Consider the following 72,089-nt stretch of genomic DNA (forward strand, 5'->3'; position numbering starts at 1 on the left):
CCTGCATACAAATTCTAAAACTCAGAAAATAAACAATGTGAGAGCATAACACATAAAACACATATACACAGAGATTTTCCCCTAGATCCCAAAACCGGGACTACCAGCTTGATTTTTCATTATGTTCCTTTCAATGTTATATTACATATTTATACATGTCGAAGCATCCAATACCATGGACCAAAAACCATCGCGTCCAATGCCATGGATCGAAAACCATTGCGTCCAAAAACATGTTCGAAAATCATGCACAAAACCATAGGTGGGTCCGCCCAACCTAACATAGGGTCCAAAACCAAAATTTTCTGAGGCACTGCCTCGGACCCCATAAAGTGGGGTCACGAGTATGCCTCAAACCCCCTGTGACACCCTCCCCCACCCCCCACTACAAAATCAACGCAACAAAGAGGGGCTCCACCCCCCTTCTAACCGCCCGGTTAACTACGTGGGCTAGTCGTGGAAAGAATATAACACAACCCAACATCAAGTGTAGACCTGGCCCTTTTGTAACTGAGCTAGAACCTCTCTTCATAGTCCTCCAAGGACTCATCACTTCTTATGGTCATTCGAAAGATTTCTTCTTTAGTATCTTTTGACCTACAATAGTCTTGATACTTTTTGTTAAAGGCTTGCTGCATCTAAGCCCATGTTGTGATGTTATTGCAAGTAACCCCATGAATGAACACAAGGCTGCATCCTTGAGAGTAGAAGGGAACGTTTTCAACTTTTTCTCATCTTCTACATAGTCATAGGTTTGATAGATAACAACAAACTCAAACAAAAAGGTGTTAGGATCTTCTGTAGTCAGAGCATGGAAATGAGGTAGGGCAGAATGGCTTATATTCTTCATTTTGGTGTCCCGATTGGTCTCCCGCATGGGAAAGGTATCCGTTATTCTTTCCCCATTCCCCCTAGCATTTCTATGTTCAACCATTGGCTCCAAAGGAATGTTTTCTTCTTCTTCTTCTTCTTCTTCCATATAGGTTCTTCAAATATGTCAGGTTGTTCGCCTAAGGGTTCTTCTTAATCGCAGCCACCGAAGAAGAGAGAAGGTTGGCTGTGTAAAGCAGTGGGGTTGTTGGGCAAAAATTTTCCTGAATTATCTCTATTCCTACAAGGCATGAAAAGAAATATTTTTGGTTGGTTTTTGTTTCTTTTTTCCCACACTAATAGTACCTGCAAAACTGAAATTGATTGAACAAAACAAATTGCAACTAACTAAAATGAACTTGCTGAAATGAAATTTGCAGAATTGAAAAGGAAAGCAAGGAAATGCAGAACTTGAAAGGAAAGGAAATGACTATTCTACTCTTGCTGAAATGAAATTTGCAGAATTGAAAAGGAAAGCAAGGAAATGCAAAATTGAAGGAAAAGAAAGGACTAGTCTACTTTTGCTGAAATAAACTATTAGCATAATGTTGCAAGAAAAAAATAGAAGAAAGCAGTAATCACAGAATACTCTGACGCTTCCCCGACAATGGCGCCAAAAAGAATGGTGAGCACCAGTATTGCAGCAATAATGCTACAACTCCTGGGCTGCCTTCTTTTTATCAACCCAATAGTTCGTAACAAACTTGGAAGCGACGGTGCTGTATGCACAGAGACTAGTTCTTACTGCAAGTTGTCACTTGGTCAGCTGGCACAAGATCACTAGGAGCTCAAGAAAACTTCTATGGATTCCAGAAGAAGCTCTAAATGTGATGAAAGGAAAGAAAGATAGATGCTATTCTAATCGCAGAAAGGAGAAAGACTGAAATGTAAAGCAAACCAAACAAATCCTACTTAACCATCTAATCCTACTTTTTCAGAAAGCACTATGAAAACCATGAAAATAATGCCATCTATCTATTCAAAGAAGTAAGCAACATCTGACTAAGCTATTTCTGGAAGTAAATGAGCAAAAAACATATTTTTGGATTTTTGTGTATTTTTATGTGAATTTGACATGTATGTGATATATTGTTTATGAATGTGGCAGCGAATAGGTGGTTTTGGGACTTGAGAGGATGTAGGATGGTGTTTGGTCAATTTAGTGTGTCCTAAATTGCTATTTAAAATGTCAATCCGGGAGTCGTAAACTGTTGAAGTGAAGTGCACTGTATGTGCAAGATAACCGATTTCTTAGTCTTTTGTCGTTTTTGAGTTTTTTAGTTTGTTTTTGGGTTTATCTTCTGTGGATTCCCTAGTGTGAGATGGCGAAATTGAAAGTCAAGTATGGATGGTAATGGTGATTTCTACAATGATTCAAGTATGGATGGTAATGGTGATTTCTACAATGATTTTCCAAACTTTAAAGTTCTCAAAAAGAAGGTTTCAAACTGACTGTGATGAAATCAATTCTCAAAAGGAAATAAATGTACCAAAATAGTGAACTAGTGACAATGGCCCAGTATCCTTACTGCTGTATGAAAAAGAAAATAAAAACTGAACTCAAAGCAACTCAAAGAATGAAAGCAAAGCAAACTAAATCACACTACTTCAAGCCACATTCTGACCCTTCACCTTTCGACTCGCTCCGGCTATAGGAAGTAATCATAAACAAGCTGAGTAATATGATATCTAAATTGCAGGAAATCAAATTGCATAAAAGGAAACTAAGATTTAACTACTCCTTCATATTTCAATTCTTGAAAATGACATAAGTAATTTAATCTCTAACTAGCAGGAAAAAAAACTAAATCATACTACATCAAATAATATTCTGATTCATCACTAATTGAGTCACTTGGCTATAGGAAGGAAATCATAAATAGATGAGTAATATGATATCTAAGTGGCAGAAAAGTAAATAAGCAAAGCAAAACTAAAAGAAATGACAATGCTGGAATTAAAACTCAGTAAATGAAAATCAGCAGAAAGGACAAGATGATCTCATGTCAGTAGTCATTAAAAATATGTAAATTTGCCCGGGCTGCCTACAAAAACCTATAAGAAAAGCACTGATCAGCTAACAGTTAACATAAAAGGAAATATGGACAGCAGTTAATTATGAACATCAGAACAGCGTAATATATATACAAAGCTAATGATTATAAAAGCAGTAAATGAAAGCAAGTACGAAACTATACAGAGCCTTGGTGTACAGGGGCCCTCTGCAACCTTAGCTACTTAGTACTCAGTCACAAATCGAATTCAGGAATGTTGTCTTCTCATATATTAAAGTGCAGTAATAAGACAAGATTAAAGCACAGTACAGTGGGCTTATAACAACAGGCAAAATTACATCTGAAAAACTAACTATCCAGCGTATACCAACGCGTTATTTATAATTGAAAATGCTGCAACTAATTCTTAGATTCTACGCTGCCAAGCAAACACGTAAATCTCCACGGCCTGAGATCTAGCATTATGGTAATCATGACAGTTAAATCCATGGAGTGGTGGCTGCTCGATTCAATTCACGGGTTGATCTACATGTGTGCCAATACCTCCGGAAATTGAGGATCGTGCCATGCAAACCTTCACGTGGGCAAAACAGAGTCATGCCACCGCAAAACTCTTGGTTTGGCCCTTCCTTTGACCATCTTTGACCATGACTGTTTATGAGTGATTTGGCTGAACTGAGGGGACACGCTCCATGTACATGTCACTTGCAGCTTGCCCATGTGGCCGGTTTCTCCATTGGACACCTGTAACATAGTCTTTAACAAAATGGCTGCAGAAACTTGAGCTGGCTGTGGAAAGTGACAAGTTTCCGCAGCTGCTTGAACAAAAATCTAAATCAAACAGCAGTCATAAACATAGTTAGGAAACCATTTCATAAGCTCTTTTTAGACTAATATGCAATGATTTGACAGCTTGGTGGATTAAGTAAATGGAAAAGAAGGCTGAAAAGGTATATAGGGAAGTGCAGGTTTGGGACTCAACAGATGGTTTGGTTGAGTCCTAGGAGGTCTCAAGTGGCCTGCTGGAGGCTTTTCCCACACTTGGCCTCCAAAAGGAAGCCTACAGGAAAATCTACAGGAGGACACAAGAAATCTACAGGAAGAAAAACAACGTTCTACAAGAGGCCTACAGGAGGAGGATGAGAGCAGTTTTGGTTGCTTTGAAGGTGTGAGAGTGGGTGGAAAAGGTGGATGAAGGTTGGAATGAGGTTTTAGGGCACCTAGGGTCTACCAAGAATCATTAGGAGAGAGAAATATGATTGGATTTGCTAAAGGAGAGAGGAAGGAATTCTATGGAAAATGCAGGAAACTAAGGCATAATTGAGGGGAGACTTGGGCGACCTATAGGGCATGGATCAGATAGAGGATGGGATGGATGCTAAGTTGATCTATTGTGGGAAGATATCTGATTCATAAACAACTGACAGTCAACCAATGAGATGATGAAAGTGATGAAGAATACTATGGTAAGTGAAGAAGTGAACATGATGGAGAAGTTCTGAAGCGAAGCAAACTAAACTATTAACCAACTAGAAAGCTGTAAACACTATAAGTCCCATGAATGAGGAAAATCTTTGTTTTTGGGGAAGCAAGAGGGTCTTTGCCTCAAATCATGGTCCCAAAGGGAGGAAGAGAGGCCAAGGCACTATTGCTAGCCTTTTAAATCTTTTCTTTACCACTGCTTAACTTGCTATAGAAAGCACAAATGGAAGAAAACTACTAAATCATCAAAAGCAACCTATTCTTAACCATGAAAGAAATACATCTAACAACAATCTAATCTACAACTGAAACAAAACATACAAATACAAGTAAAGAGGAGCTTGGCTGCTTGGATTGGGCCCTAACCCAAGAGCTTCAACCCTCTGAGGTAACTCAGTGCTAACTCAAAAAGGATTCCATCTTTATTTCCAAAATAATAACAAGATTACATGAAACTGTCAAAATAATAAGCTCGAAGTTGAGTAGAGTTTACATAAGAAAAAGTACAACAAAACTCCAACAAAAATCTGACCCTAGTGAGGCCCTAGGCCTCTCTACTTATACAAATGAAGCTACCAATAGCTTCCTTAAAATCAGGGAGGCTTGGCTCCCAAAACTCGAGATAATCATCAGTCATCCTCCACTTGCTTGGTTGCCTGCTAATACATGACTTGGTTGCTTGTGCTTCAAGCTGCATGAAGGAGAATTCGAAGTGAGGAGTAATAAATGAGGGGGGCTCCCTCCTATAAATCCTCTCCTTTGTCCACTTCGAGTTATTATTGCCATTTGTCCACTGGATCCTTGACTTTGACCACAAAATTCGTCAATAATCTGCATTAAACACATATTAGATGACATGGCATCATAACTAACTCAACTCACTCTATAAGCATAAATATAATTCGAAAATCATACAAGAAGCTAAGAGAATGGTTGATTTGACTAGGTTAGGAGGTAAAATGAGCCCATATAATTACCCATTTATGAGGTTCATCACACTCTGCACTTCTAGCAGAGTCTGCATCTTGAATTTCCAATTCGCATAATTGGATCCATCGAACTTGTTATGCTCATTCAAGTATGCTTCAATCATCTGATTATTCATCTTGGCGATTTAAAAATTTGACAGGTAAAAAAAAATATGTTAGATTTACCCCAGATCTGTGTCAAAGACAGAAATCGTTGATCTCCAATATTGTTTGATCCCGCAGCGCATACGCAAACCACCATGGCTTCCTTCACGGCCTCCTAAGCAAACATCGGCCTCTAGGTAACCTTCTGTCGGTAGCCACCGCCAAGACGCAGCCTACACTCGGCCTCCACGCAACCCCTCTCTTATTTGCACAGTTGGTGCGAGTTAGCACCATGGACTCGCGAAGGTCTTCAAGACTATACACTCCAAATCTGCGTTGACAAAATAAAAAAATGCACATAAGTTCTACAGTGGGATCAGCGCGATTAGCCCTCCAAACCACGTGACGATTTCGCCTCAAGCATGCCTTTCAAATCCTCCACTCAGCGTATAGGTTCCTCCGTCCTGTAGCTCTGATACCATGTTAAAAAGTGATGTTGGAATTAATAAGAAAGAATCCACTAGTTAGCTCTACGAAAGAGAGTCTGAACCAGGAGAGTCTAGCTCTGTAGAATGCTCTACATTGTCCATGTACATCACACATTATATAGTAATCATAGATTTAAGGAAGTTAGAACCATAACCTAAGAAATAGAAACTAATTCCTATCCTGAGTTTTTGTGAACCAACTCACTATTTTAAGATATTCTCCATTATCTCTAGCAAAAATGACATAAAATTTCATCGCAAATTTGCTCCATATCTGAGCAGAAAAAACAAAAAAAAAATAAATGTTCCTTTTACCACAAAGAAACCAATATATCCAAAACTATTAAACCATAAATACGCAAGAACAATATATACTCACAATTAGATTGAAACAAGTACAATATCCAACCATAAATAAATGTTACCCACCATAACCATGAAAAGAGTACAATGCCGTTTCATTAGCACTACAATCCAAATGAATCGAAATGACTCAATGTTGCTTTTTAATTTTTTTTAAATAGCATATTAATATTTTGGTGGCGACTCAGGACACTCTTTGGAATAGTGTTACTTGAAACCTTTTTTTAATTGATATTTGAATTAAAAAGTTCCTCATTAACCAATGATTGTTTTTGTATTTGAATTAAAATTTGTTTTTGTATTTGAATTAAAATTCCCTCGTTAACCAGTTATTATTTTTGTAGCTGAATTAAAAAGTCGCTCATTAATGAGTTATTATTTTTTTATTTATAAAAATGTAATATGAAAGCTAAAAACGTGTGTATATATTTCACTTAAATATATAAGATTTTTAATTTGATTTTTTTAAATTAATTATTAATATAAAATTACGTTGCACATTGAAAACTTTTAAAATTCAGTGAAACATAGTTATCTATTAATATTATTAGTTAATATTTATGTACAAAATAATAAATTATATTAGTTAATATAGTTAGATAAAGTTAATTTTTATGGTAAATGTTTAAATAGTTGATAATGTTTAAATTTGGTCAATCTAATTTAATTAGATAAAGTTAATTTTTATGGTCAATGTTTAAATAGTTGATTATGTTCGAAATAGGTCAATTTTGTGTTTACTATATTCAACAATAGTTAATTTTATTCACTCATAGTCAATTATAGTCACTTATAATTGATTTCAAACATGGTCAACTTTAGGGAATAAGTTTATCTTTAATGAATTACAATTAATTATAATCAACCATTATGGTCCACCAAAGTCTTTATAATTAGAATGATTGAACAAGGTCAACAAAATTCTCTATGATAAAATACATAGCTACCAAATTTACTCGAATTTGAGAAAAAAAAAAAAAGATAATTCAACAATTTGATTCGTATATCAAATAATCCTGCAAATATTTAGTTTCTTTTACAGGATAAGTAGTTAATCATCTGCAAGAAAGTCTGGTTCAGATTTGTTCATATCCACATGAAATGAGTAGAGCGGTGTGCTTTAAAGCCAAAATAAATGGTGGCAGGATTGCAAGTGCAGAGGCTTCCTAATTTTTTTGTTTTCACTTCCATTGTTGCCTTCAAGGGTTTAGAAAGTTAAGGCAAGGAAGAATGAATCTGAGCTGTGGTTTATACCCATGACAAATTTTAGATAAGTTTTTAATATTTAATTTTTAAATATGTATCAATTGCCAAATGAATTTAGATAGATTTTAAAATTAAGGAAGGATTTTAGATTAAATTTTTCAGTTTTGAAAATTAGATAAATTTTGGAATGAAGAGTGAAGTGTGGTTTTTTTTGTATTGTTTAAATTTCAAAATTAATGGAAAAAAATGAACAAATACTCTTACTATGATAGAAAGAAAACTATATATTTCTAAATAATTATGATGTATAATGTTGAATTTTTTTGTATTGTACCGAATCTGAATTCAAACTCGAACTTGGTAACTATGGTTGAATAAGGTCAAGTATAATGGTCAGTCAATCAATTTATTGACCATGTTTAAACATGGTCAACCATAATCAACTATAGCTAAATAAGTTCAAACACAGTTAAATATAATCAGGATAATATACCAAACTACTTTTCATCAGGTTATGTAAATCAAAGACTGTCCCTTGCAGTTGTACTCTAAGATTTACAATGAATATAAGTGATGTGTTATAAAAAAATGGTCGGGTGGACTGTCGTCCTCACATTAGAATGGTTATCATTTCAGTGTAACATCGTTGTCAATTACCTGGCTTCTGTGTTCCGTAAAGTCTATTCACTTTGCCCCCATAACACAATTTCGCGACAACTTTCTACATCTCTTGAGAGAGGCGGGAGCATTGAATCTTGTAAAAGACAACAACGGCATCTTACGTGTAAAAATTGCGTGAGAGTTTGATCGGAAAAAATTCTTCACCTTATAAATCCCATATTATGTCCATTTATGACCCTCACTCTCATTTCTTTCAGTGTTTATTTATACACACCACATAAAAAACCTATTAGCTTTTGTAGCGAGTCCAGCCCCCACATATGAATATATTGTTGTTGAAAAATGATTTTAACAGTAATAGTAATGCTAATCCAAATTTAAACACTATAAACCAAAAAAAGACAGAGAAAAATGGCAATTTTCCATTGCCATGGATAGAATTCAATGACAGTATCCAATATGAATATATTGTTGTTGACAAGTGATTTTAACAGTCTAATAACCCAATAAAAAATTGATAGTGCAAACTATCTTACCCTGCATTAATCAAATATGATATTACATATGTACAGGAGTATTGTCTCAAGATAGGAAAACTATCTTGGACACACAATCTGTTGGTTGAGAGAATATCTCAAACACACACAAATCTAGGAACATAGTTAGGAGTAGACTCCTCTAGATAGAAATAATCACAACTGAGACAAGTAGGAATTACATATTCCAACACACCCCCTTAATGAGTATTTGTCTCGATATCAATCTGCAAAGTCTAGTTGTGGTCAAAGATAACAAAAAAATATGTTGATGTCCATATAAAGGAGCAACTATTCACTGGAATGCATAGGTGCTGACTGCTACAACCGCCACTCTTGTAGGATGTCCTTCGCATATATGGTTCTTTCAACCATTATAACTACATACATGTATATGCACCTCTAAATCCCGCTCCAATATCATCATGGGTTTTATCAGATTACCCATAAACATGCTCTGGGTTTTATCAGATCACCCTCAACCATGCCACCAAGGGCTCTCAGCCACCACAACTCAACTCAGCCACAAAGGCTCAACACAACCACAAAGGCTCAACTCAGCCACAAAGGCACTCCAGCCACTCTATGCCACAACCTTGCCACAAGGGCACTCCAGCCACTCTAGGCTACAAACCTGCCACTGGGGCACACTCCAGCCACTCTAGGCCACAAACCTGCCACTAGGGAACTCTAGCCACTAAGGCTCACCAAAGACCTGACTCAACTAGGCTGAGGGGTTTCTCGGCTAACCCTAAGCCATGCCGACAGGAATATTTGTCCTGGCTTACCACAAACCGACACTGCAAATACAAAGTGGTTTTTAGATTACCATGAACTATATGGGGGTACACATGCCTTACAAGGTGTACAACACAACTCCAACTTTTGGAGTTACCAAGTACATACATTACAAAGACCACTACAAAAAATCCTAGACTTGCTTACTAATGTACGTGACATATACTATGAGTCTGCGTTATTTCAACGCACAACATTTTACCTTGTTTGTCCATCTATTGTTGCATCAACCAACTTCTTCTAAAATCATACTTAGTGCTTTGATCTTCAATCTTTCTAGCTTCAAGTAGCAATTTTTAGAGTGATCAGTTCGAACCAATTGCACCTGCATGTTGAGTTGATCGGGCTCAACAAGTTTCACTTACAAAACTCAAAATTCAAGAACACATAAACTAGTATGCAGCATTGTTGTGGGGAAAGTTGGTTTCTCGATCTTAACCCATATAGGATGAGTTTTCCTATGTATTCCTTCAACGCAGCTCATGTTTCAATTTGTCTCATGGGCTTCGATGTGGCAAATTGTTACTCCTCGGTGCAACTCCTTAACTATGATCCTGTAGGAAGTTCCTATGCATCCTTTGCTCTGTCGGACGTAGGACGAACTGGATGCACATTGCATTGAGCGAATTAAAATAACAGTGGCTCACACCTGACCACACGCACAACAGTGCCATCTCACCCAACTTAGGCACATGAAATCTGTTCAACACTTCTAATGCAATGGTCACGAGCCAAACTTGGACCAGGCGAATCCTTTCACTACCAGTACTCTTTGTTAGAAAATTATATATTACGGAGCAATGGATCACATAAAATATTGCAGAAATATAAACACAGAAAATGCACAAAACAAGAGAGACACAGATATACGTGGTTCACCCAGTTTGGGCTACGTCCACCCCGAACAGCTAGTCCTTCCTTTCTATTATCCAGCAAAATGAAGAGACACAACCTACAGCAAATCCGTTGTAGTATCCTCTATTTTCTCTCACAGTCTCACCTCTTTGTTTCTCGCTCATAGAATACACATCTATTTTTCCAGCCTCAAATACAATACCCTCATACAAAGAGAGGGGTTGCCTTCTAGGGCAAAAAAACCCTAAACTAAACATAAGTTCTACCGTCAGATCATCCGCCTAATGAATGGCCCAGATTGACTAGAAATCAATATACTTTTACAAGGAAATTTTACATTTGTTTTTAGCTTCGGGGGTGCTGCCCCCGAGCCCCCGCTGGCCTCCGAACCCCCTAGCCAGGGGTGATCGGCCCCCCCGCACCCCCCCCCGCATGGAGGGGTGTACAAGACTTCCTGGGGTATACATCTGGCTGAAACAAAGACCTTTGAACAATCATGCTCCACACACAACAATCTCCCACTTGGAGAATGATTGTAGCAACTCCACTACTGCTTCATTTGCTCAACAATGACTCCTCTTTGGACCTGGTTGTTTTTCATCTTCATCGTCATCCTTGAAGACCAATTGAAATTGAGCATGTTCTCAGTTTCTCCCTGGTTACAACTTTTGTTAGCATATCTGCAGGATTCTTGCTAGTGTGTATCCTTTCCAGCTTCAACTCTCCATCTTCCAACACTGATCGTATGAAATGGTACTTGAGCTGTATGTGTTTAGTCCTGGAATGAAATGTTGAGTTCTTTGCAAGATGAATGGCACTTTGACTATCACTGTATAATGTGCCCATATCATGCTCCTTACCCAATTCACCCATAAACCTTTGTAACCAAATCATTTCTTTACTAGCCTCTGTAGCAGCAACATACTCTGTTTCTGTTGTTGAAAGTGCAACAACACTTTGGATTTTTGAAACCCAACTGACAGTTGTTCCTCCAACAGTAAATACATATCCTGTAGTGCTCCTCTTGTTATCTCTGTCACCTGCCATATCTGCATCAACATATCCTTGTAGGGAGATGTTTGAACCACCAAAGCATAATGCTTGATTTGTGGTACCTTTCAAATATCTGAGAATCCATTTCACTGCCATCCAATGTTCCTTTCCTGGATTTTTCATCTACCTGTTTACAACTCCCACTGCATGTGCAATATCAGGCCTTGTGCAGACCATTGCATACATTAAGCTTCCAACTGTTGATGCATATGGAACTTTAGACATATAATCCATGTCTTCTTGGGTCTTTGGGCACATTTCCTTGCTAAGTTTGAAATGGCTAGCAAAAGGTGTACTAACTGGTTTTGCATTGTGCATGTTAAATCTTTTCAACACTTTTTGTATGTACTCATTCTGAGACAATGTTAATTTACGATTTTTCCTGTCTCTAGTTATTCTCATACCAAGGATTTGTTTTGCAGCTCCCAAATCCTTCATTGCAAATGAATTTGCCAATTTTCTTTTGAGCACATTTATTTCCTACATGTTAGATCCTGCAACAAGCATGTCATCTACATACAATAACAATATAATATAGCTGCCATCATTTTGATTTTTCAAATAAACACAATGATCAGAGTGACATCTAGCATAACCTTGTTCAGACATAAACTTGTCAAATTTTAGATACCACTGCCTTGGAGCCCGTTTTAAGCCATACAAGCTCTTCTTCAACCTGCACACTAGTTTCTCCTTCCCTTTCACCTCATATCCTTGTGGCTGTTGCACATATATCTCTTCCTCCAAATCCCCATGGAGAAAGGTTGTCTTTACATCTAACTGCTCAAGATGCAAATCTTCAGCCGCTACAAGACTTAAAATGGTTCTGATTGAATTCATTTTAACAACAGGAGAAAATATTTCATCAAAATCAATACCTTTCTTCTGTGCAAACCCCTTCACCACAAGTCTAGATTTATACCTCTGTTTTCCTCCATCTTCTTCCTTCACCCTGTAAACCCATTTATTCTTCAATGTAGTTTTTCCTACAGGCAACCTGACTAAATCCCAAGTCTGGTTATGCATTAAGGAGTCCATCTCTTCTTCCATGGCTACCTCCCACTTCTTCCTGCTTTCAACCTGCATTGCTTCTTCATAACATTCGGGTTCACCGGAATCAGTCAACAATAAATAATATAATGAAGGAGAGTATCGTTCAGGGGGTCTACTTATCCTGGTAGATCTTCTAACACCACTTTCAGGTGTTTGGGGTGCCTGTTGTTGTTGTGGTGGTTGTTGTTGTTGTGGTTGTTGATTATTATTATTTTCAGGCACCTTTCCTTTTTTAGTGATTTCATCAAGAACTGTGTATTCCTTGTTTTCCTTTTCCTGTTTCTTTTCCTACAACTGCTTCTTATACAAGACCTTTTCATTGAATATTACATCTCTGCTCCTAATGATTTTGTGATTTTCGTAATCATATAAGCGATAACCAAAATCATTAACACCATATCCAATAAAGGTACATTTCTTTGACTTTTCCTCAAGCTTTGTTCTATTTTCTTTATCAATATGAACAAAGGCCTCACAACCAAAAGGCTTTAAAATAGAGTAGTTTACCTTTTTACCTGTCCATGCTTCCTCTGGAACACCACCATCCAAGGAACTTGAAGGCCCTCTGTTTATTAGATAAACAGCAGTATCTACAGATCTGCCCAAAACTGTAAAGGCAATCCTGCATGCAATCTCATGCACCTTGCACGCTCCATAATTGTTCTGTTCATCCTTTCTGACACACCATTTTCTTGTGGTGTTCTTGGAACTGTCTTCTCTCTGCGAATTCCATGCTCTGAACATTACCTATCAAACTCTTTGCTGCAATATTCACCTCCATTGTCTAATCTAAGACACTTCGATTTCTTTCCTGTCTCAATCTCAACCAAAGCTTTCCATTTATTGAAAGTATCAAATACATCAGATTTATTCTTAATACAATAAATCCAAATTTTTCTAGTTGCATCATCAATAAAAGTAACATAATAATGAGAGCCACCAAGATATGATACCTGAGCAGGTCCCCATACATCTGTATGCACAAGCTCTAATTTTTCATTCTTCTTTTCTTTCCCAACTCTGAGAAATCTGACTCTCTTTTGTTTTCCATAAATGCAATTCTCACATAAGTCCAAATCAACATTCTTCAAACCCGGTAACAAATTCCTTGAGTGAAGAACCTTCATCCCATTTTCACTCATGTGTCCGAGCCTATGATGCCATAATGCTGCATCTGCTCCTTTGGAAGTTAAAGCATTAACAGAGTTAGAAATACCATTGCATAAATACAATGTACCAACCTTTTCGCCTTTTGCTATTACCAGGGCTCCTTTGGTGACCTTCCAAGCTTTATCTGTGAAAGTTGTCACACAACCTTCACCGCCTAACTGCCCTGTTGAAATCAGATTTTTCTTTAGATTTGGAACATGCCTTACCTCCTTTAATAGCCATTGGTTTCCATTCTGCTGTTTTACAAGAACCTTACCCATTCCAACGATTTTATAGGGTTTATCATCACCCAGACGAACTTGTCCAAAATCTCCTTGAACATAGTCATGAAAGTATTTCTTATCAGGTGTGGCATGGAATGAAGCCCCTGAATCTACCACCCAGGAATCAGTAATATTTTCGAAAGAAAGAATCAAAGCATCTTGTAACACCTCACCTGTCACATTTGCTTCATGATTGTTTTCTTGCTGTGCATCTCCTTCTTTTCCCTTTCGAGATCTACAGTCTTTCTTTAGGTGTCCTTTCTTTCCACATTTCCAGCACACTATCCCCGATCTAGACTTGGATATGCCTTTCCTTGATTTACTGCGATATCCAGAGCTCTTTCCTCTTTCCATTTTTCTTCCTCTAGACTCTGCACTCAAAGCATTTCCCGATGTCTCACCGGAGCTTTTCCGTCACATTTCCTCGCTAAGGATAGCACCGACAACATCATCAAACTTTAAAGTACTAGATCCAGAAACGGAGTTACTAATGGCCATTACCAAACCATTCCAACTTTCTGGTAATGAGCACAAGAATAACAGATCTCTAACTTCATCATCAAAGTTTACCCCTACAGAACTTAACTGACTTGTAACTGTATTAAAATCATTTAAATGGTTTGCAACAGATCCAACTTCCGACATATTCATATTAAATAACCGTTTCATAAGAAATACCTTGTTTGAGGCCGAGGGTTTTTCATATAGTTTCGACAACGTCTGCATCAAACCCTCTATCGTAGTTTCCTTCGAAATGTTGAAGGTGACTGACGCAACAAGGCACAACCGTATTGTTCTGAGTGCCTTTCTATCGAGAAGGTTCCATTCTTCATCTTTCATACCCGTCGGCATCTTTGTTTTTCCGCCCAATGGTAGGTATAGATCTTTCTGATACAGATAATCTTCCATCTGCATCTTCCACAGCGAGAAGTTTTGGCCGTTAAATTTCTCGACCCTAAACTTACCATCTTCCGCCATTGCTCCCACTCGAACCAGGAACCCTTCTTTCCTGCGAGTTTATCAGCCAAATAGACCTTCGGTTCTGATACCAATTGTTAGAAAATTATATATTACGGAGCAATGGATCACATAAAATATTGCAGAAATATAAACACAGAAAACACACAAAACAAGAGAGACACAGATATACGTGGTTCACCCAGTTTGGGCTACGTCCACCCCGAACAGCCAGTCCTTACTTTCTATTATCCAGCAAAATGAAGAGACACAACCTACAACAAATCCGTTGTAATATCCTATGTTTTCTCTCACAGTCTCACCTCTCTGTTTCTCGCTCACAGAATACACATCTATTTTTCCAGCCTCAAATACAATACCCTCATACAAAGAGAGGGGTTGCCTTCTAGGGCAAAAAAACCCTAAACAACACAACCTACAACAAATCCGTTGTAATATCCTCTGTTTTCTCTCACAGTCTCACCTCTCTGTTTCTCACTCACAGAATACACATCTATTTTTCCAGCCTCAAATACAATACCCTCATACAAAGAGAGGGGTTGCCTTTTAGGGCAAAAAAACCTTAAACTAAACATAAGTTCTACCGTCAGATCATCCGCCTAATGAACGGCCCAGAATGACTAGAAATTAATATACTTTTACAAGGCAATTTTACATTTGTTTTTAGCTTCGGGGGCGCTGCCCCCGAACCCCCCAGCCGGGGGGATCGGCCCCCCCGCACCCCGCCCCGCGTGGAGGGGTGTACAAGACTTCCTGGGGTATACATCTGGCTGAAACAAAGACCTTTGAACAATCATGCTCCACACACAACACTCTTCTCTGCAGTATGGAATGTCGCAACACATCCTTTCACAATGTCATCAATGTAAGTGAAATATCGAGCTATGTCAACTTTGTTCAGACCTTGGTAGATATCAATTCTCTTGCCCTGAAAAATATCAAATCTCAATGATGGTAACCTTTCCTTGGTGCAACTCCATGCTGTTGACCACTCTACACAGGTCTCCTTACTCAGTTTTGTCTTATGCTTCCATTGCCAGGGCCATGTGCAATGAATGCTTTCCATTCTTCCAATTGGTGCTCCACAAATAGTAGATTACTAAAGCACTTGCTATCCACAAATTTTAGTCTAGAAATTCCAAATGATGAACCCACAACTCTATAACCGAATTAAACCTCCAGTACGATTGTGTTGCTGCAGGAAACATGTTCACGTATGCGGATTAAGGTGTGCATTTACAGAGTGGCCTTTTCAAAAGCACATCATGGATTTATGGAGCACAAGAACCTCGTGCACCCCACAGAATCACCCCTCACCGCTGATATTTCACTGCAGACAACAAGGATTCAAGATCCTCTATTGTTCTCTGTGAGATCCTTCGCTATACTCAGCACCGTCCTGCCTGCAAAGCAACATAGAAGATCCTTCGCTATTCAATTCAACGCCCAAAATATATCACTGCTTCTCCCAAACTCACATGGATGACAATAGCGAATCAACGCAACTCGATGAGGTTGAGCTGCCCAGATCGGCTTCTCCCACGAAACTTGTAGTGAATTCCCTCCAGTGGGTCACCACGATCTTCATGAGCCGACGAGCTGAGCCAACAATCTTAGTTGAGCCGAGCCGAGTCCAACTCGCTCAACACAGTCGCAGGTCTGCTTAATCAACAAAATAGATCCGCAGACATTTTTAGTCATAGTCACAGCTCGCTTCTGCCCAGATCTGCCTAGATCAGATCAAATGTGTCCCTCTTCTCGCCTGATGGCTAGCAAGCCGAATGCAGAATTCGAGGAAGTCAGATCGACCAACTATTCCTCACACTGCACAAATCAAAATTGCTGAGAAATTCTGTAATAGTGAAAATGGTGTTGGCTTGTTGGGGCCTAACCCAGGTTCAAAAGTGATTTATCCAAACAAATCCCGAAACTACCGACCCTTTCAGCAACAGTCCACGGTGCGCGACTGAGGTCTCACTTGAGGTAGTATGGGAGGGCGCTGGAACCAGGTTTCTGCACCTTAGGATGTCTTGATGAAGTCAAGGAAGTTCGTGAACCAAACCTGCGCACTTTCACTGCTCCACGCAGCCATTTGTCATTCGCAGCTTGAGCAACTGCTTCTGTGCAGCTCTGTAAAGAATGTGAAGAGGTTTTGTCTATATCCTTTATCCTTACTGTGCTATTATTATAGATCTTAACTTAATTATGTGGGCCCAATATTCTCATTAATCATCCAACATTCATAACAAGTGCGCGCAATCATAAAACTGTAAAGAGATGCATAAATATAACAGAAGCATAGACACACAATATTTCAGAATCAACTTATCTTTTATTAATCCTCTGTCCAAGTACAATCCCAACTCCACCCCACACACTTAGCTGCAAGGGTCCGCGCACACAGCTGCGACCTCTACTAGGCCTTCGTGCACTCAATTGCAGAGCCTCTACCTATCACTACGACCCAATACCTTCAGATCTACTTCTAGCTTCTAACCATGCCTTCGCATTTCTCTATTATTTGCCAAAAACTTCTCAAGACTCCTTTTACACTTAGAGCCTTGCTCTATTTATACAATCCCATGGTCCGCGGACCATGGGTAGGCCGACACACTTTACATTAAATTACTTTATTTTAGGGCGGATAACCCCAGACTCTCGCGCTCCGCGCTTGCATTTTGCGGGGTCTTTACATTACATTGACCAAAACTCAGGCTTTAAGCCTCAAAAACTTGCTATGGATGATCTGTTGCCCAACAGGATCCCAACACAATCATTGTGACTCATCCCAAGTCACTCGGTTGGTGCGGTGATCTTCACGCGGAGTCCGTTTAGCAGCTTCTGTGCTTCGCCTAAGTCTGCAACACATTCTTTCATTGTCCACTGTACCAGTTGTGCGCGTATCTCCGATGCATTGTTGTCAGGGCCACCTCCTTGCCTTAGCACATATATGCCATGCGTTTGTGCCAAATTTCCCTCCATCTTGGCGGTGACCGTGAATGCTTCCTTGAGCCAAGGTTGGATGCGTGCTTTAAGAACTGCTTCTTTCTGATGTGCGGTGTGCACCTGTTCCTTTAGAGCATGTGCCTCCTTCATCTTGGCCAGTCGCTGAGTAAGGGCGACCGTCTGCGCGGTCCCCTGGACATTGTCATATGCCTGCTGCAACTGTCGTGCTTCTGTCTCTAGATGTTGTATAGTTGGATCTTCCTGCAGTGAGGTTAGCATGAAGAGTGACTGATCCAACAAGCCCGTGCAATCCTGTACGGCGCGCTCTATTGCTTCCAACCTTGATTAAATTGCGCAGTGGCACTGCTCTCTGACTTCCGGGGGTGTAGAGGGTTGCGCCTTCGACTGTAGTTACACGATCTGCAGGTTGAGATCCAACTAGATCCTCATTGGTTCCTCCTTTTCCTTGCGGAATCCACTGGCCAATTTGTGGATCCGCACTCCTACTAGTAGGTCTATTGCAATCTCTAGCTCAGGGATGCAACGACATGCTTCCTCGACGATCTGCTCCAGTTGTTGATTCTGCGCTACCGCTTCATCGTGTTGGAGGCTCAGTTGCTTGATGTTGATTCACTGTTCACTGAGCATTTGTACTGCGCGTCCTTCCCTAGCACGAAGCTTTGTCGTCGCTCCATCTTGTAGCTGGTATAATATTTCTCGCGGAAGGGCTACCAATTTTAGGCCAAGTCCATTGATCTGGCCTACCGCAGCTCTGTCGTCCATGTTGTTCGTTGTCAATGCTCCTTCCGATAACGCAACGCATTAGCCATTTTGGCCCACAACAACTGCTCTGTTTCCGATGTACCCATAGCCCCATAGACGACTACCATTCCCTCTTATGGGGGTTGCAACTGAAGTCCCTACAGTTGCGCCCTAAGTGCCCCCAACACATTTTGTTGCTCTGTCATTGCTTCCTGGAGCACTTCCCTCATGACCTTGTGAACTGTGTTTCTAATGTCGTATAGGTCACCCTCGGTCAGTGTAATAGGTTCCCCATCTAATTTGGAAGCCTTGGTCTTCTTCCGGGGCCTTGTCCATTCCATACTGTGCAACTGTTTTAGCTGTGCCGATGATGTGGTTGGGTCCGCGCCAGTCGTCGTGTCATCTATCCCCTGTCCTGTGGTCAGGTATGGGCCTCTTCCCTCCTGCGTCGTAGTTTCCCTAGTTGTGGTGTTGTTGTTGCTTTGTTCGCGACCTTGGTCTACTCCGCGGTAGCCTTCGTTGCCTCGCGGGAAGCCCTTACCTCCTCGGCAAATTTCTCGTTCCGCTTCTATTGTGCCAACAGCTTGGCAGCATCCTTTTGTCTTTGAATCGCCATCTCATCACGTGCTGCCAGATCCGGGGTGCACCACTCAAGTGGCCATGAATCGAGCACCGCGAAAATAGCATCATCAATCACGATGAAAGGGAGTTTGGTCCATTTCTACTCCGGATCCTTCCGCGCCTTGATATATACACATTGTGCATATTCACCTTAAAGTCTGCAAATCTCCACATAATTTCATATACCGTGGGGGATAGGCACGATCGTTTGTTGATCCACATCTGTACACTCGCCTCCATGAGTATCCAGAAAATCTTGGCCTTGCGGATCCGCGTGGCATCCCTTGTCGCCCATAGTGACGCATCCTTCATTGCCTCTGGCAAGTCTTGATCAAGAGGAGGAAACTGACTGTCCTCCAGTAATTCCCCTACAACCAACAAGATAGATAAGAGCAACCACGCGTAGTGGAAGGCCTTCCCGTTCCTGGCCCTCCTTGTAGTTTGTCAAGAACTCCTCGCAGAGGAGTTACGCCCAGTTGAACCGTACCCCTTCCACGCATTTTTCAGTCAGCGCGATGACCATTGCTGGTACCTCGTTACCATGACATTTTCTCATCACTTTTCCTACCAGCAACTAGGTGGCTACACGCACCCCTTTGTCTTGAACGCTAGTAATAGCATAGCCCATCTGCTTTTTCTCCAACTTGTATTTCTTTTTCATGGCCTCTACAAGCACCAAGTCTCCACTTTTTCCAGCTATTTCCGTGGGGTCCCTTCCCGTACAGGGAAGCCGAGAAATCCTATGAATAAGCTCCGCCGTGATGGGAATGGGCTCCTCCAGCCACAAGTACCCATCATGCACTAGGAAAAGCAGTTGCCTGATGACAAAGATCGTGATTGGTGCCCAATGAAAGTGTGGAATCCATAATAGGTGGAGTAGCCCGGCCTCCTCCACCCCGCGCAGCCATTTCCGTGGTTGTAGTGTTGTAACTGCCCCCTCCTTGCTTTGTTTCATTAGTTGGCTGGTTTCCAAATGTGGGAATTTTTCACTATCCACGAGGTCCCAATCTTCAAATTTCATCGTGGGCATGTGGCCCAAAGCTGAACCTTCAAATAGAACTCCCTCGGGGAGGAATGGGGTTTTGAGTGCGCTTTTAACAGCATCCAAATCTTTAGGTACTTTTACTCTCCCTTTCCACGGAGGGACATACTTGGGCAGTTTTGCTACAGCGCGCATTGGTTGAACGTCTTCCTCCATTTCTACATCTGGTTCAATTTCTTCTATGAAGGCCTGGAGATCCTCCTCCTCATCATCTGTCTCAAGATTAACCGTCTTTCCCTTATCTTCCATAGACAACTTACCAAACCGCAGGTTCCGCGGAGACATACGGACCGGTCCTGCTACCTGTGGGTCCTTTTTGGGCCTCGGCATCTGGGGCGATTTTGGAATTTCTAGTGCATCCCCCACTGGTGACATAGGGCTTGGCGCGGCTCCCTTGGTTGTCGACATCACTCTGTTTAGAAGGTCCTGCGTCTCTTTCGTCAATGTTTCAAACACTGAACTTGCTTTTAAAGCCTCTAAAGGTGTAAGGTCCATACCCAATTGATAGTGCACTAACTGAATTCTCAATATGCCAAGGGTTGTTCGGTGGATGACCATCTGTGATTTATAGGCCTGCCGGAATTCAAATTTGACTGTTCCCCCCTCCTTCGGCTCATTAATGCGAGATTGGCAGCAGATTGTTCCAAATCTAGTTCTAACTCTGTGTCTTAATTTCCCGTCACCTGCTCCTCATTGTCTTAAATGGGATATCTTGTCATGAACAGTGACCCCAACGGTCACTTCCCAGTCTACCCACGTGGCAGCGCAGCCTCCCATGCGTGGGCGTGACCCTTGTGACCTACTGACCCTGCGCGTAGTCCCCCTATCACGCCGCTCCCATACAGACTCTTTTATAGTCTCACGCTCTCTTCCAACTGCTTGGAGCACTAAGACTGTGCTTTCTACAGATAGTCAGGTGGTCACACCACTCGTGCGAGGCTTCCCTGCACCTTCCAGCCTAGTCCGCGGGCACCCCTCAATTACCCTCGCGTCAGTTAGTGCTTCGCGTTCTTCCTTATACGGTGCACTCCCTTGGTTCCTTTGTCTAGTGAGGTGCGGCCACAGCCATGGTATCAGAGCCACAAATCCTTCTAATGCAGTAGTATGGCTACCTCCCTCTTGTCCTGTCGTACTTAGTTCCTTGGCGCAGCCTGCCTTTATGATTTCGGTTTTCAGTTTGTTGATTTCTTTGTCCAAGATCCTACTTTTCTTCCTCAATCGTACTCGATTTTCTTCAAGTTCGTGAATTTTCAAGTGCCCTCGCCAAATGGCGTCCTGTAACTGCATATAGTCGACTTCGCGCAGCGGCATAATTCCTTTGTCCTGGTCCCTACGAATTGTTCCAATTATGTGAGGATTCCTTCCTCCCAAACCTATGGCCTCGACTCTGCCCATCATCTTTAGGATCGTCTCCGCGCTCAAATTCTTGTACAAGGCCCTAGAGGCCCATCGAACCGCTGGTACGCGGTCCCAATCAGTCCGTCTGGCCTGGTGAACCTTGTTCAGGATCCCGCATACCTTCTTGAATGCTTCTAAGTGGAACGTTTGTGGTGCGCATCGCTTTTCCTGCTGCTGTGACTGGTTCTGATTGTCGATCCTTAGTCTAGGGTGTGCTGGCGTGGACTGCACAGCCCAAGTCTGCACCCATCGACACAAGTGAGCGTGCAAGCTTCTCTGTCCAGGCTGCCTGATTCTCGTTCGACGCTGGGGGCTTCCAACCCATCTACACCAATTTACCATGATCTCCTGATGTGTACTCCCCCTTCGTGCGGTTGTTGTGCACAGTGCCCCTTCCAGTGCAGCATACCGCTACTGTTCCGGTACTGCATTTTCAACTTCGTTCAGGAAGTCATCCACCGCTGTCACTTCATCATGGGTTGGCAGTTCCCTTGCCTCTATTGTCACGCGACAGAGTGATCTAATCATCATGTTGCAATTTAGTGTTGTCACCTCATGCAACTAGTTCTGCCAACGCTCTACTTCCTCGTTTGAATCTGAAGTGCAGGAGCTATCGCGCTCCCACGAGATTGTTCCATCTGTAGTCAGCTTCACCCGATCATGGTCTTGTGTAGTTATCTAGTAAATACAATCCAGCTCATTGTTGCTTTCATCGTCGCACACGGGTTCAGTGTAGCACGCTCCTTCAGATGGGTATAACGGGACTACCACGCGTAGTGACTTTTTCTCGAATATCATCTTCCGCTTCTTTGGGTTGATGACTCCATTCACATCAGTTGCCCAATCTATTCCTAACAATAAGGAATAAGGATTGTTGTCATCGACAATCTCTATCACTTCAAAGTCTCTCTGTGTGCTCGCGCCTTCGATATCAGCTGTTATCCCTTACAACCTCCCCATGGGCAAAATCTTTTGTTGGTTCACCATTCGTATTTGAATAGGGTACCACTGCAACGCGGGCCTGCCCATGTGTTCCCATGTTTGCTTTGGTAACACATTCATGTCCAATCCCAGATCTAGGATGACTTGATCCATTTCATACTCACCAATCTGCGCAATCAACCTCATCTCCCTTCCAGTGCGCAATGTATGCTTCCCCACTTTTCGGACTACGCGCAGTTCTCCTGACCCTGCACACTTGGTGATCAATTCCTGTATTCCCTTAACTCATGCACGTCTCTAGAAAGGTAGTAAGCATAGACAGATCCATCCATGGTTCTGGTTGATCTTTACTACCTGAAGTAGAGGCCTCCGCGAAGCTCTTCTTAGCTTCCATGAACGTCTCCTTTGCGCGTTCTAGGTCAAACTTAGGTTCCTTCGTAGGAGCCTTGCGAACCCATGTATTTTCCTCGGGTTGCTTCCCCTTATCCTCCCTTGTGGTCACACCAATTCTGAGCATCATGTTCACATTTGGGTTTTCTTCGCGCAGTTCACACTTCATCATTTGGATATTCTGAGTCGGAGGAGGCTGGAGTACCCCTTTCTCACGCATCTATGCGATCAACGTAGGACAATCTATCATTTCATGATCAAACTGATCACAGTCTGAACATGATATCCTTGTTGGGTTTGTACAACCACGGGCGTAGTGCCCTGTTCCTCCGCAATTGTAACAAATTAACTATCTACGGCCCCTTCCTGGTCCCATTCCTCCTCGTCCTCTACCTCATTCCTGAAATCCAGCGCGTGCCATCCCCACAGCTGGGTCGAGACCTTACGTTTCGGTCTGCATTCTATAGGCTGGAGTTTGATCCATCATTAACTCGTAGCTACGATAAGTATGCTCGTCATGGCCTACTAGTCTGCAGAAATTACAAAACAACTGTTGGGGAGTCTGCGTATACTTATGCAATAGATGACAATTGTCTGTCGTGTGTTTCCCCCTATCTGGCAGATTGCGCACCATAATGTGGGTGTCACACTCAACCCTTCCTGTGCTTCTGGTCTTAACGGCATAGGCCCCCCTCCTGCCAAGTAGTTCGCGAATACTGGACAATGATCCTTGTCGTGGCCCTGGCCTTTGCATTTTATGCACCATGCTTCTTCGTGCGCCTCTGACCGTGGTGCCCTATCCCTCTTCAAACTCTGCATCTCCAAGCATAGATTCTGTAGTTGTGCATGGATTTGTTGAACTCCCAATTCAGGGTCTTGTATCGGGGTCTCATGCAACCTCATCGCCATTTCCAATGCTTCAGCTTGGGTTGAAAGCTTCTGCTGTGACAGCGCCCTCCTCAGGTGCGGTGTCAGAGATGCCACAAACCATGCACAGTGCCTCGCCGATCGTACTCTTCGGTCACTGATCCAGATCCCAGGGGGTCTTGCCTGGAAGCATCGTGATCTCCTTAAACCCGATGATGGACTGTGTCTCTAATCTCGGCTGACTAAATTCTCTGTTCAGTGCATTCTGGATCTCTGCTATTCCTGCATTTGGGTGATCATTAGAGTGCTTGATATACCATGTCAACGTGTGATCCTGCAACGCGCTCACCAAAGTAGCCTTCTTAATGTTGTCGTCCGTGACCCCTTGCGCTTTCCACACTGCTCTTACCACGAACCAGAACTGGTCCAGATCCTCGTTCACTACTCCTCTGAATACGGGTATCTTAATCGCGCTTGCCATGCTGAACTAGAACGTTGGTGGAGGTGGAGTGGGTGGAGATGGAGGTGAAGGAGGTGAAGCGAGTGGTGGCGTGGACGGAGGTGGTAACTGCGGAATGTGATGTCTTATCAAACTGACCGCACTTCTCGGGGAGACCCAAGCGAGCTCCTCCTCGCTCTCTCGCGAAGGTGAAACTAAGGGTCTGTTTCCTAACTCCCCGCTACCCTTGTATATATTTCCGCTCCGCGTCGTTCCAATCGTTAATGTATTCGCATAACTCACTTTTCACATAACAGCATCTTAATCCAAGTATTTAGAGATTTAATGTACTTACCTCACGGTCCCTTGAGAAAATGTCGTTCTATTTCGTTGTAGCTTACGGTCGTGTCTATCGCAAACTAAGTGATAAATCCACCTATTATTCGGTCAAGCCAATGGACCAAAACTCTCGCACGATCTTATCTTCTGATGCCTCTAGTATGCGCGCTAATTCCAGAGTCCACACTATCGGTTGGCCAAGTTTACACCTTCCCTGGCTGTCGGCTAGCCTCGCGATCCACTCATACAGTTTAGAAGGAAAGGATGCGAAGAAGATCTCGTGGATTTCTGTATACACGTAGCGATCCAACCACCTTCTCTCAGATACCTGCGGAGTTTTGTTTTCCTGTGTCACGAACTCGTGAAGCTTCTTGTCCAACCACTCTTCAATTTCCTTCTTTGTTGGGTTCCAGTGGCACGAAATCAGACATCCCTTAGGCAAATCCCTGTCTTGGCAACAAAACCATTTGTTAGCTTGTTGGGGCCTGACCCAGGTTCAGAAGTGATTTAGCCAAACAAATCCTGAAACTGTCGGCCCTTTCGACAATAGTCCGCGGTGCGCGAACTGAGGTCTCACCCGAGGAAGTATGGGAGGGTGCTGGAACCAAGTTTCTGCACCCTAGGGATGTCTTGATGAATTCAAGGAAGTTCCCGAAACGAACCTATGCGCTTTTGCTGCTCCGCGCAACCATTTTTCCTTCGTAGCTTGAGCAACTGCTTCCGCACAGCTCTGTAAAGAGTGCAAAAAGGTGTTGTCTAGATCCTTTATCCTTACTGTGCTATTACTATAGATCTTAACTTAATTGTGTGGGCTCAATATTCTCATTAATCATTCAACATTCATAAAAAGTGCGCACAATCATAAAACTATAAAGAGATGCGTAAATATAACAGAAGCATAGACATACAATATTTTAAAATCAACTTATCTTTTATTAATCCTCTGTCCAAGTACAATCCCAACTCTGCCCCGTGCACTCAGATGCAGGGGTCCGCGCACACAGCTGCGGACTCTACTAGGCCTTTGCGTACTCAGTTGCGGAGCCTCTACGTATCACTATGACCCAATACCTTCAAATCTACTTCTAGCTTCTAACCATGCCTTCGCATTTATCTATTATTTGTCAAAAACTTCTCAAGACTCCCTTTACACTTAGAGCCTTGCTCTATTTATACAATCCCATGGTTCGCAGACCATGGGTAGGCCGACACACTTTACATTAAATTACATTATTTTAGGGCGGACAACCCTAAACTCTCGCGCTCCGCGCCCACATTTTGCGGGGTCTTTACATTACGTTAACTAAAACTCGGGCTTTAAGCCCCAAAAACTTTCTATGGCGGGATCCACTGCCCAACAAATGGTGACTTTGTACTCTTAATGTAATTTAAACTTGCAATTTCAACACCCTAGTGTAATCTAGGGAATTTCATGGCAATGGCAAAATTTTGGGTGTAGTTTAATTTAATTTAATGATTATTTTTTAATATGTTTTTGAGTTCTTTTTATTAAAATTTGAAAATAATTTTTTTAATTTTTGTTTTTTCTTGTTTTTAATTATGGGCTTTTATTATTTAAACATATCTTGGATTTCATAAATTTTATAATTTAAATTTGTGATTCCAATATTTTTTTCTAAAATTTCTAATAAAATTTAATAAAAAATTCAAGAAAAAAGTTAAACATAAAACATGTAGATAATTGAGAAAATTTAATTAGCTTTATCCTAATTACAATTCAAAAATAACCCATTGTTTTTTCATGAAAAAAAAAAAAAAAAACTAACATTTTTTTACTAAAATAATGATGTTTATACATATCATGCATACAACATGTGCCAGTGTAACCCCATATAACATATCACCTATATTTAGCATCATACAGAAAAGTTGAAGTACAACAAGCCCAAGGGCACCAAAACTATGTAAAAAACCAAGAAACAAGACAAGCAGACCTGTCAAAGAAGCCCATATGCATTGCCATATATAGCCCAATAATAGGCAACCACTCAGTACAATGTCAGTGCCGGAAGATACTCTGACTAGAAAAATATGAACCGAAAGATACTTTGATCGGTAAGGAAAACAACAACGTCGGAAGATACTCTGACCGACAAAATTCCTGGAGATGCTCTGATATGCCCGTCACAACAAATCAGGTTAAAAAGTTACCAACTCTAGACTTCTCTAGTCTAATTGTCTTGTTGCTTCATAGCCCCCTCCTTCATAGCCAGTAAGTGCCTTCTTTATCCCTCCAGCATGTGGAGCTCTGCCGCCACTAACTCCAAATCCACTCACAGGTGCACCATTGGAAGCGTCAACCTGCCAACCTCACCCCCCCATTTGTCATCCATACTAAATTTGGGAACCCACCAAGAGCCGCGAGAGAGGCTTTGTAGCCTCAACTCAATCCCATTTTAAAAGGCATGGTCGACGCATCATATCCTAAAACAAAACTACCAGGGGCACCAAAATTGAAACCCCCATCACCAAAAGGATACATCACCACATGTCCATTTCCACAACCAGGCACTCCATTGAGACTCTGCTCATCGTAGCCAATGCCCATTAGTCCCTTTGGGCCATAACCAACATTAAACACTCTCGCACTGAGAACACTCGCAATGGCTTCCCCCCACAAGCTCTGGGGACACAAAGCAAGTGAAAGCCCAAATGTAGCCGCCAAAAAAGGGGCTTGCCCATCCCATAACCTCCATTGACAGTCGGCGCTGAGACCCCAACAAAATCACCCATAACATACTTGCCACCTGCACTAGCAAAACTTGCACCACCACTCTAACCCTCATTCATGTAGCCACTAGATGTGCCAGTGACATAAACACCATGAGTCTAAGCATGTCCCGTAGTCCCAAGAAATCTAACAAATAGCAACAACTTAAGAGCAATTGACCTTCTACGATTCTAAAATATTCCAAATCTACAGCACTGATATGTTCAACATTAAAATTTGTTCCTTCAATATTAAAAAGTAAAAATGGCATAAAAATTTCATTGCAAAATTTGTTCCATCTTTTATATTCGCCGAAAAAACTGGAAAAATAAATGTCCCTTTTGCCACAACCATGAAAAGACTGCACTGCAGTTAACTTTTTTTGTAATCGAAATGACTTAATGTTGGTCTACCTTTTTCTCACACGTGAGAAGATTTTGGTTTGAAGTTGGGGCCAAAATTCTGTTTCTATTGCAGGGCTGAAGTTCTGAAGCTGGGGGGCGAAAATCTATTATTGGGAAGAAAATTTTGATCTAAAGTTGCACTCTGAAGAGCTGACAAAATTTTGATCTAAAGTTGCACTCTGAAGAGCTGACAAAATTTTGATCTAAAGTTGCACTTTGAGGAGCTGACACTTGGAAGGTTGAGCAAAGGACATCTACTAGGAGGGAGCGTTGACTTGGTGGAGGAGGAAGCTCTTAGGTCTAAGGTCTTGGCCCATCTCAATTTGGATTTATTAAAGGAAGAGTTTTGACTAGGTTTTCCCCTATATAGGGATTTTAGCCCTAGCTAACTGCTTACATCTTGTGTCCATGTAGGGTTTTAGCCCTGGCTAAGTGCCTACGTCTTGTGTCCTTGATCTTCATGTCTTTGTCTTGATAGTTGCCTAATGAGAAGAAGATAAAAAAAGAACACAAAGAAGTTAATAAGAACATAATAATATCACAAGTAATTATCAATATAAGAAAATCTTTCTGCGTTTCTGATTTTCTAACATTGTCATGGCACTAAAAAGTTCTGATAAACTCTTCTTATGTCTATCTACTAGAGGAGAGAGAGATCATCCACAAATTATTTGGGAGACTAATCAAAACAAGAACATTGTTGTTGATGATAATAATTATTAATACTAATAAAATTGGTTTATTAGTTTAAATTGTTTATGTTTAGTTTTTTTTTTTTTTTTTAAGTCATTTTTTCTTGAAATTTGATAACGAATTGTTAGAAGTACAACTTTAAGCAAGGAAATCTACATAATCCAAATTCCAAAATTTTTAAGTTGCTGAATCCATTGTGTACTCAAACAGATTTAAAAATAAATAAACTTAAATTATATCCCAAAATTATTTAAATTAAAAATAAGAGTTGTTAGCTCCTATATCTATATTGTTTTTCATGTTTTTCATGCGTGTTAGGACAAACACAACTCAGCGTTAAAGAAAAGAAATTGAGAATAATCATTCTATAATTTCTTTCCATTACCTTGAACTTACATAAATTGCATATTCTAAAAATATCTCGAAATATAACAATCAAGAAAAGTCAAACAATTAACCCGTCTCCCAACTATTAAATTCCAAAAATTTCCTCCCAAAAAATATCATGGATTCTCATCATTTTGCAATTGTTTCGAATCCCCTTCTCATCATCACAATCGCCAATTGTAAAGTGGTCTTCTCCAAAGATATGATTCTTCATATTCAACATCTTTACATAATCTGAACCGTTGGCACAAAATTTTGATAGGCTTTGTATTTCTCTGAACTTTGACAGCAATGGCGGATTCTGAGAATATGTAGAGCAACTAATAAATATAAGCAGCAGCTGGGAATAAGATCGAAACGTCCCGGCTAGAATTGCTGCAGAGGCTACTTGGAATGTGGCGTGGTGTGTATAAATAAATACTGAAAAATTGGCACTGATAGTTATAGATAAGATAAATGTAGGATTTATGAGATAAAGAACCACCTTCTATCACGCTCACATTCTATTTTTAAATATGCGGGTGTCTCCAGAGTCGAGATGCAGTAACTTTAAGGCAAATAAAAAAAGGTGAGCCAGTTTATCGACAGATGTGTCAAATTTAAATTATAACCGTTGGAGTGCAAGGGCCACAGGCGATTTCTTTTATGATGCTGTACTTGGTTGTGAATATAAAAGTGTATCCGCAAGGCAATTTCTATGGGCGCCGGTATGAAGGAATTGTTTCTTTCTCAAATTTGCCACCAACCTTTCATTATTGATGAAAGAATTATATTTATAAAAAAAATTATAATAGTTTGAATCATTCAAATCGGAAAAGTCTTAGTTATTTAATTTTAAGTGATTTATTAATTTTTTATATTAAATATTTTTTTGTTTATTTGTTAGGTAATGTGATTTTTAAGATGATTAAGATATTTAATTTGTAGTTTTGGTAGTGGTTATGTGGGACATTTAAATGGTCATAATCATCTTATCAGTGTTTATTTTATGCCGTGGATATTTTTATATATATTAAATGTTAAAAATATTTCTGTTTTGTATTAAGTTTAATTTCAAATATTATTATGTATATACATATTTTCTTCGTATGTGACAATTTCATATATATATATATATATATATATATTTTCTTCGTGTAAAAATATATGTGACAATTTCATTTTTATATATATATGATTATAAAGTATTTTGTTATTTTTTTATTAAAAAATTCTAACAAATATCTTTGAAGTGTTAGTTTTTTAATTATTTAATATAAAAACAATAATAACATGAAATGAAATTAAATATTTAAAAATGTTATAAGTAAATAAATTTTATTCTTACTCATCCTTTATGTATTTGAATTCTAGCTGATTTGATTTCATTTCTTAAACCTCATTTATCTACCTACAGAATAATTTTAAGAACATTTCAATACTCTCGCTAAAAGTGAATTTTATAAATTTAATAAATAAATTTATAATATAATATCAATATATACCTAGCAAAATCCCGTCATTAAACTCTCTTTCACTATACACATGCTATGATATTTAAGAACAAACTTTTAAATATAAAATCTTTTTAATATATTTAAAATATTCTTGACTATTCTATTTAAAAATTGTATGTGGTTACACACAATTTTTTAATCTATAATATTTTCAAGCCCATTGTGGATGGTATTTGTGCAGTATCTGTTTCTTTTTCCTTATTGCCACTCATTCGGGTGCGTTAATGTTAGACTATGGGATCATGTGATATGTTTATGTAATTGTAATTTTATTTTTTTTTTATTTTTTTTAAAGTGATTATTAAATTTAGGAGGTAACTGATTACTTGTAATTTTTAGAATTTTTATGATCAAAATTCACCAAGGAATAGATCACATTGTACATTTATATTGTTTGGATTTTTGGATTTTCATTATGCTTTTTTGGAGGCTTGTAGGAGGATACAAGCAATAAGAAAGCAATTTCCATCACCAACTCCAGCTTTTGGAATTTTGGTGTTTGGAATCAATTTGCAAGTAGTGCCACCTGTGTTCAAATCTCTCGAGGTTTTACTTTAGGCCCATAGTGTAGGAGGATTTAAGCAATAAGAAAGCAAGTCCCATCACCAACTGTGGACTCTAGAGTTGCCCATAGTGTAGGAAGATATAAGCTATAAGAAAGCAAGTCCCACCACCAACTAAGGACTCTAGAGTTCTAATGTTTAAAATTGATTTGCAAATAGTCCCACTCATATTCTAGTAATTCTAGATTTTGATGGTTTTTTTTTCTAATTTTTTATATTCAAATTTTCATATACAATAATGTGAAAAATGAAATTTTCTCATACATTTAAGTAAATATCATCACAATTGAGACCAAATACCTCACTATCTTATACACATTGACTATCTTATACACATTGACAATAACCATTCAATAGAATTGAGGCCAAATGCCTCACTCTCTTCCCCTTCATAATCAATCCATGATATCTAACATAAAGGAGTTTAAGGAGTTTTGATAGAGTAAGTCATAATAGGTCTCCCCCTTCACAAACAATCCGTGATATCTAACATAAAGGAGTTTAAAGAGTTTTGATAGAGTAAGTCATAATAGGTCTTCCCCTTCATAATCAATTTGTGATATCTAACATAAAGGAGTTTAAGGAGTTTTGATAAAGTAAGTCATAATAGGTACAAAGAATTATGAAGTTTTGGGAGAATAAATTCTCAATCAAAAAAATTATTTATTTAATATCTAGAAGATTTGATTTGCATGGGTTATTATATAATTAACTTATTTATTATATAATGTAAAATAAACACTTAAATGCTAATAAATTAAAAAAAAGAAAATCCATAAAATACAACTAACGAATCTCTGAATAATAAAGTTCTCACATGGTTTCTTAAAGTGAAAAGGTGGAACGAATGACTTGCAACAAGGTTGGGGAAGGGTGGGATGACAATTTTTTTAAGGTAAATAAAGGGAGCCCATAGAAAGTCCCTTGCAGCTGTATATTTAGATGGACAATAAACAAAAATGCAGTGCTGGAAAAGAAACGACCGCGTGGACTGTCGCTTTCATATTACAATGATTATCATAACCTAACACAGCTGTCCATTAGCTGGCTTTGTCTTTTCTTCACATCTGCGTTCGCCACAGTCACTTCGCTTTAGTTTTTACACGTAACACAATTTCGCGACAACTTACCGCATCCCTTGAGAGTCGGGAGCATTGCATTTGTACAAAACGACAGCGGCATCTTACGCAGAAAAAACGTGTTAGAGTTCGATCGGAGAAAGTTCTTCACCTCATAAATCCCACATTATGCCACTCGCTGGCATTCCTTTAGTATTTATTGATATACACCACATAGAAACCTATTCCACCCCCCACATTTCAATCTCATTCCCAACTCCTTATATTTATTCGCTGTTCTACATATCCTCTTAATCTACCATTGCTGTAAATCTTCAGAGAAGAAATAGATCGACTATCAAAAATTCCTGCCAACGGATCAGATTAAGTAGAGACATTGAATATGAAGAGTAGAATGCTGTTTTCCAGTGTGGCCAGATTGGTGATTGCGATGATGAGAAAGGGATTTGCAGCGAAACAATTGCAAAAAATGATGCTGACAATCCATGATCTGCAGAGGGCATTTATTGGAAGATTGGAAACCACAACAGTGGCGTATGATCGCGTGCTGTTAACTTGTGATGATCATTGCGAATTCTCTTGCAGCAGCACTCCAGTGAAGGGTCATGAGAAGAGATCATGGGATGATCATTTGCACTTTCTTCTCTGCAGAGCTCGGCCCTGCGTTTGTGCCAGTGTCCATGAAGACCAAAATGGGAGCCACAAAGTTATGAGTAATGGTGATCATCAACAAAAACTGCAGTGTTCTTGTGTTGATGAGACACCCAAGTCCCCCATGGAGGATCTCTGCTCTCCTCGAGTAGATAGACAAGCAGAGGAGTTTATTACAGCATTTTACAGGTAGATGTGGCTACAACGTCAAGATTATTATTTGCAATACGAGGAAATGTTAGCCAGAGCCACCTAGCTCACTTTTTTTTTCGCAGTGCCAGTCATGGATGGAAAGCCTAATAAAACATTACAAAATTTTGCAAGGGGTGCATTCTTATGTGTTGAAGATAATGGAGAATATCCTAGAATAGGTAGAGTTGGTTCACGTAGCCTCAGGTTAGGAATTAGTTTCTATTTCTTAGGATGTTGTTCTAACTTATCTAAAACTATGTATTCTATTTAATGTGTAATGTTGATGAACAATGTAGAGTGTTTTGCAAAGCCAGACTCTCCCGGTTCAGACTCTCTTTCGTAGCGCTGACCAGTGGGTTTTATTTTCATTAATACAAACATTGCCATTTTTATCATGGTATCAGAGCGTCAGGGCTGAAGATCCTATACGTTGGAACCGAAATCGTCACAGGTTTTGAGTGGACAGCCGCAATGATCACTATTAAATCGTCGCAGGTTTTGAGTGGATAGCCACGACAATCACTATTACACTTCTTTCATTTTTCAATCGTCGCACTTTTCAGGTGTACAGCCGCGACGGTCGTGGAAAATTGATGAAAAACTGCGATGGTCTCTGAAATTGGGCGTATTTCAGCTATTAGTCTCGGATATTGGGCAAATATCAGTGACGGTTGCGACTAGTCTCGGAAAATTGGTGTATTTCAGCGACTAGTCTCGTATATTGGGCAAATATCAGTGACGATCATGTAAATCAAAGAAATTGCAAAGGGAGCCAAGAACAAGGCTGTGGCTGACAACAGGGGATTGTCTCGAAGCTGAGAAGAAAGCCATGGTGATTTGCGCGTGTGTTGCGAGATTGAACAACAGTGATCTATCTCTGTCACAGATCTGGGGTAAATTTAACATCTTTTATTTGTCGATTTTTTTTTCTAAATCACCAAGATGAATAACAATATTTTTGAAGCATGCATGAACCAGCATAATAAGCTCGATGGTTCCAATTATGCAAATTGGAAGTTTGAGATGCAGACTCTGCTAGAAGCGCAGAGTACTTGGCAGATTGTGAATGGGGATGAGCCGAAGCCCGCGGCTGGATCTGCAACAGACCTAGATTGGGAGAAACAAGAAAGCAGAGCAAGGACAATGTTAAAGATGTCAGTGAAACACTGCATTATACCACACATCAGAGAAAGTAAGTCAACGAACGAGATCTAGGGAATTCTAAAGGGATTATACGAGATCAGAAATTCAAATCATCTTTTGTTCCTTAAGAGTAAGATCATTTCCATGAAGATGGAGGAGAATGAAATAATTGTTTCATTTGTAGCAAGGATCAAGGATCTAAAAACCAAATTATCAGACATTGGTCATACAATGGACGATACAGATCTTGTGACCATTACAATGAATGATGTCACTGATGATTATCAGATGTTCATCACTGGGATCAATGCCAGAGAAAAGGTCCCACATTTTGAAGAGCTGACAGGTATACTGATGCAGGAAGAAGGGAGGAGATCGACTCTGAAGCCCCAGAGTACCGATCTTGCATTGGTGGCGAGGAAGAACTTCTACAAAGGGAAAGGAGATCCACAACAACAAAACGGAGCAAGTTCACATAAACGGCCAAATCTAACCCAAGGTATGCACCCGAATAAAAACTACTCTGAAACAAAATGTTTTTATTGCGGAAAATTGGGTCATATTGCCAGGGAATGTAGGAAAAAGAAGTATCATGAAGAACAACAGAAGTCAAAAAGACATGCAAGTCATCTCGCGAATAATGATCAGGTGCAGAATTTGAGATTGTTCATGGCAGATCGTGATGAAAATGTTGATGCAGACATTTGGTATGTAGATTCAGGAGCGTCAACACACATGACAGGGAACAAGCACTGGCTGGAGGATTTTAAAGAGATCAACGAAGGCGCACAGATTTACTTAGGTGATGACAGAAGTCATCAAATCAAAGGATGTGGGAAAGTTTATGTCATTCTACCTGATGGTAATATTAAACAAATTTATAATGTAATGTATGTGCCTGACATAACTAAAAACTTGATTTCTATATCAATGATTACATATCAAGATTTGAAAGTTGAATTTTTAAAATCTAACTTGTTAGACTAAACAAAGCGCAGCTGAAATAAATATAAACATACACAGCACATACAAAAAACCACACAAAACCATAACACAGAGATTTAACGTGGTTCACCCAACCAATCTGGGCTACGTCCACCAGAACAGAGGCATTGGCAAACTTATTATTCAAAAGAGATTACAACAAATCTAATAATTCACACATACTCTCAGCTCTCCCCTATTTTCTCTACTTTCTCTACACACTCTTACAATCCTCTACGGGATTACATTTCTATATAGCTAGAGCATAAAATTGAATCATAAATTCCCTCACAACAAATATAGGATGCATTAACTCCTCAAAAAATACTGGAGCTAATATAGCAACTAATCCTATTGTTGTCACATACATGAGATTTTTCCCAAATTTAATAAAACAGAAAATCTCAACAATCTCCACCTTGACAACAATTAGCCTGATGCCTTGTTCATTTATTATTTTTATCTTTTCTGCAAGCCAAGAGAAGCCAGACACCAATGCAACTTCTCTAACAAAACTGGTTTCGTGAACATGTCTACACAATTTTCCTTCGTATGCACCTTTTCAAGAGAAACACCCCTTTCAGTGATAACCTGTCTTACAAAATGGTACTTGATTGGTATATGCTTTGATTTACTATGATAGGCTGGATTCTTCGCCAAGTGAATTGCACTTTGACTATCACAAAATAACTTGTTGTTGTCTCGTAACCTCCCAAACTCACCAATCAAACCTTTCAACCAAACCGCTTCTTTGCAAGCATGTGAAGCAGCTATGTATTCTGCTTCAGTAGTGGATAAAGCAACAATATTCTGTAGCTTTGACATCCAACTAATAGCTCCACCTGCAAGAGTAAAGACATACCCTGAAGTTGACCTTCTCTTATCCAAATCCCCTGCAAAATCGGAATCAACATAACCGTAAACAAATTCACTACTTCTGTTATAAGTGATACAATAATCACTTGTGCCTCTTAAATACCGAAGCACCCATTTCACTGCTGACCAGTGTTCTTTTCCTGGATTTGCCATATACCTGCTGACAACCCCAACTGCATGTGAAATATCTGGTCGAGTACAAACCATTGCATACATCAAACATCCTACTACATTGGCATACGGAATTCGAGACATATATTCCTTTTCTTCATATGTATTAGGACATAAACTGGAAGAAAGTTTAAAATGGGAAGCTAAAGGGACTGAAACAGGCTTCACAATGTTCATACCAAACCTCAAGAGTATTTTCTCAATATACTTTTGTTGTGATAGCCACAGCTTACCATTGCTCCTGTCTCTGAAAATCTCCATGCCCAAAATTTGTCTTGTTGCTCCTAGATCTTTCATATCAAATGTCCTAGCCATCTGAGCCTTTAACCTGTTGATCTCTGTTATGCTTTTGCTTGCTAAAAGCATATCATCAACATACAACACTAAGATAATGAACATGCCATTACTCAATTTCTTAAAGTAAACACAATGATCATATTCACTTCTTATATAATTTTGACTCAACATGAAAGAATCAAACTTCTTGTACCATTGTCGAGGCGACTGCTTCAGGCCATACAATGATTTCTTGAGCCTGCAGACAAATTTCTTATTGCGATGTTGAACAAACCCTTCCGGTTGTTCCATATAAATTTCCTTATCTAAGTCTCCATGTAAAAATGCAGTCTTAACATCTAGTCGCTGCAATTCTAAATCAAGCAAAGCGACTAATGCTAACACAATTCTAATTGAAATTATTTTAACAATTGGTGAAAAAATCTCATGAAAGTCAATGCCTGCTTTCTGAGAAAAACCTTTTGTGACCAGCCTCACTTTGTACCTGTCCTCAGTATCATTCACGCCCTATTTCAACTTGAAAACCCATTTACATCCCACAGTTTTCCTGTCTTTCGGAAGTTCAACCAAATCCCATGTGCCATTCTTGTGTAATGCCATCATCTCGTCCTTCATAGCTTCTTTCCACTTTTCACTTTTAGAACCTTCTACAGCTTCCTGATAACACAAAGGTTCATCATCATTAGCGGTTAAAGCAACTGAAGTAACATAATCATCATACCTTCTAGGAGGACGTTTAATTCTCGTGGACCTCCTTAAAGATGTTTCTGGTACTTCCACAATTGGCTGACTACCATCTGTAGGAACTTCTTCATGATCAGCATCTGAGACCTGTTCATGATCTACATCTGAACCCTGTTCATGATCTGATTCTGAAACCTGTTCATGACTAGTATCTGAACTATGGTCATCATGACTATCATTAGAAGTGCTTTCAAACTGAATGTGCTGAAAATCAGATACATCATCCTGTTTCAATCTATTATCTACATCTAACTGTACAAGAGAGGATTCATTAAACTTTACATCTCTGTTGATGATGATCTTGCGGGTAGTAGGATCCCACAATCTATATCCCTTTGTTCCATCACCATATCCAACAAAGATATACCTTTTTGACTTTGGATCTAATTTAGTTCGCTGATGTTTAGGCACTAGAGCATATGCATCACAACCAAACACTCTGAGTTTAGAATAATCACAAGGGTAACCTTTCCATACCTCTTGAGGAATCTTGCAACCTATTGCCATGGATGGTGATCGTTTTATCACATAACAAGCTGTAGCCACCACTTCTGTCCACAATTCCTTCTGCAAACTGGCGTTACTCAGCATACTCTTTGCTCTCTCTAAAAGAGTCATATTCATGCGTTCAACAACTCCATTTTGCTGAGGAGTATAAACAGTGGTCTTATCTCTCTCGATCCCTGGATCCTTGCAATAGTTTTCAAACTCCTTGGAAGTAAACTCACCACCATTGTCAGTTCTTAAACATTTTATAGTTCTACCAGTGATGTTTTCTACCAATGCTCTAAACTGCTTGAAAACTGTAAAAACATCAGAGTTCCTTTTCAACATGTAGACCCACACTTTCCTAGAAAAATCATCAATAAACGATACAAAATATGACGAGCAACCATATGAAGTTGTAGGGGCTGGACCCCAAACATCTGAATGGATATAATCAAGTATTCCTTTACTAGTATGTTTGCCTGTTTTAAACTTTTGCTTACTTTGTTTTCCAAACAGAGAATGTTTACAGCAGTTAATATTTTGGCTGTCCCATCAAACATTTGCAGCTGTATACTCCCAATTACCACAATATTACATGTTACATCATTACCCATGTAGACGACTCCATCATTAATTTATCTATACGTCTTAAACCATTCTCTATGAATACACATGTGGTTTGATGCACCAAAATCTAACATCCAATGTTGATCATGATTTGACAAATTAACTGGTAACACTTCATCACTCATACCTGAACCAAACACCGAACTTGTATCTGTCGTGTTTTCTTCTTGCTTCGCTGTCGAAGAGTCTTCTTTGGATGCTTGCTATCTCTTCCAACAGTCCTTCTTCAAATGTCCCGATTTGCCACAAAACCAGCACTTTACCTTACTTTTCTTCCCTTTCGAATTTGATCGTGAGTCGTTGTGCTTACGAGAGCGTCTTTCTATCGAACGACCTCTAACCATCATTGCTTCTGATGTAGAGGTGTCGGCATTTGACCTCTTCCTTGTCTCTTCGGACAACAAAGCTCCAACAATATCATCAAATTCAAGGGTTTCTGATATACTTAGACTGATAGAAGTAACAAAATGATCCCATGACTCGGGCAACGAGCACAATAAAGTTATAGCTTTATCTTCTGATTCAAATTTTACTTCTATACTTTCTAATTGCACCATGAGAGTATTAAAGACATTCAAATGATCAGTAATAGTTGTACCTTCCTTCATACGCAGACTGTACAATTGTCGCTTCAGAAGAATCCTATTGGTCAAGGATTTTGTCATGTACAGCTTCTCCAGCTTTGTCCACAAACCAGCAGCAGTTTTCTCTGACACGATGTTAAACAAAACATCATCCGCCAAACACAGTCGAATACCGCTCAGAGCTCTTCCATCCAATTCATTCCATTCATCATCTGTCATGGGGTAAGGCTGTTTGGATCTTCCCAACAGCGCCTTCGCCACGCCTTGTTGCACAAGCAGATCGTGCATCTTCACTTTCCAGATCTCGAAGTTATTTTTGCCATTGAACTTCTCGATCTCAAAACGAGCGCTTTGAGTTTTTGCCATGTTGAATAAAAAAATCTCCAATTCCAAATAAAAAAGCCTCTATCGTACCGTGTAAACACAATTTGAAAAGAAAAACAAAAATTGCAGGTTTACCAGAGGGAAAAACTGTCGGGCGCTCCTTGACAGCGAAAAAACCGCGCCTAAAACACAATCCACTGCCTGGCGCTCCTTTGACAGCAGATGCTCCGCGCCAGAGCAAAATCCGTGTAAGTGTCGCAAAATTGGCGCGCTTAATCCCGTCGATTCCGCGCCAATCGGAATATTGGAGCTCTGGCGCGAGTATCAGACTCGGATCCGCGCCAATTGGCGCGTCTGTTCCAAAATAAAACGCGCCAACCCGTTCACTGCCAGAAATTCGATCGCCGAAACTCAACCTTCAGCCGATCTGTCACATGCACCAGCTCCACAACCAGAGACTTGTAGGTTATGGGCCCTCCACGCTCCGCTGCACCGCTCTGATACCACTTGTTAGACTAAACAAAGCGCAGCTGAAATAAATATAAACATACACAGCACATACAAAAAACCACACAAAACCATAACACAGAGATTTAACGTGGTTCACCCAACCAATCTAGGCTACATCCATCAGAACAGAGGCATCGGCAAACTTATTATTCAAAGGAGATTACAACAAATCTAATAATTCACACATACTCTCAGCTCTCCCCTATTTTCTCTACTTTCTCTACACACTCTTACAATCCTCTACGGGATTACATTTCTATATAGCTGGAGCATAAAACTGAATCATAAATTCCCTCACAACAAATATAGGATGCATTAACTCCTCCTCAAAAAATACTGGAGCTAATATAGCAACTAATCCTAGTGTTGTCACATACATGAGATTTTTCCCAAATTTAATAAAACAGAAAATCTCAACATAACTATTACATTAAGGATTTGCTAGATGGTATGAAGACAATTGCTACAGGAATCCGGACAGGAGGACTGTACAAGTTGGATGTGAGACTTGCACCGGTTCGAGCATTGACAATAGTGAGTCTGACTACAGAAAAACTTTGGCACAAGAGATTCGGCCACATCAATTACAATGATTTACTGTGACTACAAAGGAAAGAAATGGTAAGAGATCTTCCTATGCTAAAGCAAGTACATAATGATTTTGATGCTTGTACTTTAGGAAAAATGCATAGAGAAGAATTCCCTGTTAGAGTAGAAAAGAAACAGAGGGATATACTGGAGTTAGTGCACACAGACCTTTGTGGTCCCATGCAGACAAAATCATTAGGAGGTGCAGTGTATTTCCTACTGTTTATTGATGATTGTACAAAGTTTTCTTGGGTGTATTTCTTAAGTAAGAAGAGTCATACATTCGAATACTTTAAGCAGTTTAAAAATATGATTGAAAGACAAATAGGGAAACAGATAAAAATTCTCCATTCTGATCAAGGGGGAGAATATAGGAAAGATGAGTTGATCATATATTGTAAAGATCATGGAATTTTGCAGCAGTTTACAGTACCCCATACTCCACAGCATAATGGAGTAACAGAAAGGAAGAACATAACTCTGGTGGAATGTGCAAGAAGTATGCTAAAAGGTAAGAATCTTTCAAATGGTTTTTGTGTTGAGGCAGTGAGTATTGCGGTTTATTTAAAAAATAGGAGTCCTACAAGAAGTCTTGAGTTTAAAACTCCTTTTGAAGCTTTGTATGGATATAAGCCTACAGTAAAAAACTTAAGAATATTTGGATGTAAAGCATTTGCCCACGTACCAAAGGAAGATAGAAGAAAATTAGACTCAAAAGCCATCAGATGCACTTTTATATGGTATTGTTCATCATATAAAGCATACAGATTATTTAATCCCTCTACTCACAAAATCTTTGTTAGTAGAGATGTTAAATTCCATGAGCGAGATAGTGAAGAAACTGATGAGCACTGATGGATGGGACATTCTGTACTTTGAAGAAGAGGATGCAGAGAACAACCAGGATCAGCGGCAAGCAAAAGCAAAGGATGAACAGCAACAACAACAGCGACTACAACAACAACAGCAACAACAGGAAGAAATAAGGTTTGAAACCACCATCCCACCACTCAGGAGATCAGGTAGGAAAGCTCAAATGCCTGCAAGATATAAGGAAAATGCATTTATAACTAGTATGATGAATGTTGTTGAACCGTCTAGTTATAAAGAAGAAAATGAAAGTAATGAATGGAAAATAGCCATGGAACAGGAATATGATTCAATAATCAGAAACAACACTTGGGAATTGGTAGAACTTCTTAGAGGAAAACAGGTCATAGGTTGCAAATGGTTATATAAACCGAAAATTAATGCAGATGGAACTATAGAAAAACTGAAAGCTAGGTTGGTTGCAAAGGGGTATACACAAAAAGAAGGGATAGATTATGAGGAAACCTTCGCCCCTGTAGCTAAATTAAACACCATCAGAATGTTAATTGCCTTAGCTACTAAGAAACATTGGATGATGCACCAACTAGATGTAAAGTCTGCATTTCTAAATGGGGAACTGAAAGAAGAGGTTTATTTAGAGCAACCGGAAGGGTTTGTCCAGAAGGGAAAAGAACATTTAGTCTATAGGTTGAAGAAAGCACTCTATGGACTAAAACAAGCTCCCAGGTCATGGTATGAGAAAATCGATTCATTTTTTCTACAAGCTGGCTATAATAGAAGTAAGAATGACCCTAATCTTTACACTATGAAAGATGAACAAGGGTGTGTAGTGCTTATTTCATTATATGTAGATGATTTGATAATTATAGGTGATGTTATATATCTAATTGATGAAATCAAGCAACAGATGTCACAGATGTTAAAGATAAAAACATCCCGGTGAACTCAAATACTGTTTAGTTCTCGAGATTTGGAGAGATTCAGGTCAAACATTTATGTCTCAAGCAAAGTATGTCAAAGGCCTGTTAGAAAAGTTTAGAATGGATCAATGTAAGTTTGCATCGGTACCATTGCAGCAGAATATCAAATTACAGTGTGAGGATGGCTCAAAAGCGGCGGATGCAACACTTTACAGACAGCTGGTTGGGAGTCTGATCTACCTAACCACCACTAGACCTGATTTGGCTTATGCAGTCAGTGTGTTAAGCCAATTTATGTCTAAGCCTCTTGAAAGCCATTGGAATGCAACGAAGAATGTTTTGAGGTATCTACAAGGTACTGTAGATTATGGAATTATTTACACTAACTCTTCTGATGTTAGACTAGCAGGATTTGCAGATTCAGATTGGGCAAGAAATGTAGATGATCATAGATCTATAACAGGTTATGCATTCAGTCTTGGATCTGGGGTGATCACTTGGAGCAGCAAGAAACAGAACACAGTCTCCTTGTCCTCAGTAGAAGCATAGTATCAAGCCATGTGTGCAGCAATGTGCAAGGCGGTTTGGTTGCGGAGACTTCTCCAGGATGTTGGGGAAGAACAGACAGTCGCAACAACAATCAGATGCGACAATCAAAGTTCAATCAAGCTGACCAACAATCCGGTGTTTCACGAAAACACGAAACATATTGATACTCAATTCCATTTTGTAAGGGAGAAAGTGAAATCTAAATAAATTCATCTGGAATATTGTAATACATGTGATAATGTTGCAGACATTTTCATTAAGCCCCTTGGAAAAGTAAAATTTGAAATGTTTAAGGAGATGTTAGGCATATATGTGAACCCATCCTCCATTAAGGGGGAGTGTTGAAGATAATGGAGAATATCCTAGAATAGGTAGAGTTGGTTCACGTAGCCTCAAGATAGGAATTAGTTTCTATTTCCTAGGACGTTGTTCTAACTTCCCGAAAACTATGTATTCTATTTAATGTGTAATGTTAATGAACAATGTAAAGCGTTCTGCAGACCCAAACTCTCCTGGTTCAGACTCTCTTTCGTAGAGCTGACCAGTGGGTTTTATTTTCATTAATACAAACATTACCATTTTAATCATTATGATGGTCCTTGTTCAATTTTACCTCCAGTGTTCTTCTTCTCGATACTCTGGCTTAAAGAATCTCTTTGAAATTTTTATAAAAATGATTGATAATTTATAAATTTTACATTAGTTGATTAGGTGAGACTTAATTTTATTAAATTTTAAGTTCAAATCAATCTTATGAAGAGATTGAGAGTGGATGCCAATGGCAAATGGCATAATCTCACATAATCTTGGTAAAAGTTATCTTGTTTTGGACACCATCTCACATTAACACAATGACAGTGGAATTAATATTGTTGTTCACAAATGATTTTTAACAATAATTCTTCCATCTAATATCAATGCTCATCCAGATTTAAACCAAAAAAAGCGAAAAAGAAAAATGGCAATCAGCTATGACCATGGACAGAATTCAAAATTGTAATAGTGAAAATGTTGACTCTGTATTCTTAATATAATTTAAACTTGCAATTTCAACTCCCACTGCGATTTAGGGAATTACTCGGCAAAATTTTGGGCGAAGTTTATTTTTATTTTTTCTTAATTTAACATGTTTTTAAAAATTAATTATTAATGTAAAATTATGTTGAACATTTACAACTAAAATTACATATATCATAAAAATAAATTACTACGGCAGATCAATTTTGTTTGGGTGGAAAAATAATATTGCCAACGAAAATAAAATCCATTTTATAAAAACAGTTGGAAAACGTCCGACAACAATGTATCATCATGGTTTATTGTGTTGGCCCAAGCATCAAGAACATTCCCTAAATGGCACGTGGTTTATTGTGTTGGCCCAAGCATCAAGAACATTCCCTAAATGGCACGTTCATTAAGTGGAAACTTGTGATTATAGTGAGAGGCATAGAGCAACACCTTCCTTTGGATCTTTCTGAAAAACCAAGAGGTTTTTTACACATGATACACGTAGCACCTTCTTAGAACTTGAGGAGTTGTCTCCCTGTCCATTTTAAGTTTTTGCACTTCAACCAGAAAAAATAAATTGATATTCTATGTTATTAAATGGAGCACAGTGCAGGTTAGACATTATTAAATATTCATTCCTTTATTTTTAAAAACTGTATTGAACTTTTATCTAGTTAATATGAAATAGATCTAAATAATTTAATTGTGGCAAGACTTGGTATTCAACTTGGCAATTAAAGAACGTTAGGGAAATTATGAAAGATAGTTTAACGTGAAAGTGAATATAAAACTAATATATATATATATATATTAAATAGGAAAGAAAACATTGAGAATGAGACCTGAAATGTTATGTATATTGGCATTTCTATTATTTTTAATCTTCCCTATTTATTTTGGTGCTTTAATTTTCGAAGGGTTTTTTTATTAAGGAGATGGAATGGATAGAGAGCCATGAATAATATTGTGATAAAAAATTATTAAAATAAATTAAGCATTTGTTTGAAGTTGGTTTTCCCATTTGGGTTTCATGTTAAAATTTGTTTTTGTGTATAGATTTCCATATATTGTGTTAAATGTTATTTTTTTTATAAATTTTAAAGGAGCTACTTTATATTTAAATGGCTATTGGTTTTATTCAATAACTCAAGATTCTTTATTGACTTTAGTTTTGAGGATTCCCTCCATAATTATAACCTCCAAGAACAAGAGCATTATCCAAGAGCTCTTGATCCGCATCTAAACATCCATTTCTAAAATAGGAGATCAATGGAATTCATAATGGAACTATTGTAATAGTTTAGGGAGTCTCTAATTTGGTTTATTACTAATGGTTAGGTGAATATCTCTTTGCTATAAGTTGCAATCACCCCATAGTTATCTTGTTTTTTGTTGGAAAATTATATATTACGGAGCAATGGAATACATAAAATATTGCAGAAATATAAACACAGAAAACGCACAAATCAAGAGAGACACAGATATACGTGGTTCACCCAGTTTGGGCTACGTCCACCCCGAACAGCCAGTCCTTCCTTTCTATTATCCAGCAAAATGAAGAGACACAACCTACAGCAAATCCGCTGTAATATCCTCTGTTTTCTCTCACAGTCTCACCTCTCTGTTTCTCGCTCATAGAATACACATCTATCACTCAGCCTCAAATACAATACCCTCATACAAAGAGAGGGGTTGCCTTCTAGGGCAAAAAACCCTAAACTAAACATAAGTTCTACCGTCAGATCATCCGCCTAATGAACGGCCCAGATTGACTAGAAATTACTATACTTTTACAAGGCAATTTTACAGCTGTTTTTAGCTTCGGGGGCGCTGCCCCCGAAACCCCCTGCCAGGGGGGGGCTCCCAAAGGTCGCAGCCGCCCCCCCCTAGACCCCCCCTGCAGTGAATATTTTACGGGCGGCGTTGCCGCCCCCATTTCGAACTGGGGTCCTATGTGGCGATACCTTTGAATATAGAAGATAATCAGGCTCCACACCCAACAATCTCCCACTTGGAGACTGATTGTAGCAACTCCACCGCTGCTCCATTTGCTGGACAATGACTCCTCTTTGGACCTGGTTGTTTCTCATCTTCATCGTCATCCTTGAAGACCAACTGAAACTGAGCATATTCTCAGTTTCTCCCTGGTTACAACTTTTGTTAGCATATTTGCAGGATTCTGGCTAGTGTGTATCTTTTCCAGCTTCAACTCTCCATCTTCCAACACTGATCGTATGAAATGGTACTTGAGCTGTATGTGTTTAGTCCTGGAATGAAATGCTGAGTTCTTTGCAAGATGAATGGCACTTTGGCTATCACTGTATAACGTGCCCATATCATGCGCCTTACCCAATTCACCCATAAACCTTTGTAACCAAATCATTTCTTTACTAGCCTCTATAGCGGCAACATACTCTGCTTCTATTGTTGAAAGTGCAACAACACTTTGGATTTTTGAAACCCAACTTACAGCTGTTCCTCCAACAGTAAATACATATCCTGTAGTGCTCCTCCTGTTATCTTTGTCACCTGCCATATCTGCATCAACATATCCTTGTAGGGAGATGTTTGAACCACCAAAGCATAATGCTTGATTTGTGGTACCTTTCAAATATCTGAGAATCCATTTCACTGCCATCCAATGTTCCTTTCCTGGATTGTTCATGTACCTGCTTACAACTCCCACTGCATGTGCAATATCAGGCCTTGTGCAGACCATTGCATACATTAAGCTTCCAACTGCTGATGCATATGGAACTTTAGACATATAATCCATGTCTTCTTGGGTCTTTGGGCACATTTCCTTGCTAAGTTTGAAATGGCTAGCAAAAGGTGTACTAACTGGTTTTGCATTGTCCATGTTAAATCTTTTCAACACCTTTTGTATGTACTCATTCTGAGACAATGTTAATTTACGATTTTTCTTGTCTCTAGTTATTCTCATACCAAGGATTTGTTTTGCAGCTCCCAAATCCTTCATTGCAAATGAATTTTCCAGTTTTCTTTTGAGCACATTTATTTCCTGCATGTTAGATCCTGCAACAAGCATGTCATCTACATACAATAACAATATAATATAGCTGCCATCATTTTGCTTTTTCAAATAAACACAATGATCAGAGTGACATCTAGTATAACCTTGTTCAGACATAAACTTGTCAAATTTTAGATACCACTGCCTTGGAGCCTGTTTTAAGCCATACAAGCTCTTCTTCAACCTGCACACTAGTTTCTCCTTCCCTTTCACCTCATATCCTTGTGGCTACTGCATATATATCTCTTCCTCCAAATCCCCATGGAGAAAGGTTGTCTTTACATCTAACTGCTCAAGATGCAAATCTTCAGCTGCTACAAGACTTAAAATAGTTCCGATTGAAGTCATTTTAACAACAGGAGAAAATATTTCATCAAAATCAATACCTTTCTTCTGTGCAAACCCCTTCACCACAAGTCTAGCTTTATACCTCTGTTTTCCTCCATCTTCTTCCTTCAGCCTGTAAACCCATTTATTCTCCAATGTAGTTTTTCCTACAGGCAACCTGACTAAATCCCAAGTCTGGTTATGCATTAAGGAGTCCATCTCTTCTTCCATGGCTACCTCCCACTTCTTCCTGCTTTCAACCTGCATTGCTTCTTCATAACATTCGAGTTCACCGGAATCAGTCAACAATAAATAATATAATGAAGGAGAGTATCGTTCAGGGGGTCTACTTATCCTGGTAGATCTTCTAACATCACTTTCAGGTGTTTGGGGTGCCTGTTGTTGTTGTGGTGGTTGTTGTTGTTGTGGTTGTCGATTATTATTATTTTCAGGCACCTTTACTTTTTCAGTGATTTCATCAAGAACTGCATATTCCTTGTTTTCCTTTTCCTGTTTCTTTTCCTGCAACTGATTCTTATACAAGACCTTTTCATTGAATATTACATCTCTGCTCCTAATGATTTTGTGATTTTCGTAATCATATAAGCGATAACCAAAATCATTAACACCATATCCAATAAAGGTACATTTCTTTGACTTTGCCTCAAGCTTTGTTCTATTTTCTTTATCAATATGGACAAAGGCCTCACAACCAAAAGGCTTTAAAATAGAATAGTTTACCTTTTTACCTGTCCATGCTTCCTCTGGAACACCACCATCCAAGGAACTTGAAGGCCCTCTGTTTATTAGATAAACAGCAGTATCTACAGCATCTGCCCAAAACTGTAAAGGCAATCCTGCATGCAATCTCATGCACCTTGCACGCTCCATGATTGTTCTGTTCATCCTTTCTGACACACCATTTTCTTGTGGTGTTCTTGGAACTGTCTTCTCTCTGCAAATTCCATGCTCTAAACAGTACCTATCAAACTCTTTGCTGCAATATTCACCTCCATTGTCTGATCTAAGACACTTCAATTTCTTTCCTGTCTCAATCTCAACCAAAGCTTTCCATTTCTTGAAAGTATCAAATACATCAGATTTATTCTTAATACAATAAATCCAAGTTTTTCTAGTTGCATCATCAATAAAAGTAACATAATAACGAGAGCCACCGAGAGATGATACCTGAGCAGGTCCCCATACATCTGTATGCACAAGCTCTAATTTTTCATTCTTCTTTTCTTTCCCAACTCTGAGAAATCTGACTCTCTTCTGTTTTCCATAAATGCAATTCTCACAGAAGTCCAAATCAACATTCTTCAAACCCGGCAACAAATTCCTTGAGTGAAGAATCTTCATCCCCTTTTCACTCATGTGTCCGAGCCTATGATGCCATAATGCTGCATCTGCTCCTTTGGAAGTTAAAGCATTAACAGAGTTAGAAATGCCATTGCATAAATACAATGTACCAACCTTTTCACCTTTTGCTATTACCAGGGCTCCTTTGGTGACCTTCCAGGCTTTATCTGTGAAAGTTGTCACACAACCTTCACCGCCTGACTGCCCTGTTGAAATCAGATTTTTCTTTAGATCTGGAACATGCCTTACCTCCTTTAATAGCCATTGGTTTCCATTCTGCTATTTTACAAGAACCTTACCCATTCCAACGATTTTACAGGGTTTATCATCACCCAGACGAACTTGTCCAAAATCTCCTTGAACATAGTCATGAAAGTATTTCTTATCAAGTGTGGCATGGAATGAAGCCCCTGAATCTACCACTCAGGAATCAGTAACATTTTCAAAAGAAAGAATCAAAGCATCTTGTAACACCTCACCTGTCACATTTGCTTCATGATTGTTTTCTTGCTGTGCATCTCCTTCTTTTCCCTTTCGAGATCTACAGTCTTTCTTTAGGTGTCCTTTCTTTCCACATTTCCAGCACGCTATCCCCGATCTAGACTTGGATCTGCCTTTCCTTGATTTACTGCAATATCCTGAGCTCTTTCCTCTTTCCATTTTTCTTCCTCTAGACTCTGCACTCAAAGCATTTCCCGATGTCTCACCGAAGCTTTTCCGTCGCATTTCCTCGCTAAGGATAACACCGACAACATCATCAAACTTTAAAGTACTAGATCCAAAAACGGAGTTACTAATGGCCATTACCAAACCATTCCAACTTTCTGGTAATGAGCACAAGAATAACAGAGCTCTAACTTCATCATCAAAGTTTACCCCTACAGAGCTTAACTGACTTGTAACTGTATTAAAATCATTTAAATGGTTTGCAACAGATCCACCTTCCGACATATTCATATTAAATAACCGTTTCATAAGAAATACCTTGCTTGAGGCCGAGGGTTTTTCATATAGTTTCGACAACGTCTGCATCAAACCCTCTGTTGTGGTTTCCTTCGAAATGTTGAAGGCGACTGACGCAGCAAGGCACAACCGTATTGTTCCGAGTGCCTTTCTATCCAGAAGGTTCCATTCTTCGTCTTTCATACCCGTCGGCATCTTTGTTTTTCCGCCCAATGGTAGGTATAGATCTTTCTGATACAGATAATCTTCCATCTGCATCTTCCACAGCGAGAAGTTTTGGCCATTAAATTTCTCGACCCTAAACTTACCATCTTCCGCCATTGCTCCCACTCGAACCAGGAAACCCTTCTTTCCTGCGAGTTTATCAGCCAAATAGACCTTCGGCTTTGATACCAGTTGTTAGAAAATTATATATTACGGAGCAATGGAACACATAAAATATTGTAGAAATATAAACACAGAAAACGCACAAATCAAGAGAGACACAGATATACGTGGTTCACCCAGTTTGGGCTACGTCCACCCCGAACAGCCAGTCCTTCCTTTCTATTATCCAGCAAAATGAAGAGACACAACCTACAGCAAATCCGCTGTAATATCCTCTGTTTTCTCTCACAGTCTCACCTCTCTGTTTCTCGCTCATAGAATACACATCTATCACACAGCCTCAAATACAATACCCTCATACAAAGAGAGGGGTTTCCTTCTAGGGCAAAAAACCCTAAACTAAACATAAGTTCTACCGTCAGATCATCCGCCTAATGAACAGCCCAGATTGACTAGAAATTACTATACTTTTACAAGGCAATTTTACAGTTGTTTTTAGCTTCGGGGGCACTGCCCCCGAAACCCCCCGCCAGGGGGGGGCTCCCAAAGGTCGCAGCCGCCCCCCCCTAGACCCCCCCTGCAGCGAATATTTTACGGGCGGCGTTGCCGCCCCCATTTCAAACTGGGGTCCTATGTGGCGATACCTTTGAATATAGAAGATAATCAGGCTCCACACCCAACATTTTTGGACACCATCCAACATTAGCACAATGACCGTATCCAATATGAATATATTGTTGTCGTAAATGATTTTAACAGTCTAATATTAACGCTAGTCCGGATTCAAACACAATCTAAACCAAAAAAGTGAGAAAATCGGCAGTTTGCTATAAGCATGGACATAATTCATAATGGTTGAAATAGCCTGTAATAGTGAAAATGATGACTTCGTACTACTCTTAATGTAATTTCAACGCCTCGATGCAATCTAGGGAATTTCATGGCCAAATTTTGGGTGTAGTTTAATTTATTTTTTTTCATGTTTTGAGTGTTTTTTAAATGAATTTTGCAATAATTGTTTTTGGAATTGTAGATTTTTATTATTTTAAAATAAATTGGATTTCATAAAATATATAAATTTTATAATTTTAATTTGTGATTTTAATTTTTTTTTCTAAAATTTTCAATAAAATTTAATAAAAGAAAAATTAAACGTGTAAATAATTGTTAAAATTTAGGTATCTTTATCCTTATTATAAATTCAAAAGTTTTTCCAATTTGTGTTTTTTTTTAAACTATTACTTTCTATTAAATAAAAAAATGTTTATATATCATGTATATAGCAAGTGTGAGAATATTCTCATATAACATATCACTGATCCAAGAAGAACTAACTCAAGAACATCAAAACTGTGTAAAAAATAAGAAACAAGGCAAGCAGACCATACCAGTGAAAGAACCTTATAGAGATTACTATATATAGCCTAATAACAAGCAACCACTCAGTACAATGTTATATATAGCCCAATAACAGGCAACCACTTACTACAATGTCAGTGCGGGAAGATACTTTGACTCACCAAAAACAAACAAGAAGTTACTCTGATCAGCAAGAAAAACAACAATGTCCGAAGATACTATGACCTGCAAAATGCCTAGAAATGCTCGAACATGCCCATCACAACAAATCAGATTAAAAAGTTACCAACTCTAGACCTCTCTGGTCCAATAGCCCTGTTGCTTCATATTTAATAAGCGCCTTCTTTATCCCTCCAACCTGTAAAGCTCCCACCAACTCCAAATCCACTAGTAGGTACATCATCAGAAGCGTCAGTCCGACGCCCCGCTACATCCCCAGCCCTCCACCTCCCATCTACCTCCCATTTGTCGTCCATACCAAATCTGAGAACCCGCCGATAGCCCCTAGAGAGGCTTTGTAGCATCCACTAAATGCCATTTTAAAATACGTGACCGACGCATCATATCCTAAGTTGAAACCCACATGGCCAAAAGGCGTTGAAACCCCCATCGCCAAAAAGATACGTGGCCTCGAGTCCATTTCCACAACCAAGCACGGATGTTGGGACTACCCACTGCAATCAGTGCCCATTAGTCCCTTAACCATACTCACTACAGCCATTGCCCATTAGTCCCTTGACCATAGCCAACATAAAACACTCTCGCACCGATGACACTGACTGTGGCTCCCCATGGTCCCACTGCAACCAGTGCCCATTAGTCCCTTAACCATACCCAATGCAGCCAGTGCCCATTAGTCCCTTGACCATAGCCAACATAAAACACTCTCGCACCGATGACATCAACTGTGGCTCCCCATGGAACCATAGGCTTTGGGGACGCGAAACAAGCAAAAACCCAAATTCCATCTTTTAAAAAAAAATTGTGCAAAAAAGAAAAGGAAAAATAGATGTCCCTTCTGCCATAGCCATGCAAAGAGTGCAGTGCAGTTTCATTAGCAGTGCAATCGAAATGACATGTTGCTTTTAAATTTCTTTGAAGTAGCATATTAATATTTTGGTTGGGACACGCTTTGGAAGAGTGTTACTTGAGACCTTTTCCAATGATATTTGAATTAAAAAGTTCCTCATTAACCAGTTATTATTTTTGTATTTGAATTAAAAAGTCCCTCGTTAACCAGTTATTATTTTTGTATTAATAAAAATGTAAGATGAAAGCTAAAAATGCGTGTATATATTTCATTTAAATATATAAGATTTTTTTATTTTATTTTATTTTAAATTAATTATTAATATAAAATTACGTTGCACATTGAATATTTTTTTAGTTTAGTGAAACATAGTTACTTATTAGTGTTTTTTTTTGCTAAGGCAAGAGCAGATCCTTCTATTCAATAAAAAAAAAAAAAAAAAAAAAATTAGTGTACAAAAGGCTTTAACCCACAACTAGCCGTTAGATCCTGATCTAAAGATCCAGTGACTGAGAGACAATTCGGGTGGCTAACAAGCACACTGTTTAACAGGCAAAATGGACCCGATGGACTCAGTAGATCCTAATTGATAATTTCATCGGGTCCATTTTTCACATAACCATCGTTTAATTTTTCCTCCTGAAATCCGTCATATGTGCGCGATTCCAGATGGTTCGTGCTAACAGCTCGAGCATTAACCTCTGTTTCAGACCCACCAACTAGCTCGATGAATCCTGGCTGTAGGTTGACCGCGATTGATCCAACGGTTACAAATCATATCACACGGCCTTAACCCACCGAAGATTACCACGCGATGAGGGCGGTAATTCCTCCCCACTCTGAGCCACGTGTTGCGTGGTGAATGGAATCGCTTCCAAATGAAAAAAAACCGCTTCCGTCTTGAAGGTGGTGCGATACATCGGAAACCACTTCAAGGGTGGTAAAGCTACCGCAGACAAAAAACAGGGTTTTGCAGCTGCCGCGAAAGACTGGATTCTAGTGCCTGGGCCAAAGGAAGATGAAGATCCCTTCTTCTAGCCAACTCCCTGAAACTTCTGGTTCGTTGTTGCCAATCATAGACCTACATTCCAAAAGCGATCTTACTTGTGTCATAATACTGCATAAAAGTCAATCAGATCCCGTTTTTGTGGCCTTGTTTCGGAATATCTTATTGTCATTTTCCGCCTGACTACAACACTGCTCCCTTAATCTGTTCTGAGACGTCTCTCGCCATATCAACTTGACCCTATTTTTAGTGCATACTACTCCTTGATTGGCCAGAATGTCTGCCAATTTATTGGCCGTCCTTCGCACATGAGTGAAACTCACTGTGCGTAAGTCTAGGAGGTGAATTTGTATCCTTTGAAAGACCTGGATCAGCCTCCAATGACTTGAGACTTTTTCCGGCTCTGTTCCACAACATATTCTTTTAACCGAGTTAATGATCAACTTAGAATCGGCTTCAATAATAATATTATGGAGATTATCTTGCTTCAGGAAATCTAAACATTGTTCAAGAGCCATTAATTCAGCCATATTGTTTGTAGCTCTTCCTAGATGGCAATGGAAAATAAAGAGAATACAACCATTATCATCTCGTAGCACTCCTCCAAAACCAGCAAGACCTGGGTTGCCTTTTGAGGCCCCATCAATGTTGAATTTCAGAAAACCCTAAGGGGGAGGATGCCAATAATCTGGCTTATTAGTTGGATTCATAACCTTCCTAACCATCCCCTGTGGTATAAGCCCTTGCATCCCCAGCCGACGCAGAGTCTGCATCTCTTTTTCAGAAGGTGGATTTTTTGGGGAGTTTTGCACAATAGTGCCAACCGTCTCCTTGAGCTGTCTTAAGATCCGCTCAAAAATGTGTTGGGTGGTGTTGTGAACATTTTTGAAGATTCTATTGTTCCTTTCTTTCCAAACATTCCAAATTATGAAGCCTGGAATTAAAACCCAAGCCAGGCGAAGAAACTCATACTCAGAGAAGTTTCGTCTCCAGTTATTTAGGGTATTGATAATGCTTGCTTTGTCCCTATCCGTCTGTTGGAAAATTGTGGCAAAGGTGTCCCACAACCTAGAGGTAAAGATGCAGTCATTGAGAAGGTGCTCCATTGTCTCCTCTTGAGCTTCACAGAGCTAGCATCTAGAAGGTCCCAGAACACCCCTCTTTCTAATATTATCCCAAGTCAGAATTTTTTTATGATGTACCAACCACATGAAGAGTTTGATTTTCATCCAACCTTGATGCCTCCAAAGGTTCTACCACACTCTCTCCGGTGCATTGGAATCCAGCTCAAGCAATATCTTTTTGGCTTCCTTAATATTGAAGGTACCTTCTTTATTGTTGCCCCATCTAAGTTGGTCATGCCCCTCTGAAACAAGAATCTTCCTTTGTTCCAAAATAGTCAGTAGTGCATCTGCTTTTGCTTTCAAGGGGTTGTTATTCCCAAATTCTATATTCTTCCAGGTTCTCCATTTGTCTTCTATACTGGTTTGTTCCCAAAAATATCTAACTTTGAAAAGCCCTTTGGTGTTAGTTTCTTTCTTAAGGTCCAGAAAGTCCTCTCTTAACAGTGTAGGTTCTTGTTGCCATTTATCCTCCCAAAACAGAGCCAGGTCTCCTTCTCTGATCTCCCAGAAACTGTTTTTCTGCACTAAGCCTCTATTCTCCCATGCCTTATTCCAAATGTGGGATCCTTTTATGATACCCGTCATCCTTATGTGATCATTATCTTGCCAAGTGCTGGCATATTTTTCCTGTTAGGATATTCCGACACATAGGATATAGTTAAGTTCAACTTGGTCTAGTATAGAGTTAGGTTAGAGTTAGGTAAAGTGTGTTTCTTTACCGTTGTACATTTTGTAACTTACAATCCGACGGTCACAATATGTAGTGATCCGATGGTTCACTCTCACCTCGGTATTACCGACACTTGATCCGTGGCTTGACACCCGATTGGTTCATGAGTTCTATTTAAAGCACATGGAGGGTCATTGTTCGGGTAATCCGTGCATGAGAGAAGCTTATGTAAATTTTCATTCTTTGATTAATAAATTGCCTGTAGTACCCACGTTGGGACAGGCCGTGGACTGTTTCCCTCCTTGCACTTTGAGGGTTTTAACCACGTCAAAAATACTGGTGTATTGATTTGAGATCTGGTTGTGAGCGGTGTCCTTTTGGTGTTCTTTCTGAGGAACTTACCCTGTAAATTCCTACATGGTATCAGAGCTATTTGAGGGCCGCGTCCGTTGGTGATTCAAATCTGAAGCCGGTAGAACTGCATGCGGCTGTCGTTTCCTAGATCTGTTGTTTCTGACTGCTTTCGGGCCGAGAGGACTGCTCTGTTGTGTTCGGAGCATCTGTTCCAGTGAGGAACCCCTTTCGTTTCACGCGAAAAGGTTTCCGGTAGCCCTAGCTGCGTCATTTTTCAGATCGGGAGGTATACAATGTTTTTTTTGCAGTTTACTGTTATTTTCTCTCTGCTTATTTCGGTTTCGGTTTATTTAGCCCTTTTTTTTTAACCGAATCTATACCTTTCATTTCTGCGTATGCTCTTTGCCCTGCGACTCTGTGCGATCTGGGCAAATCAGAAACAGAAAGGAAGGATTTTTCTCATGCGTATGCTCTTTTCCCTGCACCTTAGTGTGATCTCGGAAAATCAGAAACATTGAGAAAAATATTTAGTTTTTCGGCTAAAGCTAACTTTGAGTTTTTTTTTTTTAAATTTCTAGTTTTTTGGCTAAAGCTAACTTCGAGCCGCAAGGTTCGTTTTTCTTTGCGTATTCGTGTTGGGTTTTGTGTTTTGTGTTTTGTAGGGAAAAAGAGTTTTTTCAAGGCAAGCACGCAAACCAAGGGCCCCCCCCTCTCTCTCTCAAATTTTTTGTATAGATCAATTGGTTCAAATCTATTTTAAGAGAGTAGAGGTCTTGGGTTCAAGTCTCCATTTTGTGGGGGCGGATTTTTTCATTCCCGCACATTCGCGCACTTTGCCGGCAACTTCAACAATTTTTTTTCAAAAAGCCATAACTTCTTCATCCAGAAGCCTTTTTCAGAGCCGTTTTTTTTAAAACCGCCTATTTTTTCGAGATCTATCCATTGGAACACTTACTTTCAGCATCTTCAGCTTCAGTTTTTCTTTAAAAATGGAAAGTCCATGCCAAGTCATTCTTGACAGCACTAACTACTTCCAATGGGTAGCCTACATGGAAGATTTACTTAGAAGTAAAGGTCTCTTCAGAATAGCCACAGACCAAGAGAAGAAACCAAAAGATGAAGACAAGGTTGCAAAATGGGAAAATAGACAAGATCAAGCACGTGGTTTGATAGGAATGTCTATTTCTCCTGATCTTAGATTCCACATTGCAGACTTTGAGACTCCTCATGAAGCATTAGAAAAACTCGCTAAAGTTTTTGGGATTAAAAATGAAATTAGAGCCCATCAACTTGAAAATGAGCTGCTTACTTTGGATCCTAATAATTTTTCTTGCATTGAAGATTTCTTGTCCAAATTCAAGACCCTTAGATATCTCTTGGAAGGTGTTAAAGTTAAGAAAGAAGATGGTAACCTTATTTATTCCATCCTTACTAAGTTGGGACCAGCCTACTCTGTATTTGTTTTCACTTTCCATTCTACAAGGGAAGCTTTCATTTGTCAAGGAAAAGACTACAAAGCCCCTTCCTTTGACTCCTTTTGTGATTCCTTAATAAGAGAACAAGAAAAACTCTTACACCTTGGTCTTCTTAATCTTGGAAACTCTTCCACGAAAGCGTTAGCCGCCCAGCAGCAACCAAATTCAAAGAATCCTAAGAAGTCATATCCTCAAAAGAATGGTCCTAAACCATCTCAGCCTCAAAATGAAAGATCATTTCAGCAAAATGATAAGACCAATAAAAACAAATGGAAGAAGACTGATAGACATTGTAACTTTTGTAATCGAGATGGCCACTTAGAATCTAAATGCTTTAAGAAGATGGAAGCCGCAATGAAGAAACATAACATCCATGTGGAGCCTACTTCAACTTCAACTTCCGGAATGGCACTTTCTGCATGTCATTGTCAATCATCTCAGTCTGGTTATGCATTAAATGTATCTTCTTCTTCTTCTCATTCTCATGAGTGGCTCATTGATTCTGGAGCCTCTTGTCACATGGCCAAAAACCAAGCCATGTTTTCTTCTTTAAATGATTGTAACACCAAAAATATATATGTTGGTGATGATAGATCTCTTAATGTTGTAGGGACTGGAACTGTTCATCTAGACAATGGTCAGTTTAATGATGTATTATGTGTTCCAACCTTATCCTGCAACCTTCTATCTGTCTATCAGATAACTCATTCAGGTGAAGGTAAAATTGTTGAATTTTCACCTCATGATGTTGTAATCAAGGATCTAAAAGATCCTAAACAGATTCTAGCTACTGGTCTTGCTGATGATTCCAAAAGGTTGTATAAGTTTCACAACTTTGGGTCATCAAATCTTCCCTCAGTATTTGTTGCTCATAATGATGAAGTGAGCAAACTTTGGCATGAGCGATTTGGTCACTTAAACTATCGCTCCCTTCAGCATCTATGTAAAGAAAATATGGTGACAGGTCTTCCTATGGTATCTTGCAGAGATGGTGTTTGTTCCGGATGTGTACTCGGAAAACATCATCGGGACAGTTTTGACAAACGTGCCTCTTGGCACGCCTCAGCCCCTTTACAGCTTGTGCACAGTGATTTATGTGGTCCTCTTCCTGTTGCTTCATTCTCTGGCTGCAAGTACTTCTTAACTTTCATTGATGATTTCTCCAGACGCACTTGGGTATACTTCTTAAAACTCAAGAGCGAAGTATTTAACACCTTTTTGGCCTTCAAAGCCTTTGTTGAAAAACAATCTGGACATCAAATTCTTAAGCTAAGAACTGATAATGGTGGAGAATATGTTAAAAACACATTCATCAACTTTTGCACCGAAAATGGAATTCAAATGCAACATACTGTTCCATACACTCCACAACAAAATGGTGTAGCTGAAAGGAAAAATCGCACCTTAAAAGAAATGGCTAATTGTATGCTGCAATCTAAAGGACTCAGTCTTAGTTTTTGGGCCGAAGCAATTAATTGTGCAAATTATATAATCAATCGCACTCCTACTAAGGTTCTAGAGAATATCACTCCAGAAGAAGCTTGGAGTTCCATTAAACCAGATGTAAGTCACTTTCGTGTGTTTGGAAGTGAAGCATGGGCCCATATTCCAGATGAAAAGCATAAAGCTTTAGAACCTAAGAGTGAGAAATGTACTTTTGTTGGATATTCTGAAGATGTAAAAGGATATAGACTTATTCCATTTAAGTCCAAAAATGTTATCATTAGAAGAGATGTAAAGTTTGATGAAAATAAATCGGCCTGCGAGCCTAGTCCGGCGGATGTGCCACCTCTTCATATCTCTTCTACTTTTGAAAACATTTCTTCTTCAGATGATGAAAGCGAGGATGATAATCCTCCCCCACCTTCTCAGGATCCTCAACTTCCAAGATGGGTCCGTGCTACTCGGGATGCAGCAGGTGATCTTGCCGGTGATCCTACATATCAGCGACGTACACGTTCTCAGTTTGAAAGAGCCTCTTCTTTACTGGCTCAAGCTCCAGTAAATCATGATCCTGACACTTTTGCAGAAGCTTCAGGCCATCCACATTGGGAAGCAGCTATGAATGAAGAATATCATTCATTGATGACAAATGATACATGGGATCTTGTTCCTCTACCAAAGGGACGCAAACTTGTTAGATGTAAATGGTTTACAGAACCAAGTATGGACCAGATGGGAAAGTTGATAAACATAAAGCTCGTCTCGTTGCTAAGGGCTTTTCACAGGTTGAAGGCATTGACTACACTGAAACCTTCTCCCCTGTTGCCAAAATGAACTCTATCCGCCTTGTTCTTTCCCTTGCTGCCTCTTTAAAATGGGAAGTCCATCAGATGGATGTTAAATCTGCCTTCTTGCATGGGGACTTGCAGGACGAAATCTATATGGAACAACCCATTGGCTTCATACAAACAGACTCCAACCTTGTTTGTCGACTTAAGAAATCCCTTTATGGCCTCAAGCAAGCTCCTCGGGCTTGGTATGCCAAAATGGATAGCTTTCTTTTAGAATCTGGCTTTTCTAGGTGTCATTCTGACAATACTGTCTACACCAAGAAAGTGGGCAACTCTCTTATCATCCTTGTTCTTTATGTTGATGATCTTATTCTTACTGGTAGTGATCCCAACCTTATAAACCATGTGAAGTCCAGCCTTAAAAAGAAATTTGAAATGACAGACTTAGGACACTTACACTATTTTCTCGGTCTTCAAGTCTTGCAATCCCAGGAGGGTATTTTCCTTTCCCAGTCCAAGTATGCTTGTGATATTCTTCGTCATTTTCACATGGAAGACTGTAAGCCAGCCCCTTCTCCCTTTCAGTCTGGAGTCAAACTTTCAGTCTCTTGTACTTCTCCTGAAGTTGATGCTACCTTATACCGTCAACTTGTCGGAAAACTCTTGTATTTAACCCATACTCGTCCTGATCTTTCCTTTGCTGTTGGCCTTGTTGCTCGTTTTATGCAAAACCCCCGTGAAAGTCATTGGAAAGCAGCTAAAAGAATACTTCGTTATGTTCGAGGTACAATACAGTTTGGGATTCATTACAGTGCCAAAGCAGCTCCTCTGTTAGTTGGTTTCACTGATTCTGATTGGGCTGGTGACCCTGATGATCGGAAGTCTACTGCCGGTTATGTCTTCACTCTTGGTTCAGGACCTATTACATGGGCTTGTAAGAAACAGGCTGCCATTTCTCTTTCGTCAGCAGAAGCAGAGTATCGTGGTGCCGTGGAAGCTAGTAAGGAAGCCTTGTGGCTTCGTCAGATCCTATCAGAGTTTGGCTTTGAGCAGCAGCATCCAACCACACTTTGGTGTGATAATCAAAGTGCCATTCAGCTATGCAAAGATCCAGTCCAGCATCAGCGCAGCAAACACATTGAACTACACATGCACTTCATCAGAAAGCTCATTCATGACCATGTTCTTGAAGTGCAATATTGTCCAACAGATGATCAGGTTGCAGACATCTTCACAAAGGCTCTCACAGAGGCGAAGTTCACTAAACTTCGATATATGCTTGGAGTTCAGGAAGTTGTCACTAAGGGGGGATAGGCTCTAGTGCCTCCTTCCTTCTCCTATTGTGTCATATTTGTAAATCCTTCAATCCTATCCCAAGTTGTTCTTAAGGGGGGATGTTAGGATATTCCGACACATAGGATATAGTTAAGTTCAACTTGGTCTAGTATAGAGTTAGGTTAGAGTTAGGTAAAGTGTGTTTCTTTACCGTTGTACATTTTGTAACTTACAATCCGATGGTCATGATATGTAGTGATCCGACAGTTCACTCTCACCTCGGTATTACCGACACTTGATCCGTGGCTTGACACCCAATTGGTCCATGAGTTCTATTTAAAGCGCATGGAGGGTCATTGTTCGGGTAATCCGTGCATGAGAGAAGCTTATGTAAATTTTCATTCTTTGATTAATAAATTGCCTGTAGTACCCACGTTGGGACAGGCCGTGGACTGTTTCCCTCCTTGCACTTTGAGGGTTTTAACCACGTCAAAAATACTGGTGTATTGATTTGAGATCTGGTTGTGAGCGGTGTCCTTTTGGTGTTCTTTCTGAGGAACTTACCCTGTAAATTCCTACATTTCCTTCCAAACACTAGCCCATTGAGCCTTTGGTTCTTTCACCCAACGCCACCATAATTTTTCTCCTAGAACCTTGCTGAGTACATCTGGATCATCCAGTCCAAGACCCCCATGGGTTTTCAGTTTGCAAATCTTATCCCAGGCTACTAAGGCCCATTTCTTTCTCTCCTCCCCCTTACCCCAAAGAAAGTCTCTTTGAATGGTTCTGAATTGATGTAAAACTCCTTTTGAAGCTGGAAGTGTTGAAAGCATGAAGATGGGGATTGATTGCAAAACCGCTTTTGTAAGCACCAACCGACCCACCAAGTTTATAGATCTGATAGTCCATTTTTTTATTTTGTCCTACATCTTATTAATTACCAGCTCCCAAATGCTTTTGTGCAAAGGTTTATTAGTCAGAGGAACTCCCAAGTACCTGGAAGGAAGGACCTCCCTTTGAAAGCCCAGAATTCTGGAGATATTTCTCTGAATAGCGATATTAGTATTAAAGAAAAAAATCTTAGATTTGGACAGATTTACCTCCATACCTGTGGCCATGGCAAAGTCACACAGGATTTGTTTATAAGCAAGAGCTTCTTTTACTGTGGGGACTCCCTACAGCATAGTGTCATCAACAAATTGTTGATGGGACAAAGCTTTTCCAGTTTTAGAAAGTTGGATACCCTTGATGTTACCCCCTTCTTTTGCATGCTTGATAGATCGCCCAAGTCCTTCCATCATGAGGATAAAGAGAAAGGGAGAGAGCGGATCTCCCTGTCTGAGACCTCTTGAAGGAGTAAAGGTCTTGGAAGGAGAACCATTGACCAAAATTGAAAAGCTAGAGGAAGTGACCAATGCCATAACCCATCTCACCCAGTTATGATTGAAGCCAAAGGCTAGAAGGACCTTCCTAATATAGGTCCAATTCAATTTATCATAAGCTTTGGCAAGGTCCAATTGCATGATCATTCCCGCCTTCCTATTGCTTAACAATGAATGTACCACTTCATGTGCTTGAATGATGTTGTTGAGAATTTGTCTACCCTCCACATAACCTAATTGCTCCACAAAAACTAGAGTAGGAAGAAGGGGTTTTAGTCTATTGGAAACCACTTTGGATATTATTTTATACACCACATTGCACAAAGCTATGGGTCTGAACCTGTTCGGAGTCTGAGCATTATCCTGTTTGGGGATCAAGGAGATGAAAGAAATATTGAGCGCCTTCAGAATGGTTCTATCCAACCTGGAATCCACCACTACATTCATAATATCTTGTTTAACAATCCTCCAACAGGCTTTAAATAAATCCACATTAAAATCATCAGGTCCTGGCGCTTTGCCATTCTGCATCTCCTTAACTGCCTCACTTACCTCCTCTTCAATCACTGGCCTGTTGAGATTGAAATTATCCTCTATTGAAACTAGTCTAGGTATATGCCTTGTTAAGTCTCTAATAAAATGATCTCTGTCTGCATTGGTCTCCTTTGCTATACCTTGAAAGTGCTGGACTAACACAGTTTCAATCTCTTCATGGGAATTGCGAAGATGACCTCCCTCGTCCTTGATTGAAGAGATCCTATTGTGGGATCTGTTTGCCATTGTGGACCTGTGGAAAAAACTGGTGTTACGTTCCCCTTCTTTTAACCATTGAACTCTAGATTTTTGTCTCCAATATATTTCCTCTGTTAGAAAATTATATATTATAGAGCAATGGAACACATAAAATATTGCAGAAATATAAACACAGAAAATGCATGAAACAAGAGAGACACAGATATACGTGGTTCACCTAGTTTGGGCTACGTCCACGGAGAAACAGCCAGTCCTTTTATTATATTATCCAGCAAACTGAAGAGATACAACCTATAGCAGATCCGCTGTAACACCCTCTTCACTCTCAATCTCCTCTCTCTTCCTCACTCAGAATACAGAATGCATAGACGCAATACAATTCCCTCGTATATAGTGAGGGGTTGCTTTCTAGGGCAAAAAACCCTAAATTAAACATAACTTCTACTGTCAGATCATCCGCCTAATGAACAGCCCAGATTGACTAGAAATTACTAGACTTTTACAATGCAATTTTACCTCAATTTTTAGCTTCGAGGGCGCTTCCCCCAAACCCCTACTGGGGGACTGCTGGCCCCCTGACCCCCCAACCGGGGGGATTTACCCCACCGGACCCCCGCGAGTGGTACAAGTCCCCTCCCCCCCACACCCCCCCGCGTGGAGGGATATACAGTCTTTCTGGGGTATACATCCGGCTGAAACCTTTGAATACAGAATATAATCAGGCTCCACACCCAACAATCTCCCACTTGGAGACTGATTATAGCAACTCCACCGCTGCTTCATTTCCTAGACAATGACTCCACTTTGGACCTGGCTGTTTCTCATCTTCTTCATCATACTTGAAGACCAATTGAAACTGAACAGATTCTCAGTTTCTCCCTAGTTACAACTTTTGTTAACATATCTGCAGGATTCTGGCTAGTGTGTATCTTTTCCAGCTTCAATTGTCCATCTTCCAATGCTGACCGTATGAAATGGTACTTGAGCTATATATGTTTAGTCTTGGAATGAAATGCCGAGTTCTTTGCAAGATGTATGGCACTTTGGCTGTCAGTGTATAACCTGCCCAACTCCTGCTTCTTACCCAATTCATCCAGAAACCTTTGTAACCAAATCATTTCTTTACTAGCCTCTGTAGCAGCAACATATTCTGTTTCTGTTGTTGAGAGTGCAACAACACTTTGTAGTTTTGAGACCGAACTAACGGTTGTTCCACCTACAGTAAACACATATCCTGTAGTGCTCCTCTTGTTATCTCTATCACCTGCCATATCTGCATCAACATATCCCTGTAGAGCAATGTTTGAACCACCAAAGCATAATGCTTGATTTGTGGTACCTCTCAAATACCTGAAAACCCACTTCACAGCCATCCAATGTTATTTTCTTGGATTGTTGATGTATCTGCTTACAACTCCCACTACATGTGCAATATCAGGCCTTGTGCAGACCATTGCATACATTAAGCTTCCAACTGCTGATGCATATGGAACTTTAGACATATGAGCCATTTCTTCCTAAGTCTTGGGACACGCCTCCTTACTTAATTTGAAATGGCTAGCCAAAGGTATAATAACTGGTTTTGCATTCTGCATATTAAACCTTTTCAACACCTTTTCTATGTACTCACTTTGAGACAATGTTAATTTGTGATTCTTCCTGTCTCTAGTTATTCTCATACCAAGGATTTGTTTTGCAGCACCCAAATCCTTCATTGCAAATGAGTTTGCCAATTTCCTTTTGAGCACATTTATTTCCTGCATGTTAGAACCTGCAACAAGCATTTCATCTACATACAATAACAATATAATATAGCTGCCATAATTTTGCCTTTTGAGATAAACACAATGATTAGAGTGACATCTAGTATAATCTTGTTCAGACATAAACCTGTCAAATTTTAGATACCACTGCCTTAGAGCCTGTTTTAAGCCATACAAGCTCTTCTTCAATCTGCACACTAGTTTCTCCTTCCCATTTACCTCATATCCTTGTGGTTGCTGCATATATATCTCTTCCTCCAAATTCCCATGGAGAAAGGCTATCTTTACATCTAACTACTTAAGATGCAAATCTTCAACTGCTACTAGACTTAAAATAGTTCTGATTGAAGTCATTTTAACAACAGGAGAAAATATTTCATCAAAATAAATACCTTTCTTCTGTGCAAACCCCTTCACTACAAGTCTAGCTTTGTACCTCTGTTTTCCTCCATCTTCTTCCTTCAGCCTGTAAACCCATTTATTCTGCAACGTTGTTTTACCTGCAGGCAACCTAACTAAGTCCCAAGTCTGGTTATGTGCTAAGGAGTCCATCTCTTCTTTCATGGCTTGCTCCCACTTCTTCCTGTTTTCTACCTGCACTGCTTCTTCATAACATTCTGGTTCACCAGAATCAGTCAACAATACATAATATAATGAAGGAGAGTATCGTTCAGGGGGTCTACTTATCCTGGTAGATCTTCTAACACCACTTTCAGATGTTTGAAGTGCTTGTTGTTGTTCTGGCTGTTGATCATTATGATTTTCAGGCACCATCACTTTTCATGTGATATCGTCAAGCACTGTGCATTCTCTGTTTTCTTTTTCCTGTTTCTTTTCTTGCAACTGATTATTATACAAGACCTTTTCATTGAATATTACATCTCTGCTCCTAATGATTTTTTGATTTTCATAATCATATAAGCGATAACCAAAATCAGTAACACCATATCCAATAAAGGTACATTTATTTGATTTTGCCTCAAGCATTGTTCTATTTTCTTTGTTAATGTGAACAAAGGCTTCACAACCAAAAGTCTTTAAAAATGAGTAGTTTAGCTTTTTACCTGTCCATGCCTCCTCTGGAATACCACCATCCAAGGAACTTGAAGGCCCTCTGTTTATTAGATAAACAACAGTATCTATAGCATCTGCCCAAAATTGTAAAGGTAATCCTGCATGCAATCTCATGCACCTTGCACACTCCATGATTGTCCTGTTCATCATTTCTAACACACCATTTTCTTGTGGTGTTCCTAGAACTTTCTTCTCTCTGCGAATTTCATTCTATGAACAGTACCTATCAAACTCTTTGTTGCAATATTCACCTCCATTATCTGATCTGAGACACTTCAACCTTTTCCCTGTCTCATTTTCAACCAAAGCTTTCCATTTCTTGAAAGTATCAAATACATCAAATTTATTTCGAATACAATAAATCTAGGTTTTTCTGGTTGCATCATCAATAAAAGTAACATAATAATGAGAGCCACCAAGAGATGATACCTGAGCAGGTCCCCATACATCTGTATGCACAAGCTCTAATTTTTCGCTCTTCTTTTCTTTCCCAACTCTAAGGAATCTGACTCTCTTCTGTTTTCCATAAACACAATTCTCACAGAATTTTAAATCAACATGCTTCAAACCTGGCAACAAATTTATGAAGTGAAGAATCTACATCCCCTTCTCACTCATGTGCCTGAGCCTATGATGCCACAATGCCGTATCTTCTCCTGTAGAGGTTAAAGCATTAACAGAATTAGAAATACCATTGCATAAATACAATGTACCAACCTTTTCTCCTTTCGCTATTACCAGGGATCCTTTAGTGACCTTCCAGGTTTTATTTGTGAAAGTACTTACGCAACCTTCACCTCCCAACTACCCTGTTGAAATTAGATTTTTCTTTAGATCTAGAACATTCCTTACCTTCTTCAATAGCTACTAATTTCCATTTTGCTATTTTATGAAAACTGTACCCATTCAAACGATTTTACAGGGTTTATCATCACCCAATCGAACTTGTCCAAAATCTCTTTGATAATAATCATGAAAATGTTTCTTATTAGGTGTGGCATGGAATGAGGCCCCTGAATCTACCACCTAGGCATCAATAATATTTTCTAATGAAAGAATCAAAGCATCTTGCAACACATCACCTGTTACATTCGCTTCATGATTAGCTTCTTGCTACGCATCTCCTTCTTTTCCCTTCCGAGACTTGCAATCTTTCTTCAGGTGTCCTTTCTTCCCGCATTTCCAGCACACTATCCAAAATCTGGACTTGGATCTGCCTTTTCTTGACTTACTGCGATATCCTTGGCTCTTTCCTCTTTCCATTTTTCTTTCCCTAGTCTCTGCAGTCAAAGCATTACCTGATGTCTCACCGGAGCTTTTTCGTCGCATTTCCTCGCTAAGGATTGCACCGACAACATCATCAAACTTTAAAGTACCAGATCCAGAGGTAGAGTTACTAATGGCCATAACTAAGCCATTCCAACTTTCTCGTAATGAGCACAGAAATAACAGAGCCCTAACTTCATCATCAAAATTTACCCCTACAAAACTTAAATGACTTGTAACTGTATTAAAATCATTTAAATGATCAGCGACAGATCCACCCTTCGACATATTCATATTAAATAAACGTTTCATAAGAAATACCTTATTTGACGCCGAGGGTTTTTCATATAGTTTGGCTAATATCGACATTAAACCTCGTGATGTCGTTTCCTTTGAAATATTAAACGCTACCGACGCCGCTAGGCACATCCGTATTGTTCCAAGTGCCTTTTTATCGAGAACATCCCATTCTGTGTCTATCATACTCGTCGGCTTCTTTGCCTTTCTGCTCAATGGTAGGTACAGATCTCTCTGGTACAGATAATCTTCCATCTACTTCTTCCACAGCTGGTAGTTTTGGCCGTTGAATTTTTCGACCCTAAACCTACCATCTTTTGACATTGCTCCCACTCGAACCAGGAATGCTTCTCTCCTGCTAGTTTATCAGCCAAATAGACCTTCGGCTCTGATACCAGTTGTAAGAAAATTATATATTACAGAGCAATGGAACACATAAAATATTGCAGAAATATAAACACAGAAAACGCATGAAACAAGAGAGACACAGATATATGTGGTTCACCCAGTTTGGGCTACGTCCACGGAGAAACAACCAGTCCTTCTTTTATTATATTATCTAGCAAACTGAAGAGATACAACCTACAACAAATCTGCTGTAACACCCTCTTCGCTCTCAATCTCCTCTCTCTTCCTCACTCAGAATACAGATATGCATAGACGCAATACAATTCCCTCATATATAGTGAGGGGTTGCCTTCTAGGGCAAAAAACCCTAAATTAAACATAACTTCTACCGTCAGATCATCTGCCTAATGAACAGCCTAGATTGACTAGAAATTACTAGACTTTTACAAGGCAATTTTACATCTATTTTTAGCTTCGGGGGCGCTGCCCTCGGACCGCTGGCCCCCGGTTCCCCCCGCACCCCCCCGCGTGGAGGGGTGTACAGCCTTCCTGGGGTATACATTCGATTGAAACCTTTGAATACATAAGATAATCAGGCTCCACACCCAACATCCTCTTGTTTACATAAGTTCTCCCAGTCTTGATGAAGTTTGATGACTTGTTCATCTCTGCCTCTATCAAAGCCCTTTGTAATAAGAGTTTGATTGAGTGTCTGCATTTTATCTTCAACTTTTTTTTTCGATGCAAAAATATTGTCAAATTCATTCTTGTTCCAGTCTTTGAGTCTGAGCTTGATGTATTTTAGTCTTTTGTGGAGCAGAAACATTCTTGTTCCTTGAATATTCAGATCTTCTTTCCACCATCTTGCTATATTGTTGATAAAATCTGGGTGGGTAAGCTAGATATTCTCAAATCTGAAAGGTCTATTCTTGGGGGTTCCAATACCCTATACCTCCATTTGAACAGGCCAATGGTCCGAGCCGCCAAAGGGGATAATTCTCACTATAATTTCCTTGTCTGTGAGCATAAGGTCTTCTGAAATAATGAATCTGTCTAACTTTGAGGCTACTTGAGACTCCCCTCCTCTCTTGTTGTTCCAAGTAAAGAGGCCATTTTTCATTTCAGTGTCAACTAGCTTCATATTATCTATGAAAGCTTGAAATGTTGTAGAATCTTTGCTTAAAGTTCTTGTTCCCCCTTTTTTTTCCAAAAGTGATTTGATCATGTTGAAGTCCCTGCCCATGATCCATGGAACTCCTGCATGTCTATCTCTTAGTTCTACAAGAGAATCTAGAAATCCGAGTTTGTCATCCAGTGTTTATGGGCCATAAACATTCGTGACCAAATAAGTCTTGCTGTCTCCCACAGGCTGAATAATCACTGATAAATTATTCCTAGATGCCTCAACATCTATTACGCCAATCTTTTGGGGATTCCAAAGAGTGAGTATGCCTCCTGTTGTGTTATCTGCTTTAACTTCTAGAAACTCAAATCTATTGAGCCATTTGCTATGAATTTCTTTGATTTTTTGAATGGAACATTTAGTTTCCTAGATAAAGATCATATCCAGAGCTTCTTGTTTCATTCTATTGCTAAGTATTCTTTGTTTTCTTTTACTACCTAAACCTCTGATATTCCAAGTTGTGAACTTCATTATTAAAGATTTGTGAAAGAGTAACTGGATAGATCTTTCATCTTACCTGAATCTATCATTAGCTTTCCACATTCCATCAATATCTCATTCTACTTTTTTCGGCCTCTTTTCTTTCTTGGATTTCTGGGAGCTAATCCTGGTGTGGTTTCCATAGTTTTCACTCCTTCGTTGCCCTGCCTTCATTGGTTCTTTGCCTTTCCAGCTCTTTGGCCTGAGTTTTCCATAGAAATAGTTGTTGTACTCGGTTGAACTCTTCTTGAGGTACTGAGTCTACCCCTCCAATGGTGCCCTATTTCAAGAATCCTTCCAGATCTAGGTTTTCTCTTTCCAGAATCTCCTGCAATTCATTATCCTCCGTTTCCATCTCACTCTGAGTCATTTCTTGATCCATCTCAAGTTCCCCATTGCTCATCATTGTTTCCTTCTGTTTAGTAACATCCTGTGCTTGTTCCCTATCTTCTTCTTTCTCCTTCTCCCCTGAGCTTCCTTCCATTACCTGATCTGCTTTTGGTATTTCTTCCTCTTCTTCGAGAACTTGGAACCTGTTCAAACTGGCCTGTTGCCCTTCTGTTTGCTGTTGCTTTGGCCCCCTTTTGCCCCCTTTTCCCATATGACCCACTTTTTCAAAGATGTTAGTGTCTTTCATTGTAGTTGCTTTACTTTTGTTCTCTGTTTTTCTAAGAGGGCAGTCTCTAAATAGGTGCCCATGCTCATGGCATCTGCGACATCTAAAAGGAATATGTTCATAATCTACTATTTGCAACAATTCTTCATCAAAAACTTCCAATATAACCTCATCTGGTAGGGCTCCCGATAGGTCCATCTCCACACATATTCTTATGAAGGAAGTATATTTTCCCCTTCTCGTGGCCTCAGAGGCTTTAACAAAATTCCCTAGTTTATTACCTATGGCAGATAACGATTCTGTTTGTCAGTAATCAAGAGGTAAGGAGTAGAGTCTTACCCAGACCGAAACTGAAGTAAAAGTTTCTCGCTCCGAGACAAAATTCATCATCCATGGCCGCATGTAGAGGCCTGCTACTACATAGAAGTAGGGTCCTCCTTCAAACACCCTGTCTTTGTCCTCAATATTTGTAAAGACCACAGTGAAGAATCCCTTTGACCTAAGGTGTAGGTCTATGCTTCCTTTCGGTTTCCAATGGTATATAATCTATGTTTGTAATGCCTTTTCAGTGGGCCATAATCCCATGAATTTACAAATGATAGCATAGGTCCGCATGTGGTCCCTATGTGCCTGCAGAGCAGGATCATTTAAAACTACTCTGGGAGTGACCTCAGTCTTGGGTTTACATGGCCCCTTCTGTGCCTTGTTTTCTGCTCCTTGTTTCTTGTCTTCATCCTCATTGTTTTTCATGCTATTGACCTCCCTTGGTTTGGTGAACTCCTGATCCTCTTCCAGATTCTTTTTCCTTTCTCCTGCAGGCCCACTAACAGATTCTAAAGGTTTCTTACCAGTTATTCGCAGTTCATCTGTTGTTCGCAGTTCGTTGTTCACTGTTCACCGATAGCCAATCATCTAGTTACTTATTAATGTTATTAGTTAATATTCATGATAAAAAATAATGAATTATATCAGCCAATATAGTTACACAAAGTGATATTTAAATTTGGTCAACCTTGTGTTTATTATATTCAACAATAATCAATTTTATTCTTTCATAGCCATATTCAATTATAGTCACCCATAATTGATTTCAGTATCGTTAAATTTAATAAATAAGTTTGGTAAGTCATAATCAACTATAATCAACCATTATGATCCACCAAAATTTTTATGATTAGAATAGTTGAACAAAATTAATCAAATTCTTTATAGTTAAATACATAATTACCAAATTTGAAAAAAAATATCAACAATTTGATTAGTATATGGAATGTTCCGGTAAATATTCAGTTGGGCTTACAAGATAAATAGTTAATCGTCTGCATAAAAGTCGGGTTCGGATTTGTTCATATGCACATGAAATGAGTCGAGCGGTGTGCTCTAAATCTAAAATAAATGGCGGCGGGATGGAAAATGCAAAAACTTCCTAATTTTTTTGTTTTTAAATTTCATTATTGCCTTCAACAGTTTAGAAAGTTATGGCAAGGAAGAATGAATTTGAGTTGTGGTTTATACGCCGAAGAAATTTTATATAAGTTTTTAATTTTTAATTTTTAAATATGTATTAATTGCTAAATGATTTTAAGTTTAGAGAAGGATTTTAGATTAAATTTTGAGTTTTGAAAATTAGATAAATTTTGGAATGAAGAGTGAAATGTGGTTTTTTTGTATTGTCATTTAAAATTGTTTGTATTAACTAAAATTGATAGAAATTATTTAAAGTTCAAAATTAATGGAAAAAAAATGAACAAATACTCTTACTGTGATAGAAAGAAAACTATATATTTCTAAATAATTATGATGTATAATATTATATTGTATTGAATCTAAATTCAAATTCTGAGTTGGTAACTATGGTTGAATATGATGATCAGTCAATCAATTTATTGACCATGTTTAAACATGGTCAACTATAATCAACTATAACTAAATAAGTTCAAACATAATTAAATATAATCAGGATAATCAACCAAATTACTTTTCATCAGTTTATGTAAATCAAAAACTCCCATAGAAAGTCCCTTGCAACTTTACTCTTAAGATTTACAATGAATTTAAGTGACGTGTTATAAAAAAATGGCCGGTTATCATTTCAGTTTAACATCGTTGTCAATTACCTGCCTTCTCCGTTGCCTAAAGTCTATTCACTTTGCCCCCATAACACAATTTCGCGACAACTTTCTGTATCTCTTGAGAGAGGCAAGAGCATTAAATTTGTACAAGACGACAGTGGCATCTTACGCGTAAAAACTGCGTGAGAGTTTGATCGGAGAAAATTCTTCACCTTATAAATCCCAGATTATGTCCATTTATGACCCTCACCACATCAGAAACATATTAGCTTCTGCAGCAACTCCAACCCCCACATATGAATATATTGCTATTGACAAATGATTTTAATAGTAATATTAATGCTAATCCAAATTTAAAAACTATAAACCAAAAAAAGACAGAGAAAAATGGTAGTTTTCTATTACCATGGACAGAATTCAATGACAGTATCCAATATGAATATATTGTTGTTGACAAGTGATTTTAACAGTCTAATATTTATGCTAATCCAGGTCCTGATGGATGGACGATAGAATTCTTCCTTCACTTTTTTGATTTAGTAAAGAAAAGGATCTTCTGAGTATGGTTGAGGAATCCAGAAGGTCGGGTAAAATCCACCAATATATAACATCAACGTACATTGCTCTAAGTTCAAAAAAAAGATGACAATTCTTTCTCGGATTTTAGACCAATATCCTTATGCAACTCAATCTATAAAATTATTTCTAAGATCATTGTTGGCAGAATAAGAGGTACTCTCTCGTGCTATATCTCACAAGAACAACATGGTTTTCTAAAAGATAGAATTATTCATGATGTTGTTGCAAACACACAGGGAAGTTTGCACTCCATCCACACAAAAAAACTTGAAGCTGCGATTTTTCAAATTGATTTAAAGAAGGCATATGACTACCTAGATTGGGG

General features: G+C 39.3%; 1 pseudogene; it reads left to right on the plus strand.

Annotated features, from left to right (window-relative positions):
- Positions 1-32,128: 32,128 nt before the first annotated feature.
- LOC149198041 (uncharacterized) lies at positions 32,129-32,950 on the plus strand (annotated as a pseudogene).
- Positions 32,951-72,089: the final 39,139 nt, after the last annotated feature.

This window comes from Pinus tabuliformis, chromosome 2_2, assembly GCF_031772625.1.
Source record: "Pinus tabuliformis cultivar Carrire ecotype Pingquan chromosome 2_2, CPIR1, whole genome shotgun sequence".
In the NCBI taxonomy this organism is placed as follows: domain Eukaryota; kingdom Viridiplantae; phylum Streptophyta; class Pinopsida; order Pinales; family Pinaceae; genus Pinus; species Pinus tabuliformis.